A 71,468-nucleotide genomic window follows, 5' to 3' on the forward strand; every position below is an offset into this window, starting at 1 on the left:
CACTCACGCGCTCGCTCTCATTCTCTCTCCTGTAGAATGACACAAGGAGGAGTAAGCAGCAAGATTTAACCATTGTTTGTATTTATTTGTCTCAACTCCATTGTTTGCCCTTGTGAGTGCACATTTCCAAGGATATTCCATTTCCTTGTCAGGTAATACAGCTTCTAAGCACAAAGTTAAGATGGCAGATTTCTCAATTGGTTTTTATGAAACAGCAAAAAACTTTTACACAATGTCACCCACAAACTCATGAACCATCAGTACAAGAACATTTGAAACCTTTCTGAAAGAACCAAACATCAATTTCTAGCAACAGGAACCCAGCTCTGCCCCCAGCTTGCCTGGCCTCCAGCTCTTACTCCTGAGGGCTCTGTGTCCCCAGATCAGATGCCTGCACATTCAACTTCCATCTCTATGGGCAGGGGGCAGGCCGATATACTGGTACCGGTTAATGACACGGAGCCAAAGCTCCCTGACTCTGACCTTGCTGGTCTCAGCATGTGCGCGGGGGCCCCACAGGAACTCGTAGCGGGGGGGCTGGCTGCCCGGCACCTGCTGGTACACCAGGTACTGCTCTCGCACCCACTCATTGGTGAGGAGCTGCCAGGGCTCTCCAAAGACGGAGTACCCCCTCCTGTCAAAGAGCCCCATCACACCTAGTACCGCCCGGACAGCTTCCTGGGAGGCATAGCCACCTCCTCGGAGGATGACACCTAGGACAAGGATCAGCAGGCCAGTCTTAGGCTTGCTGTCCTCAGCCTCTGTCATCCCATCATAGGTGAGGCCCAGGGTGGGAGCCAGGACATAGTTGTGGGCCTGGGAGTTCTCTTGCATCTCAATGCCAAACACCAGCTGCAGGCACTCGCGGGCCTGGCTGAAGATCTCAGGGAAGTGATTCTGCTCGTTGTTGAAGACCTCTCTCAGCATCTCAGCCTGGGTGGAGGTCTCCTTCCTGCGGTATTTGCTGAGCAGGAAGTCCACCAGGTCAGCCATCTTTCCAAGCAAGGATCCCTGGAACGGGGCCTGGGCTCCCTCATCTTGGTTGCCCATGTTCTCATTCTCCAAGTGTCTGGAAGGACCTTCTGCCATGGTTGTGGTCAGGTTGTCCTGGAACAGAACAGAGGAAGAAAAAGAAAATGAGGAGGATGAGGAGGAAGACTTCAGCTCCTCAGCCCAGGACAATGGCCACTCCTTTACATCCTGGACCTCAGACCTCTGGAGTCCTGATAGTCATCCTCAAGCTTGCCAAGCCACAGCATGCAGCAGTGGGGAGTATGCAGGTGGCTGAACCATGGGGGAGAGGGTTTGTTTTGTTTTTTCTTCCTCCAGGATTATCAATGGAGGTAAACATTGGTTCGACCTCAAGAAAGGGGTTTTGAGTGCCCCTCAAAGCGGGACTCCAGGAAGCTACAAGGGAAATGAATCACCTGTTGTTCTTCGGGGTGTGTGGGGCCTCACAGGCTGTGTCCTCTGGGTGACGTCCCTCAGATCCTGAAAGAAAAAAAAAAACGATATGGCTCTTAAAGTGCAGCCACCTGGCCTAGGTTTGGGGCTGACACCCAGGTGGAGTCTGACACTGGGGGTCCCCTCTGATCCGGGGTAATGCGGCTCCTCCGTGCCCCTGTATGCCCTGGACTGGTGTGATCAGGAGAGACTGAAGGCAGGTTGGGGAGGGTCCCTCATCTCCCATGGGGGCTCCATCTTGTACCCGCCAGCTCGCACCCCAGGAGCCCTCCTTCCTGCCCTGAGAGGTGTGAGCTGCCACTCAAGGCCTCTGCGGCCGGTCCTTCCTTAGCGGAAAGGGGACATCCGGGTTCTCTGCTCCTAGGAGCGTGGGGTGATTGCAGGCAGAACTGCGCCCCCTCTGGCCATGAGTGGTATGGCTCCTGCTTACTAGCCCCGCCTTCTGGAAGGGACCCGCCTCACAGGCCTTCCCGCCAACCTCCGACCTGAGGCCTAGTTTCTCACACCTAGTTTCTCAGACCAAGCCTCCGGCCTCCTCACACCAAGCCTCCCGCCTCCTCACACCGAGCCTCCGGCCTCCTCACACCGAGCCTCCGGCCTCCTCACACCGAGCCTCCGGCCTCCTCACACCGAGCCTCCGGCCTCCTCACACCGAGCCTCCGGCCTCCTCACACCGAGCCTCCGGCCTCCTCACACCGAGCCTCCGGCCTCCTCACACCGAGCCTCCGGCCTCCTCACACCGAGCCTCCGGCCTCCTCACACCGAGCCTCCGGCCTCCTCACACCGAGCCTCCGGCCTCCTCACACCGAGCCTCCCGCCTCCTCACACCGAGCCTCCCGCCTCCTCACACCGAGCCTCCCGCCTCCTCACACCGAGCCTCCCGCCTCCTCACACCGAGCCTCCCGCCTCCTCACACCGAGCCTCCCGCCTCCTCACACCGAGCCTCCCGCCTCCTCACACCGAGCCTCCCGCCTCCTCACACCGAGCCTCCCGCCTCCTCACACCGAGCCTCCCGCCTCCTCACACCGAGCCTCCCGCCTCCTCACACCGAGCCTCCCGCCTTCTCACACCAAGCCTCCGGCCTCCTCACACCAAGCTGCCGCCGCCGCCACTCCCCACCCCCCACGCGCACCCCTCCCCCACCTGGCTCCCGCCCTGCCCTGGGACCCGGGTGTACAGTCGACTCCCTCCCCCTCTGAGCCCCCTCCAGGTCTGCGATCACAAGCGGCATCTGAGGGTGGGGCTGGCGCCAATTCTGGGGGCCTGGGGTCCTCACTGGGACGCCCCCCCCACACCAGGAGCAAATCCTCCTCCCCTTTCTGAGCCCCGGGTGAGAGGTTGGGACACCGTGGCTCCCCTCCCCCCCCAAAGTTCTGAGAACAGCAGCGGGCCTGGGGGGGGCATTCAGGTCCCTTAATCCTCCCTTGGGGTCCTAAGTGACTCCCTTCTGACTAACTCTCCTTTACGGACCTGAGGCCTTCGGAGGGGCCCCTCTTACGTGCGGTCCGGGTCCCTGAGTGCTCCCCGACTGCGGGAAGCTGTGGCCGTAGCTATCAGTCGGTGGGTCGCCACGCCCGGCGGGCTAGGCTCAGGCCCCCAAACTGAGACATGGGAGAGGGGAGCGTGCGCTCCCCGAAAGCCCATGCGGCCCCTCAGAGATTCTTGCTGGGAGCTTTGCGGGTTCCCCGGCTGCTCTAGCGGTGGTCCCCGGGGCCGGCGTTTCCATGGGGGGGGTGCGCGGGTGCCCCGGCTGCTCTAGCGGTGGTCCCCAGGGCCGGCGTTTCCATGGGGGGGTGCTCACCGTCGCCGGCCGATCCGATCCGCGTTCCTCCTCTGCCGCCGCGTGACTGAGAGGTGCGCTGCCTGCAGGGCTTTATATAGCATACCCGCCTCGGGACCCGGATGTGGCGTTTTGGGCGTGGCATTTTGGGCGTGGCGTCTGTGTCAGGGTTTCCCAGACTGACTGCAGGGGCAGGGTTGTGGTGGCGGCCGGCCGTTTGTTCGGAGGTGTAGGGTCTGTCCTGTCCGACCCGGGTGCGCATATTGCCCGCCCTACAATCAGGGGGCCGGCCTGCCGCCCGGGAGGCCCTGCTCCTGGCCTCGTCTCCCATCTCTGGCCCAGATGTGGAGGTCTGGATGCCAAGTAGTCGCTCCTCCGTGGCTGTCTCCCTGCTCTGACCCTGTTCCGGGTGTGGGGTCCTTCATGCCTCCTCCCAGAAAACTCAGCATGACCCCTCCAAAGCCGGCGCCCCTCCGCCTCTGCAGCCTGGAGGTCCTGTTCCGGGTCCCAAGTCCCCCAGCCCCTCTCCGGGACCCAGAGGAGGAAGTCGGAACGCTGCGCTGCGTGGCCGGCACGCCGGGTGTCTCCCGGGTCTGACCCTATTCTGGCTTGCAGGCTCCCTTGTCCTTCCTCAGGCCACTTGTTTATTTTATTACTGGCTTTTTATTTTCGTCCTGTGTAATTGTGGCGGGGCGAGCCCCAGCCCGGCTGACGTCTGTCGTCGCCCTCTCCCCCAGCTCCCAGTACAAGTTGCCCCTCGCCTGTCCCGCCGGACCGCGGCCACGGACTCCAAGGCCCCTCAGCCGACACAGGGGCTCCGGGGGGCGGGGGCGAGGAAAGCAGGCAGAACGCCGCGCACCCGGGCTCAGCGCCATCTTGTTGCTGTGGCGCCTCAGCTCCGAAGTCCCGGCAGAGGCTGTTTCTTCAGTATCGACCGATTTACACATCAGTCCTCCCACAACGCTTTGATATTGATCGACTGATCCTTATTGATCAGTATTGCAGGGGCACCACTGGGGTGCCGGCACTACGAATCCACCGCTCCGGCGGCCATTTCTCTCTTTGTCTCTCTCTTTCTAGGTTATTTCACAGGACAGAGAGAAATTTAAAGAGAGGGAGAGAGAAACACACCTGGGAGTCGGGCGGTGGCACAGCGGGTTAAGCGCAGGTGGCGCAAAGCACAAGAACCGGCGTGAGGATCCTGGTTCGAGCCCCCGGCTCCCCACCTGCAGGGGAGTCGCTTCCCAGGCGGTGAAGCAGGTCTGCAGGTGTCTGTCTTTCTCTCCCCCTCTCTGTCTTCCCCTCCTCTCTCCATTTCTCTCTGTCCTAGCCAACAACGACGACACCAGTAACAACAACAATAATAACTACAACAATAAAACAAGGGCAACAACAGGGAAAAAATTTAAAAGAGAAAGATAGACACCTGCAGACCTGCTTCCACTTGTGAGCCCCCCCCCGCCCCGAAAAAAGATGAGGAGTGTGAGTTCAAACCCTGGTAACGTGTGTGCTCAACCCAGTACACAGCTGCTTGGCTCCCACAGAAACTACTTTTTTTTTTTTTTCCTCCTCCAGGGTTATTGCTGGGCTCGGTGCCTGCACCATGAATCCACCGCTCCTGGAGGCCATTTTTCCCCCTTTCTGTTGCCCTAGTTGTTGCAGCCTCGTTGCGGTTATTATTGCCGTTGTTGACATTGCTTTGTTGTTGGATAGGACAGAGAGAAATGGAGAGAGGAGGGGAAGACAGAGAGAGAGGGGAGAGAAAGATAGACACCTGCAGACCTGCTTCACCACCTGTGAAGCGACTCCACTGCAGGTGGGGAGCCGGGGGCTCGAACCGGGATCCTTACGCCGGTCCCTGCGCTTTGCGCCACGTGCGCTTAACCCACTGCGCCACCAACCGACTCCCACTACTTTTTTTTTTTTCCTCCTCCAGGGTTATTGCTGGGCTCGGTGCCTGCACCATGAATCCACCGCTCCTGGAGGCCATTTTTTCCCCCCTTTTGTTGCCCTTGTTGTAGCTTCGCCGTGGTTATTATTATTGCCCTTGTTGACGCAATTCGTTGTTGGATAGGACAGAGAGAAATGGAGAGAGGAGGGGAAGACAGAGAAGGGGAGAGAAAGATAGACACCTGCAGACCTGCTTCACCGCCTGTGAAGCGACTCCCCTGCAGGTGGGGAGCCGGGGGCTCGAACCGGGATCCTTACTACTACTTTTTTTTTTTAACTACTTTTTAGGATTAAGAATGGGATGCATTGGATCGACCTTCTCGTGGTGCATCCCGTGAGTCCCCATTCATTGGGGAAACTGACGATCCTTCCTAGCCGACTGAATCCACATGGATCCCAGTCACTTTCAAAGCCAGCAAGGAGCAGCTCCTGACAGCTTTCAACCTGACCTGTTGACTGGCTATGGAAGAAGGGCAAACGCTAGAAGAAGAAGAAGGATCAAGAATAGTTAAGTCATTCCGGATCCCAGTGTTTAACCATCGATTTGGGTTCCTTTTTTCTGTTTTTTTTTCTATGGGAGCAAAATGTCTAGATATTTCAAAATGAGTATGTTCCACCTAGCATGTCAGTTACCTTTCTGTCATAAGCGTGGTTCACCTTAGTTCAGTATAATTCCTTAAAATGCATATGGGGGGTGCAGCGGTGGCATACTTGGTTAAGTTCACATAGTACCAAGTGCAAGGACCCTAGCAAGGAACTGGGTTTGAGCTGTCACTCCCCATCTGCAGGGGGGATGCTTCACAAGCAATGAAGCAGCTCTGCATCTCTCTCTCCCTCTCTCTCTCTCTCTCTCTCTCTCTCTCTCTCTCCCCCTTCCTTTCTCAATTTCCCTCTACCCAGTAAAATGGAAAAAATGGTACCAGAAGCAGTAAATTTGTGGTTCTGGCCCTGAGTGATTACCCTAGAGGCAAAAATAAGAAAAAAAAAACCCATGCAGATTGGGTTCTTAGTCTGAGGAGACCTCATTTATTCAGTTCTGCTGACCAAGCAATAATGCTGCTACAGCCCTGTTAGTCCGTAAACTCTATTTCTTTACATGTAGTCCCTAGAATTCTCTTTCCTAACAGTGTTTCTCTGAACCACAGAGATCTCCATCTCATGAGTCCATGCAATGGAGCTGCTCATTTGCATGGAGCCACAGCAAAGGGGAGTTGTGGAGAAACATAGTGGGCTGCAGACTTGTGGTCTCTGCTTCATCCTCCTCCTCCTGGCCAGTTTGCCAGTGGAACTTGCTCTTTTTCTCCCGTTGATCTGCAGTGACACATTCTGTGCCTCTTAGTTCAGGTTTGGTCACTTGGGGTTTTCAGTATAAATGTTTAAAAAATGTTATAAAAAGGAATAACTAAATAAAATAAAAATTTTTTAAAGTAGAGGTATTAACTCTTCCTTGAATGTTTTGTAGAATTCATTTGTAAAACCCTCTGGTCCAGGACTTTATTTAAACTTTTTAAATATTTATTTATTTTCTCTTTTGTTGCCCTTGTTGTTCTTTATTGTTGTTGTAGTTATTATTGATGTCATCGTTGTTGGCTAGGACAGAGAGAAATGGAGAGAGGAGGGGAAGACAGAGAGGGGGAGAGAAAGATAGACACCTGCACACCTGCTTCACCGCCTGGGAAGTGAGTTCCCTGCAGGTGGGGAGCCAGGGGCTTGAACCGGGATCCTTCTGCCAGCCCTTGTGGTCCAGGACTTTTATTCTTGGTAAGGTGTTAACTGTTTCAATTTCTTTGACTGTGATTTGCCTGTTCATATATTCTAGTTGCTCTTTGTTTAATTTTGGAAGTTTGTAGGTATCTAGGAACACATCCATCTCTTCCAGGTTCTCTATAGACTCCCATGCCCCAAGGGCCCAAAACCCTGGGCCCAATTTAGCCCCTCTGTCATCAGCCACAGTTGATCTGGGAAGTACTCCTTGGCCCTGTGAGTTTCTAAACAAATTCTATTTGTACTCCGTGGGTTCTGAGGCAGAACCACCTCCAGACCACTGGAAGTGTGTATCTTCTCTTTTGTTGCCCAGTCAGTTCTATGCCCACCACCACCCCCATGTCAGCACAGGGCCTCCCCGCTGCTGCTCCAGCCTCCAACGGACAATAGCTATGGAGACTCAAAGCTGCATTTGGTGCGCCTTGGGGCATCCTTTCCTCCCATCAGCAGTCTTTTTGTTGATAAAACTCAGACTGGAGATGGTGTCTCAACTGGCAAACTGCTGCACTGTTACCAGCTAGGTATGGGCTTTTTTTTTTTTCTCTTTTGCTGCCCTTGTTCTTTATTGTTGTTGTAGTTCTTATTGTTGTTGTTATTGATATTATCGTTGTTAGATAGAACAGAGAGAAATGGAGAGAGGAAGGGAAGACAAAGAGAGGGAGAGAAAGACAGACATCTGTAGACCTGCTTCACCGCCTGGGAAGTGAACCCCCTGCAGGTGTGGAGCTGGGGGCTCGAACCAGGATCCTTATGCCAGTCCTCGCGCTTCGTGCCATGTGTGCTTAACCAGCTGCGCTACCACCCAACTCCCAGGTAAGGACTTTTAACCCCAGGAATCTCTCCTTAGGCCCCTCTCTGTCTATGAGCCACATGTGTTTGCACTCACCTATGACTTGGTTTGTTCCCAAAGTAATCCTAGTCTTGTCCTGTTGCATTCTCAGGTGATCCGATTTTCGTTACTGTTCTTTTTTATGTTTTTTTTACATTTTTTTTTTTATAAAATGGAAACACTGACAAGCCCATAGGATAAGAGGGGTACAATTCCACACAATTCCCCCCACCAGAACTCCGTATCCCATTCTCTCACCTGATAGCTTTCCTATTTTTAACCCTCTGGGAGCATGGGCCCAGGGTCATTATTGGGTGCAGAAAGTAGAAGGTCTGGCTTCTGTAATTGCTTTCCCGCTGAACATGGGAAATTCCTCTCCTGGTGATATATCCTAAGAAACCCAACACACCCATACAAAAAGACTTGTGTATACCTTAGTTCATAGCAGCACAATTTGTAATAGCCAAAACCTGGAAGCAAAACCCAGGTGTCCAACAACAGATGAGTGGCTGAGCAAGTTGTGGTCTATATACGCAATGGAATGCTACTCAGCTATTAAAAATGGTGATTTCACCGTTTTCAGCCCCTCTTGGAAGGAGCTTGAAGAAATCATGTTAAGTGAAATAAGTCAGAAACAGAAGGATGACTATGGGATGATCTCACTCGCAGGCACAAGTTGAAAAACAAGATCAGCAGAGAAAACACTAAGCAGAACCTGGACTAGAGTTGGAGTATTGCACCAAAGTAAAAGACTCTGGGGTGGAGTTGGGGGGGAGAGTTCAAGTCCTGGAAGAGGATGGCAGAGGACTTAGTGGGGGTTGTATTGTTATGTGGAAAACTGACAAATGCTATCTATGCATGTACAAACTATTGTATTTACTGTTGACTGTAAAATATTAATTCCCCAATAAAGGAAAAAAGAAAAAAAAAGTGTACCACCCTAAATGAATTTAAGGAGTCCTATGAGCTAGGAAAGGTCTCACCAGAGTGATGAAGCTGGTGGGTTCACCTTCCACGCCTGACATCTCTGGATGCAGTCTGAAGTGAAATATGCTGAGATGGTACTGGTTGCATTGATTGGGTTGGGATCAGCAGATGCAGTATCAATTGGTATGGATTGGGAGAATTACACAGGAAAGTGAGCCCCACCCTAGAGGTTTCAGGAATGGGAGAAATATGGGCTTTATAGAGAAAGGGGAAGGTTCCTGCTATTTTAGGGATTAAGAAAGCAATAGCTATAGCTAGAACCAAATTATTTGGCAATTGGGTTAACTTTGAAAATCCCTTTGTTAGGATTTTCTGTAGCATACAAGACCTCACCATAATTTATAATATTTATAATAAATTTAAGTTGTATCTTATAAAGGAACATCACCAGTTGCTTCTGTTCTCCCTGGTCTAAGCTTTTAGGAGACTTAATATTTCACAGAACAAGTCATTATTAGAAATGTATCAACAACTTGAGCCCACTGTTAAAATTCAATCTGATTGCTAATTTGAAGTCTTAAGTGCTTAGACTGAAGGAACATATACTCAGAGCTATGGTCTGTGCATCAAAAAGTTTGAAACATTCGATCCATTTTTCCCCCTCTCCTATAAATTGAAGTGATTTGGGAGACTATAAATTAATAGGAATGTATATTAACACCATTCCCACCACCAAAGGTCTGTGTCCCATTCCCTGCCCCCACCCTTCCCCCAGTGAAGCTGAACATCTACCCTCACCTTCCACCCAGACATTTTTACTTTGGTGCCCTACTTTCAGAGATTTCTTTCTTTTTTTTTTTTTTTTTGATTTTATTTATTCATGAAGAGAGAAGGAGAGAGAGAGAGAGAGAAAGAACCAGACATTACTCTGGTACATGTGCTGCCAGGGATTGAACTCAGGACCTCATGCTTCAGAGTCTGATGTTTTATCCACCACGCCACCTCCTGGACCACTTCTTTTTCTTTTTTTAATTTTCCTCCAGGGTTATTGCTGGGGCTCAATGCCTGCACTATGAATCCACTGCTCCTGGAGGCCATTTTTTCCCTTTTATTGCCCTTGTTGTTTATCATTGTTGTCATTATTGTTATTGCTGTCGTTGTTGTTGGATAGGAAAGAGAGAAATGGAGAGAAGAGGGAAGACAGAGAGGGGGAGAGTAAGATAGACACCTGCAGACCTGCTTCACCGCCTGTGAAGCGACCCCCCTGCAGGCGGGGAGCTGGGGGCTCCAACCGAGATCCTTACGCAGGTCCTTGCGCTTTATGCCATGTGCGCTTAACCCACTGCCCTACTGCCTGCCCCCCTTAGTGATCATTTCTTTATTATTATTATTTTTTTTTTTAATTTTATTTCTTAGTGATCATTTCTATAGTCTGTTCCTGTTCTTTGTAATGAATGGCATAGCCACAGGTGTCAAGTAGTATCTTATTGTCTTTATTTGCATTTCTCCAATCATCTGTGTCTTTGAGCATTTTCTGCGCCTCTTCCTCAATGAAGGTTCTGTCCATGTCCTCTCCCCATGTACTAGGGTGCTTGATTAGTTTCTGTTGTTAAGTTTACTGACTTCTTTATGTATTTTGGTTATTAGTCCTTTTTCTGATGTATGTCATACAAAGATCTCTCATTCTGTAGGGTGTCTTTCTGTCTGGGTGTTGGTGTCTTTTGCCAGGCAGCTTTTCATTTGGTATAATCGTATTTATTTATTTATTTATTTATTTATTTTTGTGCTGAAAACAAAATCTATGAAGCATAGATTGCAAAGTGTTCTGTCAATGTTTTCTCCTATGTATTTTATAGTTCCTGGTCTAATGTCTGTGTCTTTGATCCACTTAGAGTTTGCTTTCGTGTGTGGTGAAATACGGTGGTTCAGTTTCATTCATTCTCACTTTTCTTTTTTGTTTGTTTGTTTTTTTTTTCTTTTCCTCTTTTTTTATTGTTGTTATTATTGTCGTTGTTGTTGATGTCGTCATTGTTGGATAGGACACAGAGAAATGGAGAGAGGAGAAGAGAAAGATAGACACCTGCAGACCTGCTTCACCATTTGTGAAGTGACTCCCCTGCAGGTGGGGAGCTGGGGGCTTGAACCGGGATCCTTATGCTGGTCCTTTCTCTTGTCATTCTCACTTTTCAACAAAATTTTCCCGGGGGTCGGGCGGTAGCACAGTGGGTTAAGCGTACGTGGCGCAAGGCGCAAGGACCAGCATAAGAATCCTGGTTCAAGCCTCTAGCTCCCCACCTGCAGGAGAGTCGCTTCACTGGCAGTGAAGCAGGTCTGCAGGTGTCTGTCTTTCTCTCCCCCTCTCTGTCTTCCCCTCCTCTCTCCGTTTATCTCTGTCCTATCCAACAACGAACAACATCAACAATGGTAATAATAATAACCACATCCAGGCTACAACAACAAGGGCAACAAAGGGGGGGGGGGAATGGCCTCCAGGAGCGGTGGATTCACGGTGCAGGCACTGAGCCGAGCAATAACCCTGGAGGGAAAAAAAAGAAAAAAGAAAAAAGAAAAAAGAAAAAAAGATTTCCCAACACCATTTGTTGAAGATTATTTTGGGCTCCCTTGTCAAAGCTTAATTGTCCCTAGGTGTGGGGGTTCATTTCTGGGCTCTCATCTCTTCTCCATTGGTTTGTATGTCTGTTCTGCTTCCCAGTACCAGGCAGTTTTGATTACAGTCACCCTGTAGAATATATATTTTTTTATTTAAGAAAGGATTAATTAACAAAACCATAGAGTAGGAGGGGTACAGTTCCACACAATTCCCACCACCCAATCTCCATATCCCACCCCCTCCCCTGATAGCTTCCCCATTCTCTATCCCTCTGGGAGCATGGACCCAGGGTCATTGTGGGTTGCAGAAGGTAGAAGGTCTGGCTTCTGTAATTGCTTCCCCACTGAACATGGACGTTGACTGGTCGGTCCATACTCCCAGTCTGCCTCTCTCTTTCCCTAGTAGGGTGGGTCTCTGGGGAAGCGGAGCTCCAGGACACATTGGTGGGGTCTTCAGTCCAGGGAAGCCTGGCCGGCATCCTGATGACATCTGGAACCTGGTGACTGAAAAGAGAGTTAACATACGAAGCCAAACAAATTGTTGAGCAATCATGGACCCAAAGCTTGGAACAGTGGAGAGGAAGTGTTAGGGGGGTACTCACTGCAAACTCTAGTGCACTTCTGCTTTCAGGTATATATTTTGTAGTAGTTTACGGATACGTGTGAACATATGTTCTCTCTCACAGAACACTGGTGTATATCTAGGTTTTGGGACTTTGTTAGGAAGTGAACCACCTGAGATGGAATTAGAGTATACTAATGAAAGGAAAGGTCTCACCAGAGTAATGAAGTTGAAGGGTTGTTATTCCACACGTGAAGCCTCTGGACACAGTCTGAAGTGAAGCATGTTGAGGTGGCAATCGTTGCGTTGGTTAGGTTGTGATTGACAGATGCAATATTATTTGATATGGATTGGGAGATGCATATGGGAAAGTGGGCCCTATCCAAGGGTTCCAGGACTGGGGGAAGTAGAGGCTCTATAGTGGAGATGTGAGGTTCCTGCTGTCTTAGGGTTCAAAAAGACAATCGATAGTTAATGTTATCATCACATTATTTGGTAATTGGGTTAACTTTGAAAAGTCCTTTTGTTAGGGTTTGCTGTACAGTACCCAGTATCTTGTATATAGCTGTGCTATTGGTTGCTTCTGATCTACTTCCTGTAGAATAATTTGAAGCTAGGAAGTGTGGTGCTTCCAATCTTGTTCTTTTTTCTCAAGATTGCTTTGGCAATCCTATGTAAGTATTCTCTGGTTCCAGATAATCTTTAATACATTTTATTTTTTAGAAATCAGACACACCACACTATCTCTTATGACTGACCCTGGCAGATTCTGGAGATTGTCCTGTGCCCACAGATATTTAGTTAATTCAGTACACCTTTTGTCATGTGTACTGTATGTGGGACTCTGGGAGTGTATCTGTGCACAGAACAGATATCAGCACGGGAGTTCTTTGCCCTCCCCTTTGGTGTCACCAGGATCTCATGCACATGCATTTTCAGTACTCCTGGCTGGCTTTCCAAATAAAGAGAAGCAGAGAGAGAGAGAGAGAGAGAGAGAGAGAGAGAAGAGAAGAGGAGAGGGAAGAAGAGGAGAGGAGAGAAGAAGAGAGGAGAGGAGAGAGGGAAGGGGAGGAGAGAGGAGAGAGAGGGGAGAGGAGAGAGGAGAGAGAGGAAAGAGGAGAGAGAGGGAAGAGGAGAGAGGAGAGAGAGGGGAGAGGAGAGAGAGGAGAGAGCAGAGAGAGGAGAGAGCAGAGAGGAGATATTGCCACACCAGAGCCTCCACCATGGCCATAACAATTCTGTGTAGTGCCAGGACTCAAAGATGGACTGTGCAGGTGGCAGGGCACGTGATGAGCTATCCCTCATGGTGTTTTTGTCAGCCTCCTTGATTGATAGGACACTTACGGAAGTGGACTTCCGTGCTTGTTTCCCTGGCATTTCAGGCGTTTGGCTATTTTGTGGCAAGCAGTCTTTCTCTTCCAGAACTTTTGTGTTTAGGAGACAGTGAATTCATCCCAAGTAACCCAGAAAGTACTTTTGTTCCTGTCTCTGTCAGCTATCATCTGAAGTAATTATCCTTTTCTGTTTGAGATGAAGCCTGTATTGCTGAAGAGGTCCTCAATAATCATCCCTCGGTGAAGAGTGTGGAGTGTTTTGCTGGCTGCTACTTAAGGAGAAACAACAATGCACCTGGTTGTGCGGTGGCCGCCCATCCACTCTACTCCACTCTACTCCATTGAGAACATTACCTCAGCATCAATCCTTTCTCCTACTTCTTCACAACAAAACCAACTCCTAGAAGCTCAGGGCTTAGCAAGAGCCCTAACAGCTGCCCAACAGACAGGAGAGAAAATCCAGCAAGCATTTGCCCTCAGCCACCCATGTGGGAAACCATGGAGCTTAATTCTGGGGGTGTGAATGCCTCACCAACCCTGGGGACACTGGCTTGTGGTAGCTTCTGTGGGAGTGAGGTCTGGATGGATGTGGATTGGAGTGTGGTGAGCAAGCTGGCTAGATCTCGGTAGATCCTCTGTGAGGCCGATGCCCTTGCTGGGTGCCTTCAACCTGGATTACCCGAGGGCAGACCTTACATGAGGTGTGACAGAGAAGAACACACCAGGCTACCTGCGTTGCATGTGTACACACATATGTGCTGCATATGCGTGTGTGTGTTCAGGGCTCTCAAAGTTTTTTTTTTTTTTTTAAAGATTTAGTTCTTGTATCAAAGAGAGAGACAAAGGAGACCTGGTTGGGTGCACATGTTACAGTGTGCCAGGACCCAGGTTCAAGCCCCCAGTCCCCACCTGCAGGGGGAAAGTTTCATGAGTGGTGAAGCATGGCTGAAGGTGTCTCACTTTCTCTTCCTGCTCTATCTCCTCCTTCCCTCTCAGTTGTTGTCTGTCTCTATCCAATAAATAAATAAAATATAAAAGAGAGAGTCCACACAGATCACTCTGGAAAATGCAGTTGGAGATTGAACAGAGGGCTTTACTCTTTCTACCCGCACCCCAGACCCCTCCCTGGCTGCTCAAATATTCTTGGTTCAAGAAGAAATTTGAGTGCGTGGGGAGCATAAAGAAATGGCTATTCATAGACTCTCATGCCTGAGGCTCTGAACTCCCAGGTTCAAGTTCCAGATTAAACCCCCTACACCATCATAAACCAGAGATGAACAGCAGTCTTGTAGGGGGGAAAAATGGCAGAGAGGAGGAGAGGAGGAAGAAGTATAAGAAGAAGAAATCTGACTGGATAGAGATAACATTATTGCAAAATGACTTTGTGTGTGTGTGTGTGTGTATGCTGAGAAATTTAAATCATTCTCCATATTGTGTTAAGAATATTTTGGAGGTGTGCATGTCTCTGTGTGTGTACTTAGACTTCCATAAAATTAATTCATTTTTTTCTACTGTAGCCCCACCCTTACAAAACCGTTATTCACAGCTGGAATGTAGCTTGGAAGTTCTGCTATGTAAACAGCTGTCAAAATTCCAAAACTCAGAATCCCTTTGTACTCCCAACCTGGAGAACATTACCTCAGCATCAATCCTTTCTCCTACTTCTTCACGACAAAAGCAACTCCTAAAAGCTCAGGGCTTAGCAAGAGCCCAAACAGCTGCCCAGCAGACAGGAGAGAAAATCCAGCAAGCATTTGCCCTCAGCCACCCATGTGAGAAACCAACCTGGGACTCACTCTAATGCTGCCCCAGAAATAAAGTCACGGAGGTCTGAACAGCAGCACAGCAGACCATCAGAATGTGCTAAGCTCTGCCACCAAGTCCTTTTATGAGAAGGCTGGAATCAATAAGACTCCCGGTCTTTTTCTTTTTCTTTCTTAAAAGATTTTTATTAATTGATGAGAAAGATAGGAGGAGAGAGAGAGAGAGAGAAGGAAGTAAGTAGATATCACTCTGGTACATGTGCTACTGGGGATTGAACTTGGGACCTCATGTTTAAGAGTCCACAGCTTTATTCACTGTGCCACTCCCAGAACACCCGGTATTTTTCATTCTCTGGAATGAAAATTTTACTCAGGTGCTATTTAGACATGTGTAGTTTGATCCCCTAGTATCGGGGCATTTTCTCCCCAACTATCTTTGTGTCATTGGTTTCCTGCCTAATTCAACAGACATATTTCCAATTGGCTCAAGGGTGTTTTCTGGTTGTGGTAGTCTTCTAGCCTGGTGAGCACCACGAGTGTGCTTTGTGCTTGACCAGGCTCTGCATTCTGCCGGCGGGGCATACAGTCTATAGATGTCAATTCTCTCCTGCTGACTGATGATGCCTTTGCATTCAGCAATGTCTTTATTTAGTTTCTGCCCACTGGATCTCTTCATTTCTGATAGAGGGGTGGTAAATTCTCCAGCGATGACAGTGATTCATCCATTTACTCATGCAGTTCTCTTGGGTTTCACCCCAAGTACTTCAACACTCTCTTGTTAGGTGTGCAGTCATTACACAGTCTTCCTGAAACAGTGTCTCCTTTACCTCTGTGATGCTCTCTTTTTACACCAAATAATTTCCCTTGTTTTGAAATATGCTCAGCTGAAGACTGATACAGCTACCCCTGCTTTCCTTCGTGAGGGCCAGCAGCATGGTGTGTTTTTCCTCTGTCCACTTGCTTTCAATCTGCAGGACTCTTTATATGAAGGTAGGTTCTTGAAGACGATATTTAGTTAGCTTTTGGGGGGCCCACTCTGACAACCTGTCTTTAATTGGCACATTTAGATGACTGATGTTCAAAGTGACTACTGGTAAGGTTTGGCTAATACCTTCCATATTTGTCACCGTTTTCTGTTTGTCACCCTTGTTATTTGTTCCTGCTTTCTTTTAAACTGCCATTCTTTTTTCTTCTCTTTCTTTTTTCTTTCTTCTTTATGGGTAGTGTGTTTTGACATTTTAGTTCAGCATACCCCATGAGTATGTTTTCTCTAGTCATTTAAATTTCTTTTTTTGTCTTTATTTATTGGATAGAGATAGCCAGAAATTGAGAAGGGGGAGATAGAGAGTGAGAGAGATGGAGAGACACCTACAGCTCTGCTTCACCACTTGCGAAGCTTTCCCCCTACAGGTGGGAATCAGGGACTCAAACCAAGGTCCTTGTGGATTGTAACATGTGCACTCAACCAGGTGCACCACCACCCAGCCCCATTTGTTTAAATTTCTCTCTCTCTCTCTCTCTCTCTCTCTCTCTCTCTCTCTCTCTCCCTCTCCCTCTCCCTCTCCCTCTCCCTCTCCCTCTCCCTCTCCCTCTCCCTCTCCGTCCCCCTCTCCCTCTCCCTCTCCCTCTCCCTTTCCCTTTCTCTCTACCCCTCCCTTCTCTTCTACTATTCAGCTCTGGCTTATGGTGATGAAGGGGAACCTTAGAAACTCATGCATGACAGTCTATTTGTATAATCATTAGGCTATTTACCCCCTCCCTTCATTTCAATTTTTCTTCTGCTGAATTTGCTATATGCTTTTGAGGTTGACCCATGTATACTTTCAAATAATACTGTTCTAGTCAAGTCCAGCAGCAAAGATGACAAAAATAAACAAATGGGACTACATCTGCACAACAAAAAGAACCATCAACCAAAGAAAAAGACACCCTACTGAATGGGAGAAGATACAACATACTTCAGATAAAGGACTAATAATCAAAATACATAAAGAACTCAGAAAACTTAATACCTTCTGCTTTGGAGGGTGCCATCTCTGTAAGCATTTCTGGCACTGTGTGCTCAGGAGGCTTAGGGGTGGAGCTGCTGGCTGAGGGTTTCCCCACTGCACTTTACTGGTGTAGCATGGGTTGGGCCACAGTCTGTGCATGTGCCGTGTGTGTGTGTGTGTGTGTGTGTGTGTGTGTGTGTGTGTGTGTGTGTGTGTGTGTGTGTGTGTGTGTGTGTTATTTGATGGGGACAGAGCAGTTATTGTCTACAGGTTCGCTGTTCTATGAGGCTCCCCTTTCCCTGGTTCTTTGCTTAGAGAGAGCTACCTTTCGGTTTTTGGTGCTAGGGCTTTGTACCTACGTGATTCCACTGCTCCTTGGGCATTTTTCCCTTTTAATTTTGGTAGAGAAGGACAGAGAGGAAGAGAGACCACAGCACTACCCCCACTGGTCAGGAAGCTTCCTCTTGTATGATATACCATGTTTCCAGGCTGCTAGGGGCTTAAACTTGGACCCTTGTCCATGGTACAGTGTGTGCTGTACGGGGTGAACTTTCAGCCTCTTGTCAGGGAATGTTTCCCCCTCCCATGTGTCCATTCTTTGCTCCATTATGAGGGGAGCTCAGCACCATATTGCTCTTCTGGCCCATCTTTCCCAGCCTGCATATTGTCTTCTGTTCAGAGGCACCTTGTGTTTGGTATAAACTCTTCTGGGGGCTTAGCTGTGTTAGCAGGAGGAATGGGGAAAACATACTTACTCTGTCTTCCCAGAAGTGGAAGTTGAATCCCTACTGAGAATTTTAAGTAGTAATAAAACGGAATAATATTTAGTCTTGATATTTATCACCACCAAACTCCAGCTTTTCGATATCACTGCAGTGATAAAGTACTCTGTGCTCAAATCTCTCTATTCTATTCAAGAGTTTCTGTTTTTTTTTTTTCCTGAGGAGAAAATAATTTTAAGAAACACTTTTATTGAAAGACAGTTGACACACAATAAACTTGCCAGAGGTATGATTCAATAAGTTTTTACACATCTCTGCACCAGCAAAACCATCTTCACAGTCAGAGAGAGTGAATGTTCCCATTACCCTTTAAAGATCACTCACAGCTCTCTGTAATTCTTCCCTCCCATTACCCCCTATACCTCCTTCCCCAAGCAAACAGAATTTGTCATGATCAATAATTTTTGAAGTTTTATGTAAACACCTAGGGGTATGATGGCTGTACCATATGGTAGGTATCTGATAAACAAGTGAAGAAGGCAACAAACTCTTTAGTTGACCAGGCCCAGGATGTGGCTCAGTGGGTAGAGCACACAGCTCACCATGGGCGAGAACCTAGCTTCCATCCCCAGAAGTACATAAGGAGGGGCACCATGGGTGGCACAGAGGAGCTCCCTGGATGATGGAGTGGGGAGGAAATACACCTAGAATTTTTAATGTGGTCTAAGTTAACCTTGAGTTTTACTGCATTTATTAGTTTGATGATTCTAATAAAGGTTGTCATAGGAACAATAATTGTCCTTGAGTTGATATATATATATATATATATATATATATATATATATATATATATACACACACACACACACACACATAGTCAGTGTATCTCTTGCTAATTGTATACTCTTTTTCTTCTAAAGATTATCAAGGGGGAGCTGGGCGGTGGCACATCTGGTTAAGTACACATAGTACTAAGTGCAAGGACCCACACAAATATCTGGATTTGAGCCCTTCCCCCACCACCACCTGCAGGGAAGATGCTTCATGAACAGTGGAGGAGGTCTTCAGGTGTCTCTTTTTCTCTCTCCCTCTCTATCTCCCCGCCCCTCTCAATTTATCTCTGTCTTATCCAGTAAAATGGCACCCAGGACCAGTGGATTAGTAGTGTCAGCACGGAACCCCAACAATAACCCTGGAGGCAAAAAAAAAGGTGACAATACTGATACTGTCAGAAGAGATTAGCGGATATATCTTCTTTTTTTTTTTTTTTTGCCTCTAGGGTTATTGCTGGAGTTCAGTGCCTGTGCTAGGAGTCCACTGTACCTGGAGGCCATTTTAATTTTTTCCTCCCCCCCATTTATTCGATAGGAGAGAGAGAAATTGAGAGGGGAGGGAAGAGAGAGAGGGAGAGAGAAAGATAGACACCAGGTCTGCAGATGTCTATCGCATTTTCTTTTTTGTTGTTAGTTGAGTAAATAGAGTGATTGAGGGATGTGAGGTAGGGGGTAGGAGAGGAGGGTGTCTAGTTCTAGGTAATAAATATTAGATTAGAAAATGTATGTGTCCTCTTTAGGCCATTCTACCTGATTTCCAAGTTTACTGTGCTCAAGTCTAATCACACAGGACTTTTATTTTGAAGAATATGGTTGGCCCTAACTTATGGATATGTGTATAAATGTACCCAGTCCCCTAGGCCCTAGTCTATATTTTGGATCTGTAACTTTGCTGAAGAGTGCGCCATCTGAAATGGAACTGGGTATCCTCATGTGTTAGGAAAGGTGTCTCCAGATTATTGGAGTTGGAAGGTTGATGTCTCCAGCTTAGTGTCTCTGAATACAATATGAAGCAAAAGGCAGTGGCATGGTGCCACTGGTTGTATTGATTTAGTTGAGTAGGGGCAGTATAACAGGGTAAGAGATCAAGAAATACAGGGAGGGGAGTCGGGCGGTGGCTCAGCAGCGGGTTAAGTGCACGTGGCATAAAGCGCAAGGACCGGCATAAGGATCCTGGTTCCAGCCCCCAGCTCCCCACCTGCAAGGGAGTCGCTTCACAAGCGGTGAAGCAGGTCTACAGGTGTCTGTCTTTCTCTCCCCCTCTCTGTCTTCACCTCCTCTCTCTATTTCTCTCTATCCTATCCAACAACGACAACATCAATAACCCTAACAATGTTAAACAAGGGCAACAAAAGAGAAAATAAAAAAATAACTTTTTAAAAATTAAAAAAAAAGAAATACAAAGAGGAGAGCAAGAAATACAAAGTTCCAGAGGTTCTGGGACTGGGAGATATATGGGTTTTAAAGAGAACGGGGGAGGTTCCTTATGGTCTTAGAGTTTAAATAAGCAAGAGATTATTATTATTTAAAAATATTTTGCTTGTTTATTATTGGATATAGACAGAGAGAAATTGAGAGGGGGGAGGGAGGTAGCGAGGGAAAGAGACAGAGAGACACCTGCAGCACTGCTTCACCAATTGTGAAACTTATGCCCTGCAGGTGGGGATCAGGGCCTTGCACTTGGGTCCTTGCACACTGAAATGTGTGTGCTTGACCAGGTGTGCCACTGCCTGGCTCCCCTAGATAATTATTATTATAACCAAGTTAGTTGAGAGCTTGTTTTTCTTTGAAAACCCCAGGGTTAGGATTTACCATACTATACCATACTATATTTGCCCCTGCTCCCGAGTTCTTTTACTTTTGTGCACCAAATTCGATCCAAGTTCTACTTTGTGTTTCTCGTTCTGTTCTTATTTCTCGCTTCTGTCTATGAGTGAGATAATCCCATATTCATGCTTCTCTTTCTGGCTTAACTCACAAGTGAGCTGTTTTGTTAGCCCTTTAAATCTCTTTTTCAGAGCTATTTAGGTTATGTCATATGAATGTGAGGATCAGCCTGTAAATTTCTAGAACAGGACCCTTCTAAGGCTTTGATTGGGGTTGCATTGAATCTACTCTGAATTTGTGAAGGATTGGCACCTTAGCAACTTTCAGAATCATTTTTGCTGATTTAACATTGGTTGACAATGCTGTGACATTTCAGGGACCTAGCTACACCCTGCTCTAGGGGACACCACATACCCATCACTGAATTTTACAGATCCTTCAACTCATTCTTCCCAGCCACCTTCCCCTCCCCTCCGCACCTACCTTAGTTGAAACTGCCTATCCACATTTGAGTGATGCCATGTGCTAATTTACTTTGTTTGTCATTTATTGAATAGATATAGAGACCAAGAGGGAAGAGGAAATAGAGAGGAGGAGAGAGAGATACCTGCAGCACTGCTTCATTGCTCTGGAAGCTTCTGGGTCCCTGTGCATTGTAGCGTGTCCATTCAACCAGGTGTGCCATTTCCTGGCCTCCAACAGTTATATATACAAACCCACTGCTCCTGGAGGCCATTTCCCCCTATTTTGTTGCCCTTTTTGTTGTTATTATTGCTATCATTGTCATTGTTGTTATTGCTGTTGTTGTTGTTGGATAGGACAGAGAGAAATGGAGAGAGGAGGGGAAGACAGAGAGGGGGAGAGAAAGTCACCTGCAAACCTACTTCACCACTTGTGAAGCAACCCCCCCTGTAGGTAGGGAGCCGGGGGACTCAAACGGGGATCCTTACGCCCTTGCACTTTGTGACATGTGCGCTTAACCTGCTATGCTACTGCTCACCCCTCCCGTCCCAACAGTTATAGCTTAAAAAAAAAAATCCGGGGGTCGGGCGGTAGCGCAGTGGGTTAAGCGCATGTGGCGCAAAACGCAGGGACCGGCGTAAGGATCCCGGTTCGAGCCCCCGGCCCCCCACCTGGAGGGGAGTCGCTTCACAGGCGGTGAAGCAGGTCTGCAGGTGTCTATCTTTCTCTCCCCTTCTCTGTCTTCCCCTCCTCTCTCCATTTCTCTCTGTCCTATCCAACAACAAATTGCGTCAACAAGGGCAATAATAGCCACAACGAAGCTACAACAAGGGCAACAAAAGGGAAAAAATGGCCTCCAGGAGCAGTGGATTCATGGTGCAGGCACCGAGCCCAGCAATAACCCTGGAGGAGGGAAAAAAAAAATCCATGATCTCCCCAGACTTCCTTCAAAGTCACAGTCAAGGCATAGATTGCCACTGATATCAAATCTCATTTATTCATCTCGATTTGTAGTTTTCAGTATGTGTATCTTCTATACCTTTTGTCAGATTTCCTCCTGTTTATTTACAAAGGCAATTCTAAACTGTGCTGTTGCTTATTTCCATTTCTGATTATTCTTTGTGCCAGAATTGGATATCTGCCCTCAACTAGGAAGGTGGAGAGCTCAGAGAGTAAAGACTTGCTCTTGGGTGTGGAGATAGCTGGCAACCCAACCTGGGCCTGTCCACTGAAACTCCTTCCAGAATCCAGAAGCCCCCCTTTCAGGAAGAGAGGGTACCCTGGCTGGAGGTGGCAGCACCAGTGGGTCAAGGTAAAAAACGGTCAACTGCTGGAAGAGGAGGGTGTGAATGGCTCTGAGTGGGGGTGGTCAGGAAGCAGAGGGGGCAGCCCGAGGTCCCAGGCAGCCCGGCTCTGCCACCCCAGTTTCTCCATGGAGGAAACTGGTTGTATTGCTATTGGAACCCGTGAGCAGAGTCTATAAGCACAGCCCTCATTCCTCCCTGGAGCATCCGTGCTGCTTTTAGGCAAGTGGAACTGGGGTAGTGCTGGGCTTGGGAACAGTCGGGGAGGGGAGGATGACCACATCCTCCCACCTGTGGCACCTGGGCTCCTTAACTTTTTCCTGGACACAGGGCTCAGTGAATGCTGACTTCTCTGTGCCTTTTAGGGGGAAGTGACTTGAGGGAGACTGCTGGAATGAAGTCCACCCTGACAGCAACATCCCAGAACAGACCAGGGGAGATCCTGCTGGCTGTCGCTGTGCCCCCCAGGGCTCTGTGCCCCACATTCCCTTGGGGGCCATGACAGCTGGCTCAGACACTGAGTTCCAGGGGGAGAATTGTATGTGTACCCCTTGCAGTGGTTAACCCTGGTCCCATTCGTCCTGCCAGGACAGGAAAGTGACAGTGCCGCTAGCTTGTCCCTGAGTGGCTAAGCTGTTAATGAATAGAGACTTCCAGGCCAAGTCAGCCCTGAGGATCCTCCTCACAGCAACACCTTAGCCTCCTGACAGATCCTCAATCTCCTCCTGAGCCCATAAACCTGGACCACTGACCACCACACCTCACGGGGAGGAGTCATTCCTGCTCATTGGGCAGGAAGATGGGGGGTGGCATTCTTAGCCTCTTGGGGGCCATGTCCTTCCCATGGGAAGGAGTCCCACCGCTTATTGGGCAGCAAGTTGGCGGCCATTCCTAGCATCCTGGGGGCCATGCTCTCCCTGTGGACAGGAGTCTTTCTTGCTCATTGGACAGGAAGATGCATCCATGTGGCCTTCCAGAGAGGAAAGGCCTGGGATGCTGAGCCATGCAAAACAGGTCAAGGAGACTCTCCTCCCTCACTGGCTTTATCTTAGGAAACAGCTGGACCTGAGCCAGATACCTTGCATATGTGTGGGAGCAGCTGCCTTGGCATTCTCTATACTTAGGGGGATCAGAGAGAGGGAGAGACCCCATAGCCTGGATGTGTCATCCATGGAGCTCCCCTCATGCTGCCCGTAGTGCTCCCATGTGGTGCCATGGCTCAAAGCCACTCGATCTTTAGAACCATCTTATCAGGAGGAGTGCTTGCAGAGGGCAGGGCCCGCTAAGCTCTACCATGGCAGCACCCAGAGGCCCCTGGGAAAGCCCACAGTGAAGATGGGGTCATGGGTGGCTGGGCAGGGCTCTGCTGGAAGCCACACCCACTGACTCCTGACCCTTAGGTGGTAGGGTCATAGCAGGGAGCAGGTAAAAGTGGTAGGTTCCAGGAAAAACTCCCTCCCCTCAAGTGCTTTTGTCCTTCACATGTGTCTGTGAAGACAGTCTCCGCTCCTCCCTCATGGCACAGGAGGGACCACAGAGGAGGGGCTGCTCCGTGAGGGCTCCTGTTGCAATGCAAGGTTTTCTTATTTTCCTTTTTGAGAGATAGAGTGAGTTCATTGGAAAGATTGGCTGAGTGGTGGTGCGCCTAGTTGAAAGCACGTTATAGAGTGTAAGGACGCTGGTTCAAGTCCCTGGTCCCCACCTGCAGGGGGGAAGTTTCACAAGTGGTAAAGGATGACTGCAGGTGTTCCTCTGTCTCTCCATCTCTCCTCCTCTATCAATTTCTCTCTGTCTTTGCCCAAAAAATAAATCAAAGACTTGACAAAAGGGGGCACAAAGTTCCCTGTCTCTTAGAAAGTGATAGCCTTTCCCTTTGTTAATATGGAGCTGGGACTTGTGTGTGATTATCAATGCTCAGTGGCTTTCCCAGGATAACTTTTTATTATAACAATAATGGGAAAGAAGTCTTTGAGAGAAACCACAGCACTATTCCAACACCCACGGAGCTCCCCCAGTGCCATCATGTGGCACCCATGTAGCCTGGACTCAAACCTGGGGTTTCCCATGTCATAAGATTCCCTGTGCTGGTTGAGATATCTCCTAGCCCCTAACAACCCAGTATGTTTCACTAAGCGGTGCTTAGAGGAGGGTGTTCTTGTGCTGGGGCTCCAACAAGGCCTCTGTGTGCCATCTACCTGGAGGAGGTTTTAATTTTTTAAAATATTTATTTATTTATTCCCTTGTTATTTATTGCCCTTGTTTTATTGTTGTGGTTATTTTTTGTTATTGATGCCGTTGGTATTAGATAGGACAGAGAGAAATGGAGAGAGGAGGGGAAGACAGAAAGGAGGAGAGAAAGATAAGACACCTGCAGACCTGCTTCACTGCCTGTGAAGCAACCCCCCTTGCAGGTTTTAGTGGAACTCCGTGAACTGTGCCCCACACAGCCCAACCCCAGGGCTCTCTCACTCTAGTCTGCTCAGACCTGGGAGATGAAACACATTTTCAGAGGGGCCGGCTCCCACCTCAGGGCACAGGTGTCTGCTTGACATTCTGGGCTCCATGCCTTGCCACCGCTTGCAAAGTCTGGCTTCAGATGAGTGAAAAGGACTTTCCACTGGGATGGGACCCCTTTCTCTCTGCTTGGACAGTACCATGGATCCAGGTGTCCGTGGAGGCTGGTGGCTGGACCGGCAGATGAGGAGGGCTTGGGATTCAGACCCAGTATCCCCACCCCCCGCAACCTAACAGAGCAGACAGACCTCTGGTGAATTTGCCATATATAGCTTTATTTGTATTTTAACTATTTACACACCTTCACTTGACCACACTTTTTAGAAACATGTTGTCTCTCCATCTTATCCTTGATAGTTTTTAGTCCATATAGGCCAATAGACATTGTCACCACACACGTTGGAAGTGGAAGTTAGAGTGGGAAGAAGAGGGTGCTGGGTCATCTTGAGGGTCCTCTGCCGCTGTGTCTTTCTGTGGGTCAGGTCACCGGTGCCTGTCTTGGTTTTTATCACTGTGTACTACTGGTCTATAGCCTTCTCTCTCTGAACATGTCCCTGGCATGGCCTGACGGGAGCCCTTGTTTGCACTGGTGACTCTAAGCACTACGGGTGCAGCTGACGAGATGAGCCAACAGAGGCAGCCCTGACCCAGTGGGGTAGGTTCATCATGGGAATGTACTGGGGAGACATGGTCACACCCCCCTCCCCCCTGAAAACCCAGCACAGACAAGAGAGGTTTCATGTGGAACACGGGACACTCACAACAAACACGACACACCGCACTGTCACTTGTAGGACAAGTCACAAATTTCCAGCGCTGCTGGTCACAGTGGGGAGCCATGCAGGTGGAGAAGGGAGTGAGCACTGTCAGCAGAGCTCGAAGGTCAGCTCTTGTATGTACAGAAAAGGACTCCTCCTTGCTATGATGGCTGTGGTCTCTGTGCAGCCTTGCGATGCCCAAGGTGATACGGGTCATGGGAATACATCCAAAGGGCTCCAGTGGGAGCTGGCAAGCTGCCCCTATCTCTGCAAAGGGACCCCACGGTGGCCGGTGGAATAGGCTAGAACTTGGCGGGAAACATGTCACACAGCAAAATGAGACAGACGAAACGTACCCTTTCGGTAGTGGTGGCAATAGTAGAGAAGGGACTCCAGGGGGAAGACGAGGGAGGGGCCAAGGGAAGGTGAAACAGGAGAAAAAGTGGGAGTGCTCCATCTTAGACTGTCAGGCCCCCTCCCGCCTCTGCTCAGGCTCCAGGCTGTCCAGTACCACACTTGCCTTACCGGGCCCCCACCACATGCTCTGTACTTCCAGGGTTTCTGGGAACCAGATGAGGGGTGGGAGGGGAAGTTGGCAGCCAGCTGGAGAAGGGGCACCTGCACGACTGGGGGAAGCTGCGGGAGGGACACAGAGGACAGATCACACAGGACAAAACGAGGGGGCGCCTGGCAATTTTCAGGCTTAACCGTCCCAGTCCTCAGCTGAGTCACAAGGCTCAGGTCCCTCCAGCAGTGTCATTGCCAAAGCCACCTCGCCCTGCCTCTAAACCTAACACAGTGTGAGAGATGCAGTCGCATCAACTGCTCTCGTTGCAGCACTTCAGGGCAAGAGACTCTTTTCAGAGAAGAATATTATATCTACAGAGGTATTTACAGCTCGCCTCTGCACTCCACCCTCGTGTTTCTAGTCTTCCAGGCTGGGGTCCCAACCCCTTGCCGCTGGCTTCACTCCCCACCCCACCCCACCCCCACGTCTCCCTTTGGGACATGGGAGACTTCCTACCTCAAGGCACTAGCTCCTCACTTCCTAGGGTTACATTCACTTCTGCATCTTCTGTTCTGGGACAGCAGGGGTGGGGGCGGGGGATGAAGATGACACACAGATGTGGGAGGCACTGCTCCTTGGAACAGGGAATCGGAAAGAAGCAGTTGGCTAACCAGCCTGGCCGAATCTGTGAGAACAGGCCAAGGGCCTGCTGGTGGCTAAGAAGGGCCACCAACTGGGATGTTCATGCGTTGAGGCCTATTTCCTTTCACTCTCATGGAATCAGACGAAGGAGCATGGCTATGTACACATGCACTGGAACACACGCACCCATGCACACAGGTCAGATTCAGGCACGCTTCCACAGGGGCACCACTAACTGACATGCACTCACACGCCAGAATATGTATACACTTTAACACATGGGTAGAGATTTCCACCAATATATACAGGGCTCTGCAGCTCCTTGGGCAATCCTAGGTACATAAAACTTTGCACGTTTGCATGTGCGCACGCGTGCGCGCGCACACACACACACACACACACACACACACACACGACTGCCCACAGACACACAGCAGGACACAGTGCAGGGGGAAGCATCTGGAGAGCAGGAGGCTGCCTCGGGAGAAGAGAGGGACATGGGCTGAACACCTGGCAAGTCTGCTTCCCCACAGCCTTTGTTACCATGGCAAGATGGTGCCCAGGCTTCTTCCTACTTCCTTGGGGGGTCTCATAGGGGCACATGCTCAGTGCCTGGAAGATAAGAAGAACCTGAAGGAGCACTCCCACTGATGAGGGGCAGGAAGGGAAGAGGGGCCTTCTGGGGGGGGGGTTGGAGAGGACAAGAAGGAACAACAGGTGGGGTGGTGCCACCACTCACTGGCCATGTGTCCCCAAGCACAAGCTCCATCTTTCTTCCCTCGGCCACAGGGGTCCAATGTGCTCTGCCTCCCTGGTGCCCAGGGCTTGGTGTGGTGATGGGTCAGTGAGCTCGTCAACTTGAAGTATGCGGTAGACAAACAGAAAGGATCATAGAGAGACTTGCGACAGCTGTTCACCGGCCATTCTAGATTGGAGGGGAAATAGTACGTCAGCACGTCCGTAAGATCTGAAGAGAAGAAGAAAGTGCTCTGCATCTAGCAACCAACCCAGCGCCAGAGCTAGAAGACACACTGAGTCCCCGTGGTTAGAATTCAGAAGCAGAAATGTGAAGACAAGAGAAGATGGAATCCTTTCAAGGATGGCAACTCTATCTGGGTAGTTTTCGCTGTGATGTCTGTCACCCTCCCCGTAGACTCCTTGGAAAAGTGCTCCCTTGCCTCTCCTAACGTCTCACTCTAGACCCCTACCAGCCACCCATGTCCTGAAACACTGCACACAGAGCCCAACAGAGTGCTGGCAGAAAGGCACTATCAAAGTTCTCCAAGCTCTGGAGAGCCAGTGGCCTGCATCTGCAAGCATGGCCAGCTCTTCCCTGTGGCACCTCGCTCAACTCACAGGTGCCTAGGTGGGGGTGGGCACGAAGCAGAGTCCCTGGGAGGGAAAAGGAGGAGAGAGAGACGGAGAGAGATAGAGAGAGAATTCTGTTAAAAAAGGAGCCCCCTCCACGAAAAGTTAGGGCACAGAACTTGGGTCCTCAGCCCTCCAGCCTCGCTCCTCCGAGCCTGCTCAGCACTCCAGGGGGACAGGTCTCTCACAGGACTCACTGGACTGCCCAGACCAGCAGAGTTCAAGAAAGCTAAATGGGAAGCAGAGCCCCAAGGGGAGACGCTGTGGGACTAGTAGACATGGTACACCCAGTAGATGATGTTGAACACCAGGAAGGCCAGCGGGAAGAGGACCCGGGAGCACCTGTCGAGCAAGGGGATGTAGACGGGGCGGAAGAGCTTGGAGGAGAAGCCTTCCTTAAAGGAGCACTTGGGGCTGGGGGGGCTGCTATCTTCGGAATCGGAAGAGCTGTCGTGGTCACAATGCTCGCTGTCCGCGGACTCCTGCTCATCCTGGCCATCATCTTCGTCGTCTTCATCCTCATCATCAGCATCAGCACCGTCAATATCCTCGTTGCGATGGGCAGCCGCTGCCACAGCCCGGCGGCACTCCTCTCGCAGGCCAAGGTAGCCGCTCTCCATGCGGACATCCTCGGGCAGCCTGTGGATTCGCTCCAGGCTCTCACACAGCTCAAACACTTCCTCGTTGGTGGTGTTGCCACCCCGCACTCGCCTGCGGCTGAGGAGAACCATTCGCACGTCGGAGCCCTCAGACTCATCGGAAGTGGAGTTGGCATCAGGGTAGCTGGGACCTTCGAGGCCTTCGTTGTCTTCTCGGTCTTCATGGCCTTCAAAGCACTCGAAGTCTTCATAGTCGCTACTGTCACAGCTATCAATGGGAGCGATCTCATCTTCCACCTCTAGAGCATCCTCTTCAGAGCCCTCCCTGTCGTCGGAACCCTCCCCTTCATCGGAGCCCTCCCTGTCCTCAGAGCCCTCCCCATCATCGGAGCCCTCCCCTTCATCGGAGCCCTCCCTGTCCTCAGAGCCTTCCCCATAGGAGCCCTCCCCCTCAGAGCTTTCCCCATAGGAACCCTCCCCATCAGAGCCCTCCCCACTGGAGCCTGAGTCCTGCAGGTCCTGCTCAGAGGTACAGGGCAGGTCACTCAGGGTTTCATCACTGGACAGAGAGGACAGCGAGCTGAAGCTCTCGGCCTGGGCCAGCGGGGCCCGCAGGCTGAAGGAGGACAGCGAGCTGCAGTGCTCCGGGCTGGCCAGGCTGGCCTGCACAGGCTCAGGGGGCGCCGGGGTGACTTCATCCTCGAAGTGGATGTGGTCCCCCACTGAGCAGACATCCGGCAGAGGCAGGAAGCCGCCAGAGTCGGGTCTTGCATGGACAAGCACAGCCGGGGAGGGCGGAGGGCAGGGGCGTTCCTCCTCCTGCTCAATGGGCGGCTGACCATCATAGGCCTCTTCCTCTGTCATCGCTTCCCGGTGCCACCAGCGAGCAAGGAGCTGAGGGACAGGAGCAGGAGGCAGTTAACATGCACGGCGCATGCGTGTGGAGGTCGGCCTGGTGGGTGCAGGGGATGCTGGGCAGGACTGGGCATGGAGTCAGGGGAGCAAAGGTGGGGGGGCTGGCCTCCCTGGTGTCTCGCTTCCTGTGTTCCTCTGCCCTCTGTCTCCAGGATTCCCTGGCACCAAGTCCAAAGGCAAAGGCTTGGGAGCCCCTAGCTCTTCCTTACTAGCCTTGGAGGGAGCGATGGTGAGTCACCTGACTTCTTTTGTAACCTCAGTGTATTTGTGTGTGTGTGTGAGAGAGAGAGAGAGAGAGAGAGAGAGAGAGAGAGAGAGAGAGCAATTAAGAAACACAAGACCAAGTGCAAAGCCCAGGCCTAAGAGGTGCTCGGGGAAAGCCAGCTGTCACTCAGAAAGTCTCACCTGCATCAGCACTTCCTCATACTGGTAGCCGGCCATGAGGCGCTGGGCCTGCCTGCGGAGGCGCTGGCGCAGGCGCATGAGGCGTTGGCGGCGCCTGGCATGACGGCCAAGGCGCCTGCCTCTCCGGGCATAGAAAAAGAAGTTGATGTAGACATATTCTACCAGGGACAGGAAGATGAAGAGGAAGCAGACCATCATGTAGACGTCAATGGCCTTGACACAGGAAACATTGGGGAGTTTCTCCCTCAGATGAGAGTTTATGGTATTCAGGACCAGCATGGAGCTCAGACCTGCAAACAAGATGGTACCATGAGCCTCGGCATCCCCAGCCAGGGTGCCAAGGCCATCCCAGAGACGTGGGCAGCCCCCAGTCAGAGTCCCTCCTCCCCCATTCTGTAGCCTTTGTCACTTCCTACTGCTCCCAAGAGCAAGTCCAGTCTCCAGTCTATTTCATTGCCCTTTGTTTGCTCGTTCATGCATCCCTACAGTCCCTCAGTACTGAGACCACAACTCTCTCTGAAGCCTTCTGTCAAGGCTGAGTCCATCATGTGCTATAGTTAAAGGAGGTAGCAGAGCAGTCTGCCCCCAAGACGGAGGATCTAGATGTGGGCATTCTGCAGGGGATGGCATGGAGTATACTTGGGAGCTGAGTTCTGAAGCCTCTGGCCCACAACCTCTAATAATCCCTGTGCTGTGAACACAGCACCCCGACAGCTCAACCCGAATGTCTACGTCTCACCAAAATGGCCCAGAATGCCTTCCCAATGCCCTAGCTCTGGCCTCCAGCAACCCCACCCCTGCAATTCCTGTCTCCTTTAGGAATCTCGTACCTTGACTCAAACTGCCTGTGCTTCCAGGGAACGCCAGGCCATGATTCTACCTCCTGCTAGATTTTAGGTCTGCGCCCTGCAATACTTTTTAGGTACTTCAGCAGCAAGGCCCCCTCAGGGCTCCACTAGCCTCTCTCAGGGACCACGTCATGGAAGTTCTGTGTGCTGCTAAAGCAGTGTTTGCTCAACTGCACTTCCTAGGGGAGCTCAGGACTTGCTCATTCACTGATTCATCTAGCCAAGAACAAATTCAGCCCCTCGGGCCTGCCATCCCGTGACTTCAGGAGGTCTGGCTCATACCTCTCTTCTTGGCTGGTCTCAATGCTGGTGCCAGTGCTGTGCACACAGCCTGGGCCCAAGTTCTGTCTCCTTCCTGTACAGCCACCTACTCTGCTGGCAAGGACCCCGACCCTGACTTGGAACAGGAACAAGACCTACCGACTGTCACCCTGGCTGCGGAGGACTCATAGTTCATCCAGAACGATATCCAAGAGGCAATGGTGACAAGGATCATGGGCCAGTAGATCTGGAACAGGTAGCTGGTGACCTCTCTCTGGATCAGGAAGCGCACGATCAGCCGCACATAGGAACCTAGAGAGATAGAGAGGGGGAGACTGTGGCAGGGAAGTGGACCGGGGCCTCTCAGGGAGGTGTGTAGGAGCACAGAACTCAGTGGGGGGCAGGGGTGGTGGTGGGAGGAACAGCCATGCCCTTCAGCCTGGGTGCTCGCACAACTGAGAGCACTTGCTGCCTAAGTACTAGTCACAGCAGCATGTGTCATTTACGGCTGAAGCCTTGCAATGGACAAGACACAAGACAGGACAAAGCTAAAAAGAAACAAGAAAAAAAAAGGCTGGGGGAACAGCTGACCCTGCCAGGAGGTCTGTGCCAGCCAGAGTGTGACTCTTTGCACCTCTAGAAGGTGACATATGGCCATGCTGCTACTTCGATGTCCCCCTCTGAAAAGGACGTGCCATGAGGACTTGACTTTATAGGGAGGGGTCAGAACCAGGAAGATAAAGGCCAGATGGAGGCAGAGAATGGGGAGCTCAAGAGCAGAGGCCTGCAGAGGTGAGGAGACCCACCTGTGTAGAGAAACACCTCCTTGCTCAGCACATTCTTGCCCAGGAAGCTGAATTGAGGGATATCCAGCTTCTCGGTGCCCTGGACAGCATTCTCATTGCCCTCCCAGTACAATTCGATGTCATCCACTGTGTAGCCATCTGGAAGGGCGACACACAACACGGTCTCAGCAGGCAGAGCAGCAGAGCAGAGTCGGCTATGGGAACCCGAGCCCCTCAACCAAAAGAGGAACACAGCAAAGATATCCCCACCAGCTCCAGCAGTCTCACCACAGCAAGGGGCACCATCCCCCGGGCCTGTCTCTACCCTACAGGCCAACCTCTCCCAGACACCATGACATGTGCGTGTAACCTCAGCAGGCTGGCTGTGTGGAGGGCAGTTAAGGGAGGGGCTCATACGTACAGCTCTCCACCTCCAAGTTGCAGGTCTGCTTGTCCAGAGGGAACTTCTCCAAATTCATGACACAGGCCGCTGTGGTGGTGAGTCTGCATAGGAAGAGAAGAGGAGGGGAGAGCGCGTCAAATCCAGACAAGAGACTGGTGCCCCAAAGGCCGCCCAGCTAGCACTTCCCCACACTCCCTGTGCTGTGGCTGCAGCTCTCCAGATGTGGGGTGCAGGTGACCATGGATGGGGGAATCCACAGCTGTGAAGTGGGTCATGGAGGGGTTCTAAGTCACCACATGAGGGTCAAGACAGAGATCTGAGGAGGACTCTTGGAGGAGCTGGCATTCTCAGGGGGGAGAAAGGACATGCTGGAACAGCCCCCAGGCTCTGAGAACACTCACCGGATGCCATAGTGCACCGTCCCGTCGGGGTGCAACTGGAACACGCGGTTCTGCACGGTCATGTCATGCACAAAGGCCTCCTTGCTATTTAGAAAATAGCAGTCAGGGACCCACAGCTTCTCCAGGAGGCGATAGTCCAGGGTCAGGTTCTGGTTGGTCTCATGGTATGCTAAACGCGGGTCTTTCCAGGTCTGATGGAAAAACATCGAGATGGTGTAGTCCTGGGGAGAAAGAAGGTGGATTTCAGTTGGAAGGCGGTCCAGCTCAGAGTGTGTGTGTGTGTGTGTGTGTGTGTGTGTGTGTGTGTGCGCGCGCGCGCGCGCACGCGCACAAGCAGGTGTGCAGAGCTCACTATAAACACAGCTGCAGCATGTGAGGATGCTCAAAACTGAAAATGAAATGGGCCTTGAGTTATAAAAAGCTTGGTTAAGAACCAGGACAGGCTCCGCATCTGACAGGGGTAGCCAGCATCCTATGCCGGATTCACAGACTCCCTTTTTTGTTGTCTTTTTTTTTTTTTTTGTGGTCAGAAAACACATATTTGTTTTAGGGTTTTTTTTTTAAAGATTGTGGGTCATATTTTATTTAATAGCTTCTATAATAGAAACAAATTCAAAGACACATTTTATACAAGGTGATTTTTTTTTTCATAGGTGAGTCAAATTTAGGCTACAGATAATAGCAATATGGAAATCATGACCTTCTACCAAAGGTTTTTTTTCTTTTCTGGGAGGGAGGATAATGGTTTACAGTACAGTTGTTGGCACTTGGGCACAATCTCTCATTTTACCAAGATAGGTGTCTGCAAAACACTCTCACCCCCAGCTTAGGCCCTGGGAACCCCCTTTCCCCCCAATGCTCTCTCTACCCACCAGAAAACACATAGATTTTTGAAATGCATTTCTCTGTTGTGTTTATTTTGAGTCTTTCCCCCAGATGCGATCATAGGTTGAGCATTCAGTTTGTGAGAGTCTCCCGGAGCAATGCATGTAACTGACTTGTTTGCTGCTCCTTCCTGGAATTCGACTCCACTTGTTGTGTGAACCATCCCACACAGCAAATACACAGCACACCCAGTGTGGAAGGTGAGCCCCAGTGTCTACCCTGCCCAGAGCAAGTGGGAGGCCTGTCCCACGATTCCTGCCCTGGCAAAGCCGGCATTGTCTGGCTTCAGAGTTCTGCCAGTGTAGTGTGTATGTGGTGGGTCCACACTGTGCTCGTGCTGTGCATTGCACTGATCATCAACAGCCAGTAGGGTTTCTTGGCTTCGTTATCTGCTAGTTGCTTTTCTTTACACAACTGAGGTTTCTTTTCTTTTTTCTTTTTTTGTTTAACCAGAGCACTGCTCAGCTCTGACTTATGGTGGTGTTGCAGATTGAACCTGCAAAACTGAGGTTTCTAATCATTGTTCTATCATTTACAGACCGTCCATTTACATTCAGAGAAACTGTCCATATTTTCTGGGTTGGTCCATGTGCTGCAGATATTTTAAACCACTCTGGTTATTTCGCACTAGTTACACTGGTTTGTTTAATCTTGAAATACAGGAGTTCTAGAAAATCTGGATAGACAGAATTTTTAAATAGTTGAAATTGCCCTTATTTGTTTTCATAGTTTGTGTTTTCTGTGTTGTTGTTGTTATTATTCTTTGCCTCCAGAGTTGTTGTTATTATCATAATTATTATGCGCCTCCAGGATTATCACTGGGGCTTGGTGCCTACACTATGAATTCTCTGCTCCTGGTGGCCATTTTTTTTCTATTTTATTGGATAGGAGAGAAGTTGAGAAAGGTGAGGGAGATAGAGGGGGTGGGGGAAGTTAGACACCTGCAGATATGCACTCGTGAAGCAGACCCCCTCCAGGTGGGGAGCAGGGGCTTGAACCCAGATCCTTGCGCAAGGTCCTTGCACTTTGTACTATGTGAGCTTAACCCAGTGCACCACACGGGCCCCTCTATGTCTTTTTAAAGATCACCTTTGGAAAATTTCATAAGCCTTTCACCGTCTACCACCTATCTGGATTTCTTTTCTTTCAGTGGACTGTAGTTTCCAAACCTATTGTACTCCCCCAAGTGGGCTCTGTTGCATGTCTGAACATCTATCCCCTTCCTCCTTTTCCCTTCTCCCACCCCATGGCTGGAGTTGAACCACTTACCATATTTTTTTCTGAGACCTTTTCAATTCTGGAGACATACATAGATATTCCTACAGGCACGGGGCCACCTAGAACACAGAAAGACACTTTGACATGCAGTGTAGAAGATTGCTAGTACAGAGTCAGGAGGAGTCAGTTGTCAGGGTTCCAATCCCATTTTGACATTTGCCAATTTTGAACGTGTTAATGTATGCTCTCTGAGGGCGATATCCCTCCTGGGTAAAATGGGAGTTATAGCTCTGATCTCATGGTTAATACAAGCCAAGCACTCACAGCAGAACCTGGTCTGTGAGGCACTGAGTGGGAGGGATCAGAGCAAAAGAAACAGAACATAAAGCACATATTCTTTCCACAAATCCCTTCCTGTTAAGAACTCAAAAGCTCAGAGTCCAAAAGCAAAAGCTAAAAAGGCCTGCGGTGTGAATGAGAATGTTTCGGTAAGAGCACATGGGTGTGTCCACACGTGAGTGAATGAGTGCCTTTGTAAGAGTGTGTGAACTATGTGCATTAACGGATGTGAGTTTATTCCTACGTGCGAGTAGATCTGTGCTCACATGTAAATGAATGCCAGTGTGTGCATGTATGTGTGAGTTTCTCTGTGAGAAAATGAGTGAGCCATGCTGGTGTGATTCACTGTGTTGTGTGGGAGTATCCAAGCATGTGTGTAGGTAGAGATGTTGTATGGAATATGCCAGTGGATGTGTTCACGTGTACGGGAATGAAGTGTGAGTGTGTGACTCAGTAATGTGCAATTGAAGTTTAAGCATGGGTATATTTGTGTGTGAAGGTGTAAGCACAAGTAACAACACGCAAGCACACTTGTGTGCATCCATGTTTTGTGTCAGTAATTGTGCAAGCACATGCAGTTAGACATGTTAGTGTGCGGAAAGGGATATGTGAATTTGCAGGTGACTGTGTTTTCATGTATGTGAACGTATTGTGTATATGAGTGAATGTGTCAGCAAGTCCATATGAATTGGTATGAGCATCTCTCTGTGTATGAATATTTTAATATTTACTATTCGGGTATTTTCATGAGAGTAATTGAGCATGCCTATATGAACATGTCTGCATGAGTATGTCCATGTAGATGTGTGAGTTAATGTGTAGTTGCCAACATGTTGAATATGTTTCTGTAGCCAAATACATGAGCCAGTGCTTGTGAGTGTAGCACATGCATTTGTGTATGAGTGGATTTGTGCATCTGAGTACGTATAGGTGTGAGAGCATGTTCATGTATGTATATGCACATTTGAACATGCTTTTATATGTGTAAGCATGTGAGCACCTGCAGGTCTTTGTGAATGTGTGTGAGCATATTCAGGTGCTTATGTAAATTTGTGGAAATTAATTTGAAATTGAGCGAGCATGTCTGTGTGTGTAAGCAGATGTATCCCACTGTGTCTGTTCATGTGAGTGTGAATGCTTTTGCGTTTCTGTATGTGAGCATGTTTTTGTGTTAATGGATGTGTGATCATGCTCTTGTGGTATGCAAATATGCAAGCATGTGAATGAATTTTTATCTCCACAAGAAAGAATTTGTGTGTATTTTTTATATGAGCATGTTTGATTGTGAGTGGATTTGAATACAAGTTCATGCGTATGCAGATATGAGTTTGGAAACGTAAAATGTGTGTGAAGGTGAACATGTTTGCATATCTGAAAATGTCTGTATGAATAGAAACATGCTAATTTATATCTGTAATATATGCAAATGTACATGTGTCTGTGTGATTCAATCTTTGTGTATGTGAGCATATAGTTGCATGTATGTTAATATCTGAGAATAAGAATGTAAGTATGAGATTTTTCATGTGCATATGTGAGCAGGAACATGTGACACTATGTCTCTCTTTACATGTGTAAGCTTATTTGTGTATGTGAGCATGTGTATGAGTGAAAGCTGAATATTTTCATGTGTGCATGAGAATATGTGACCATATACACGAGTATTCTGTGCACTGAAAGGCTTTTGGAGTTCTTTGTATCTGTGATGATATTTGCATGTGATTGTACTGTGAGGATGTTCATGTGAGTATATCTGACTATGTCTCATTGGTAAAGAATTAAATTTGTTTCTCTGTGTGATAAAGTTTGCATGAATGGCTACTTGTGCATGCTCAAGTGTGTACCAGTTGTGGATATACGATGTGTGTATGTCTGTGCAACTTTCACAAATGTGTGAACATGTGTAGCGGGTATGTAAGCATATTCGTGTGTGTGCAAATATGAGAGCAGGTGCAGGTATCACTACTTGTTAACTTGTTCATATATACTATGTCATGTGTGCATGTATGTGAGTATATGCATTTCAATGTGACTGGGTGAATGAATTTGTAGAGCTTTTTGTTAATGCAAGTATATGCATGTGATTTACATGATATATTTCTAGGTGAATGAATCTGAAGGTGTCTGTGAATGTATTTGTGTGTGAGGGAATATGTGAGCATATTCATATCTGTACTAAGTTATCTATCCTTTGTCTATTACTATATCTGTTGTGAATGAACTTGTGAGTTTTCTGTGAATGTAGGAGTTTGAATGCTAAGGGATATGTGATCATAATTTTTTATGTATTGAAGTATGTGAGCCTGCTATGTGAGTATATGTATCTAAATGTTAATGATTTGTGAGACTGTCTTTACATGTGAGCATGTTCACACCAGTAGATATATGATCAATTTATGTTTATATATGAGTGTGCATGTATGTGTAAGAATCTGAGTTTTTGTATATATGATATGTGCATCTGAGTGTGAATTCTGAGTCGTACAAATATGTATGAACATATTTGTGAGTAAATTCATGGTATGTATGAACATGAGATTATGTCTGGGCCTTAATGAGTTATGTAAGTGAATGGATTTGTGTGCATGTAAATCTGAATATTTTCTATGTGAGTTGATGTGTCAGAGTGCTCATGCTAATGACTATGTGAACACTTGTATGTATGTGTGTGTGTGTGTGTTGGTGTGACAATGAAATTGGCTGTCTGTCAGTATGTGGAAATGTTTCCAGGTGAGTGGATTGTGAACCTGTTGTCATGTGTGTGCTAATATGTGAATATGTGTGAGTATATACGACCATGTCTGTGTGGGGGTGAATCTCTGAATGTATTTTTGAACATGTTTTTGTATAGGTGAAAGCATTACACATTCATGTGCATAGGTGAATATAGGCTCCTGTGCATGTGAGCAGCATGTGTCAAAAATGCATGGCTTTGTAGGTGTGTCTACGAGATTCATGTGTCTTGTGTATGTGAATCAATGTAAGTGTGTGGTACATCAGGGTGTGCTGGTGCATGTGAGCATACGTGTGTAGAGTGGTTGTGTGAGCATGCTCTTATGCCTGTGAAGATGGGAGCCTGTGTATGTGAGTATGTGAGGGAGTGGTGAGAGCTGTGGATGTGTTTTGTTTAGGTATGAATATTCATGGGAATATGTGAGTCTGTACAGAGGAGTATGTTGCATGTGTCTGTGTATGAATAAGCTTGACAGTAAGATCATGTATGTGTATGAGTACACGGACCTGTTTATGTGTCATGTCTTCCATAACATGTGAATAAATTTGTGGATGTGTTTGCCTGTGTGTGTTTCATGTGAATGGAGGTTTGGCATGCACGTATACGTATCCAAATAGGGGAGAATGTGCTGCAGTATATGTGACTATTTCTGTGTACATGTGTGTGACTTAGCATGTGGGAAAATTTGCATGCACATTACATGTCTGAAAGTCGATGTCTGTATCTGTGCAGTCACATCGTTTTTTTTTTTATTTCTGTATTGGGGGACTAATGTTTTACATTTGACAGTAAATACACTAGTTTGTACATGCATAACATTTCTCAGTTTTCCACATAACAATACAACCCCTACTAGGTCCTCTGTCATCCTTTTCCAGGACCTGTACTCTCACCATTACCACCCCCAAGCCACATCTTTCAAAGCCATTCTGCTTTGTGGGTAAATCTGTGTATGTGTGTAGCTATGTGTGTGAAGCAGTCATATGTGTATGCTCATGTGTATGAAAATCATGTTTCTGCATATAATCGTGTGTGCATGCAAATGGACTGTGAGCATATTACTGCTTGCATGTGACTTGTGTGTCATTTGTATATATACAAATGTTTTTCTGAAAGAACTTGTGAGTGTTGTTCGAGCATATTTTGTGTGTGAATAGTCCAGTAAGCATGCTAAACTTGTATGTGAATTTGTAAGCATGTGCATTTCTGTAGTCACAAATGTAACTGTGAATGAATGTGTTATATCAGTTCATGTGTGTGAGAAGAGATGTATATATTCACGTGTGTATATGGATCTGTGATCATATTCATGTGACTTGTGTGTCACTCTGTGTGAATGAGAATGTATGTGAGCACAATTTTGTGTGCCTGGACATATGAGCACATTTCTGTTTGTGAATGTGTTAACACAGAAAGACAGAGAGGCACCAGTCACCAACCGTAGCATCACTCCAGAATATGCCTTGTTGGGATCAAATTTGGGACCTTCATTGCAAGTAACACACATCACAGGGAACCACCTCACTGATCGTGTGTGTGTGTGTGTGTGTGTGTGTGTGTGTGTGTGTGTGTGTGTGTGTGTGTGTGTGTGAGTGAGGTATGGTCGTCACAAGATGGTGATGGGCAAAGTTGTGTATCTGTGATACGTGCCTTTGTGTCAGAGTGTGAATGAATCTGCAAAGGAAAATGTGAGCATGAGTGTGAGTGTGTGTGCCTCTAAGTGTGAGTGAACTTTGAATCTTTCCATATGTGCATATCTCTGTGGGTGGAAATGCAAGCATCCTCACTGTATATGAGAGAAAATAAGGTTCTGCATGACGGTGCACATGAGTTGTGTGTGAGTACCTTAATATTTCGTGAATGGATGTGTAACCCTGTTTGTGTTAACTATGTGAACATTCGCTGTGAGTATATTCGCTGTGTGCTGGTGTGAGAATGAAATCAGGTGCTTGCTAGTATGTGTAAATGAAATTTCAGTGTGCTTTTGAAGATGTTTTTGTTTGGTGGGCACTTTATTTACACATGTGTGCATGTGAATAAGGGACCTTGTGCGTGTGAGTCCAGTGTGTATAGTGCCAGTGCCTTTGTGAGTGTCTGATGATACCAGAATATCCATGTGCATGTGAGCATTTGGGGATGTGAATACTGGCATATGCTGTGTGGATTATTTGAGTGTTTGTGCATGTGTGTGTGTAGATTGTGAGCACACTCAACTTTGTTCTAAATATATGAGCATTTGTGTATCTGTGCACAAATGAAATTGTGAATGTGTGGATTGAGTGGATTTGTGAGTGTGTGTATGAAATATAACGTGTCTGTGGTTTTGAATAAGTTTAATGGTTGTGCCAAAGCATTCATGTGTGTGGTGAATGTATGTGTGTGTGACTATGCAAGCATATTCATTTATATATGGGAATTGTAGGCATGTATGTATATTATATCTCATGTCTCTGTGAAAGTGGGTTTCTGAGTGAATTTTTCTCTGTAAGCATGTTTCTGTGTGAGTGGCTGTGTCAGAATTACCATGTGTATGCGAACATACAAGCACTGGCAGGTAAGTCTATTGTGTGCCCATGTGTTAAAGCATTTTTGACGGTGTTTTGTGTCAGCATGTTCACGTATTCACATGTGCTTGTGAGTATGTCAACATATGCATTTGAATGTGGGGATGGACTTGTGTTTGTGTATTTATCATGTTAATGTGTGAGAATATGTGTATGTATTTCTTTGAATATGTGTAGCTGCATGTATGTGGGTGAATTTTCTGAAGTTGGTTTTGGTGTGTGCATATCCATACCTGTTCAGAGCATGTGAGTGAGCATGTGTGTCTGAGTGTGAATGAATTTGTGAGTGTATCAATGTGAGAATGTTGGATTTGAAGGATTGTGAGCATGTCCATGTGTCTAAATGAGTGTTGAAGTATGAGTGTGTGTTGTAGCAGAGATGTCTGTATGTGAATGAACGTGATAGTGAGTGTTCAGTGTGATGACTGTGTATGACTGAACACAGCACACACCTGTGCATGTGAGTATGGTTTTGTATTAATAGAGAAAAGCATGTTCATGAGTATGTGTACAAAGGTACCTGTGTGAGTGTTTATGCTAACTGATTTGTGAGATTGCTTCCATGGCTTCATGTGAGTGGTTTGTGAGTATGTTCACGTATGTATGTGTGGCTGTCCAGTGAATATGTTTCTACGTTTGAATGAAGTTATGGGTATGATGACATAACTGTGTGTATTTTTGTGACTGGATGTTTCAGCATGTATAGTGTGTGTGTTGTGTGTGTGTGTGTGTGTGTGTGTGTGTGTGTGTGTGTCTTGAATGAATGAACTTCCATTGTATTTTCTGTGCTGGCAGGTTTGAATGTGAGGGATAAACAAGCATATTCATGTGTGTGTGTCTTGTGTAAATGCTTTTCCAGTGTGACTGTGTCTGATGTGTAAGTATGACCCCATGCTCATGTTATTTTGTAAGATGTGTACATGCTTGCCTGTATGTATTTGAGCGTGTCTGTTTATATGTGTTTGTGCAAAAATGAGCAGTATATAAATATGTCTATGTGATGATATGTAACTGTGTCCAGTTATGTGAATGTGTGGACATGGACAGGTGAATACATGCACTTGTGGCTGTGTGAGTGGGTACAGAATACATCTGTGCATATGAATAAGTTTGTAATGGGTGTGTGAGCATCATGTATGTAAGTATGTGAATCCGCTCATGGGACTGTGTTTCTATACACAAAGTTTTGTGTATTAGTTTATGTGACCATGTTAATGTGTGAGTACGTTCATGCATACATATACATGATAAGCACATGTGTCTGTGTTACTGACACTGTGGCTTGGTATGTGGAAGTTTAATGTGCATATCACCCAATCGGAGCCTGTGTAGCGGAGTCTATTTAGGTCTCTGTGTGTTTGAATTTGACTTCGTGTTTGTATATCTGAACACAGCATAAGACAGCACCTCTGACTGAGGTCCTGTATACTGTGTGTGTGTGTGTGTGTGTGTGTGTGTGTATCTTTGTGTTTGTGTGGATATGTGAAATTGTGTGTGCATGGGTATACATCAGATGTCCACTGTCGTGGTGTACTGTATTTCCTTGTTAGCATGTCTGCATGTGAGTGGGTGTTTGTGTATGAGGATATGTGAAGACATTTGTTCAGTGTCTTTGCTGTGTGTGAATAAATCTGTGACTGTTGCACTTCAAATATGTTTACAGACATGTGAACGTGAGAACGCGTGTAGGTCACCATGGGACCATGTGCATGGCTCTTTGGACAGTGTATGACTGTGTATGAGTGCATTTCATGTGAATGTGGGCTTATGAATGTTCTCACACATATCTGTGTTAAGCTGAGGCCTTTACGTGATTGTGTTCATATGTGAGGTGAACGTTATAACCACTACACTATGGAAACTTGTCTGTGATTGTGTTCATGTGTATGTCAGTGAGGATGCATGTACATTCTATAAGTGAGTTATTCTGTATGTGTATGAATTTGCCTTTGTGTCTCAGTAGATGCTTTATTATGTTCTTGTGTGTACATGTTTGTGTGGGAGTGAACTGTTAGAATGTTTATATTGTATGTGAGCCCGTGTTTATCAGTATGTCTGTGAATTTTTTGTGTGTGACTGAGTATTTATATGTGAGCATGCTATTTGCATATGGGAATATGTGCTCAGTGGACATTTCAAAGTGACTGTGAGTGAAATGGTAGTGGTGCTTGTGTCTGTGAGTATGATCATGAAAGTTCATGTGTTAATACAGTCCTGTGTGTATATAAACATACGGCAGCTATTTGCATGTGTGTGTCTATGTGAAAAATGTATACTTGCAAATGCGATTATGTTTGTGTGAGTGGATGCATGATAACATGCATATGTGTACACAAATATGTCAGCCTTTGCATATGAGTGTATATGTGCCTATGTGAGTGCTATGTGGTTTCGTCTATTCATCTCAGCATGCTCGTGTGTGGATGTGAAGGTGAGTCTGGGCATGGGAGTGTGTATGTGGGTACACTGATCTGTGAGCGTGTTTGCATGCTAGAGCACATCTGTACTGAATGAGTGAGGGTGTTCCTGGGTGCATTTCAATACACTAGCCTTCACAGGTGAGTGTATGTATGTGAATGAATGTGTGTTTGCTTTTGAGTTTTCTTCATGTATGTGTGGACTATATATAAGCATGCCTGTGTATTTGTGAATGATGGAGTGTTAGTCTGTGTGAGTGCATCATGAGTGTGTGAGAGTATGTTTGTGTATAAGTTCATGTGAGAGCATGTTCCTGTGTGTGGGAGCATGCTCATGTTTGCATGTGGATTCCTGCGCACGTGAGTCTATGTAAGTGTGTAGTGTATTTGTTGGCGTGTTGGTGAATGTGAGCGTATTTGTGTATGAGTGGGTGTGTGAACATGCTCATGCGGAATGTATGTGACCATGACCATGTGCTCATGTGTGTGAATATGCAGGCCTGTTTGTGTTATGCCCTGTGTGTGAATGAATTTGTGGCTGTTTGCCTATGTATGTTTTGTGTAAATGGAGTTTTGTTATGCATATGTGTGTGTGTGAACAGGTAAGATTATGCTGCCATGTATTTAACTATCTCTGTGTGTACATGGCTGAGTTAGTGGGAGCAACTTTACATTCACTTACATATACAGTCATATGCACATGTTACTGTGTGTACAGTCATATCTTACGTGAACAGATATGTCAGAGTATTTGTGTATGTATGTATGTTAGCAGTTGTGTGAGGAGTCACACATGCATGTGGATATATGATCATACTTGCGTGAGTGAAAAATTTGTTTCTGAACATCTTGTTTGCATGCACATTTACTATGGACATGCTAATGTTTTCATGTGACTATATGTAATGCTATATACAAATGTCTCTGAAAGAATTTCTGTTATGTGAATTTCTAAGCATGTGCATTTCCATATTCACAAATATGACTGAGAATGAATGTGTTACATCAGCTCATGTGTGTATGATAATATCATCATGTCCATGTAACTTATATGCCTCTCTGTGAGCATGGTCTTTTGTGAGTGGACATATGAGCACATTCCTGATTGTGAATGTGTGAGCATGTGTTCTGGGGATCTTTGTGAGAGTGATTATGTGAGTGTATCTCTGAGTTTTATTTATCTGCTTTATTATTGATTAATGAGAGCATTTGAAAAGAGAGAGAGAGAGAGAGAGAGAGAGCCAGCCATAACATCATTCCAGAATATGCATAGTTGCAATCAAACTTGGGATTTTCACTGCAATTACCTCAATTCATAGGTAACCACTATACTAGTCACGTGTGTGTGTGTGTGTGTGTGTGTGTGTGTGTGTGTGTGTGTGTGTGTGTGTGTGTGTGTGTGATGGAAGGCAGCTATAACACAGGCTTTTGTGTCTTACTGTGAATGAGTCTGCAAAGGAAAATATGAGCATGTGAGTGTGAGTGAGCTTTGATTCTGTGTGTATGTGTGAGCATCTTAGTCACTGAGTAGAAGTGTGAGCATATGTGGTGTATAAATCTACAAGTAAGTTTATACATGGGACTTACATGAGTTTTATTTGTTAAGTATGTGTTTTCATATGTTGTAAGTGGATTATAAGCATGTTTGTATTAAGTATGGGAACATTTGCATGTTGAGTGTATGTGTGCTGGTGTGAGAATGAAACCATGTGTTTATTAGTCTGTGTAAACATGTTTCCATGCTAGTGGATGTACAATCATGATTCTGTGTGTGCACTCACATATGAGCATGTGTATACATGTGTGTATTTGTGTTAGTGAACCTATGTGTTTTTGAAGATGGTTTGTATGGTGTGTGTGTGTGTGACATACACATTTGAGTATTTAAATATGGATCCTGTGCATGTGAGTCCAGTGTGCTAATGCCATGTGACCATATAGCATATTCATGTGCCTGTGAGCATGTGAGGATGTGAATATTTGTATGTGCCCTGTGTATTATTTTGAGTGTCCATGAATAAATGTGTAAGTAGACTGTGAGCATGTTTAGGCTTCTTTTACATATATAAACATTTATGTTTGTGTGCAAATACAATTGTGTATTGGATTAGATTTATGAGAACGTGCATGAGATTTAATGTGTCTGTAATTTTCAACAGGTTTTGTGGCTGTGCTAAAAGATTCCTGGATACGTGTGATGAAACTGAATGCATGAGCATATTCATTCATATACAGCAATGTGTATGCATTTATCTCGTTTTCGTGCAAATGGATTTCTGAGTGGAGTTTTCTCCATTCGCATGATCCTGTGTGAGTGGCTGTGTCAGAATTGCCATGTGTATGTGAACATGCGAGCACTGGTAGGTAAGTCTATTGTGTCCATGTGTGAAAGGATTTGTGATATCATGTTCATGGGTGCATGTGTGAGAATGTACATGTGCATATATTTACTTGACTGTATGTAGGTACACGTGTACATGTAGGTACATGTGCATGAATTTGTGAAGCTGATTTTTGTTTATAGCATGTTCATACATACATGTGAACATGTGAGCGTTATTATGTAAGTATATGCATCTAAGTGAGTGTGTCTATGTGAGGATGTTGGATTTGGTGAATTGTGAGCATGTTCATCAGCCTACATGACTGCTTGAACATGTGCATGTGTTGCATCAGAGATATCTGTATATGAATAAATTTGATACTGGGTGTCCAGTGTGATGATTAAACACAGCACATACCTGTGCATGTGGACAGTTTTGTGATGATGGATGTGTGAGCATGTTCGTGTGTATATACACAGGAGCCTGTGTAGGTGAATCTCCATGTCTGTTCATGCAGTTCAAACATGGTTTAATGTGAGTGATGTATGTTCATGCATGTGTGTTCATTTATCCACTGAATGTGTTTCTATGTGTGAATAAAGTTAAGGATATGTTTGCATATGTAAGCATATTTGTGTTTGTATGTTTCAGCATGTGGATTTAGTATATGTAAATGTCTCTGTGTGAGTGAACTTTTGAGTGTGCATCTCTATGCTGGCTGCTTTGTGTGAGGGATATGTGAGCATATGTATGTGTGTATGTGTTTCAGATAAATCCTTTCATAAGTGTTCTTGTATATGCCAGCATGTTTGTGTGTGAACAGATATATAAGTATGGTCATGAGTTCATGTTAATTTGTAGCCATGTGCACATGTTTGTCTCTGTGTATGTGACTGTATTTTAATGTGTCTGTGTGCATGTGTATGTGCGGTGTATAACTATTCTCATGCGATATGTACATGATAAACATGTATATGAATGTGTGAACACAGACATAACAAGTTTGAATGTTTTTCTATGTGTGATTTTGTTTAGTAGATGTTCCATCACATATATGTATAATACATGAATATGTGAGAATGTCCATTTTGCATGCTTGTGGTTTTCTGAGTGAATGAATTCTTAAGAGTTTTTCCTTATAAGCTTGCATGTTAGGTAGATGTGGACATATATATGTCTTGTGTAAATATTTTTATCCACATATTTGTGAATGTGAGCATGCTTGTGAGTTTGATCATGTGTTTATGTGACTTTGTGAGCATGTGATATCTGCATGCATGCAGATTTTTTGAATGTTTCTGTGTGAGCATATTGTATGTGGGTAGATATATGAGCAAATTCATGCTTGCCAACACATGAACATATGATATCTGAAATGAATTTGGTGTGTATTTGAGGACCTCTGTGCATTAGTACATGCCTTAGTGTGTTCGTATATGCTCATATGACTATCTGCATGTGTGTACACGTGTTTACTTCTCTGCGAATGAGTTTCTTCCATGCAGCACTGAGGAATGAACCTAGGCTCTCATGCAAGTGCTATACTCTTTATTGACCTTATCGAGCTAAATCTTTCTTCCTTTATTTATGAGGAGACAGAGAGAGAGAGAGAAATAAGAGAAAAAGAAGATAGTTATCACTTACCTTGGTTCCATCCATTGTGAGGCACTGGGCTTTGAACCCAGGACCTCACACACAATAAGGTACATGCATTACTAGGCAAGCCATCTCCTGGCTTTGAACGAACTTTTGAGGTTTCTAAAATTTTATGTACTTATTTATTTATTTGATTATTAAAGAAACATAGTGAGAACCACAGCATCAAATCTAGTACATTCACTGCTGACTTCAAACTCAGGACATTACAATGCAAATACTGCACTTCACCAGTGAATCTCCACCTCACAGCCCCACTAAGTGCACTTGTCTGTGGAAGCAGTGAACCCCTCTACTATGTGTGTCTGTGTGAGCATGTGCATGTAAATGTATGTTCTTGTGACTATGTGCGAGTGGATTTGTGAAGAGTTCTTTTTATGAGATGAGTGTGCATATCCGTGTGTACATGTAAATGTGTAGGGTGAGTGTATTGCGTGTGGATGAATGTGACTTTGTGCATGTGAGTGTGAGGACATGTGGATATGTGTGTAGGTAAACATGTTTATGTGTGTGAACCTGCTGATGTGTGGATATGTGTGCATATGTAAAAATATCATGTTGAAGGGTGGGTGTGAATACGTGAGCTTACAAATTTGTAGGTGTGTAATAAGAACAGATCTTTGAGTGAATCTACACATATGAGAGTTTCAGTATGGATGAATGTGTGATTGTGTGTATGTGATTACTGTGTGGGTAAGTATATATATGTGAACATACTAATGTGTTGATGTAAGTAAGTGAACCTCTGAAAATATGTTTCTGTGTGATAATGAATTTGTCAACTTTTGTGTGTGTGAACATATTTTTGCACAAGTGTATGTGTGAGTATGTTCATATTGATATAATGTATGTGTATTTACATGTGGAATAATGAGTGTATATATAAACATGTTCATGTCCTTGTGAATCAATGAGCATATTTATGTGTTATAGGGAATATGTGAGTGTGTGTGCTTTATCTTGTGTGAGTAGCACTGTGGGTGTATCTGAATATGTCAGCATGTTTGGGCATGACTTGACATCAGAGAATATTTTTGTGTTTGTAAATATATGAGAATGTACACGTGAGAGTGCACTGAATGGGAATATTTCCGTTTGCCTGCATGTAAATGAATTTGAGTGCATTTCTGCATATAAGAGTACTGGTACGTGAGCGTGTTCATGTGTGTGTGTGTGTGTGTGTGTGTGTGTGTGTGAAGTCTGCATTGATTTGAGTATAAGTGCCCCTTCTGTGTATGAATCATGAGTATGTTTGTGAATGGACTGTGAACATTTCATGCGAATGTACCGCATGAGAATGAATTGAGTGTGTCTGTATGTGAATTCATCTTTCCATCTGCATTTTTTAATTGAAATTTTCATCATTTGTTAATAAGAGTGAGAAAGAAGCACAGCATCACCCCAGCATATGTGGTGCTCAGAACTGAGGATAAAACCTGGGACTTTATACATGAAAATTCTGCACTTTACTACTCTATCAGTCCCCTGCCACTGTGTGATTGTAGATTTGAGCACTCTTGCTTAGAGTGAATGTGTTTATGTGTGAAAGGATGTATAACCTTGCACATGTATGTGTGCCCATGTTACTCTGGGCATCTGAGTGTATTATGAAATGTATGTGAATAAATGTGCAGTTATCTAAGTTTACGTCAGTCTTTCATGCGTGCATGTTCACAGGTGAGCCTGTGCATGCTAGTATCTACGTTCACAGGAGTGATGTGTAAACATGTTCATGTGTGTATCCTTAATATTGAAGCACACATAGCTGTGTGTGTGGATGCATGTAGATGTTCATGTGAACACGCAAGCACGTGTGAGCACCGATGCATCTGTATGAATGGAGCATGCATGTGTGAGTGGATGCGAGCATGTCCATGTGAGGGTGCCTGGGTTGTCTCCATGTGAGTAAATCTGTGAGTATGTGAATGTGAGGGCATGCACAAATGTGTCGTTGGGAGACTGTGTGAGGTGCTGGAATGTGTCTCCTGTCTTTTTTTCAGGTCACAGTGCTCACAAGGGCAGAAAGCAAACCCCGGAATGGTGCAGTTCCCTTTTATGGACCAAAGCATTTTGTTGCTTCCTCCCTGGCCAGTCTGGGCCACTGTTCCCGGGCATTACGATATGTCGCACTGCTGTTACAAAGAAGTGCATAAAGCTGGCATTTCTCCTGCTGGCCTGGCTGCAGGCTGTCTGCCCAGAAGCTGTGTGGCCTGGAGGCCACTGTGTGGCTCCACCTGCTCAGGGGGCAAAGTGCCTGTGGGAGTGAGCAGACGAGCGGCAGCCGAGAGGGCAGTGGGCCTCTATGAGGGGCAACCTGGATACTAGCATTCCGGGCTATAGCAACCGAGCCTGTAGTAACAGGGCTTCTGAGAACAGTGTTCTTTATTCTAGCTTCCTTCCAGGCTGGCAGGAGGATGCGCCTTCCAAGGGACTCCTGGGCCCCCGACCCCTAAGGTTTCAGGTCCTAGGCTGGCCAAAGGGTGCCTACTCACCAAGCTATGGTTTGATGTGGCCCAGGGGAAAGGGGCCTGAGACCTTTTCTGAATTTATCCAGTGCCGATGCTCCCCCCTCCCCAGGTCTGGGGGTCGCTGTGTGTGGTTTGGGTAGTCTGTGTCCACAAACTCAAGGGAGAAAGGAGGAACTGCCTGGCAGTGGGGGCCAGGCTCTGCCCGTCACAGGAAGCCCCCTCCTCCGCTCAAGCTTGCAGAGCCCAGGGGCACACTTACCTTTGATCCAATCTTGCAGTGCATGAGACAAGAATGAGGGGCTGATGAGGGTTCAAAGGATGGCTACCCTGCCCAGACCCCCCCCAACCCCCATGCCCAGGGCAGGTGCTTGGGGTGGGGCTTATTGTGTTCTGCAGACCTCCATTCATATGCACTCGTATGGGCATTAGCATAATCATCCCTTTCAAGTGGTTGCAGCTACCACCTGCGGAAACACAGCTCTGAACTCTTTAGCTCACCCCCTCCCCACCAGGAAAATGCGTCAGGCTGGTTTCTTTTAGAGCACCCTTCCTTTTGTCTACACTTGCTCTGGGTTTCCTGGATGCCCCGTGGGCCAAAGAAGGCTCCTTCTTGTTTTGAGCCCTCTGGGAAGTCTCCAGGCCCTTCATATCTTGCCTAGGGGCGAGTCACACTGACCAAGCAACAGAGAGCAGTCCCAAAGGCCTGGCCTTCCCTGGCTCTCCCTGCCTTTTCTCAACTGTGTGCTCACTCATTCTCTGGCTTGCTCGCTCACTCACTCACTGGAGGTCTGAGTGTGAGGCCAAGGGGCAAGGCTTGTCTCTGCGCGGTGAATGAAGCCATCAAAGGCTGGCTGCTTTGACAAAGACTGAGCTGAGTGAGGGAGGGGGGAGTGATCTGCTGGCAGGAGCTGAGGGCTTGAGGAGGGGGGCAGAGATGAGGTGCTAGGCACAGAGACGGCCAGGCCCCTTGTTGTGAATTGGGTGACGGGGTGAGGGCCCTTGCTTCCTCCTCCCTAAGGAGCAGGACACTTGAGCCTGGGAAGCATCTATGCTTGCTCCTGCACTCCCATTTTGGGGGGGAGGGACACATAGAGCTGGGTACCACTGTAGAGGTGCGTGGAGAGTACTGAGAGGACTGGACAGAAGAAAAACAGCAGCAGAGAAAGGGCCCGGGCTTTTGAGAGGGGGCCATGGTGCTCTCCCCCCAACCCCGCAGGTCTCTGCTGAGCTCAGAAGGGGCTCTGGTGAGGCAGATGCCTTGAATATGGAGGACTTCCACTTACTGGATGGGGTGGTGTGTTGGGACTGGGCTTCTTATGTCTGCATGTGTCTTACCTCCAAAATTTGGTCTGAGACGGTCGTCATAGTTCGACAGCACCCTCTCCAAAATGTTGTGGACCACTGTCTCGTTGGCACAGTTTTTGCTGAAAGAGATGTTCTCAGTCAGTAGTGGCCCTCGGTAGCTGCTACATCGCTTCCCAGAGTGGAAGCAACAAATAACATGGCAGGCGTCGACTCACTAGGGCCTGCGCACAGGCAGACATGCACAGCCATACGTGTGCTGCTCCCCCTCCCTAGCCTCCCTCCCTCCCTTCCTACAGTGAGTCAGCCAGCAGTGACGCAGATCCTCTCCCCCTCCCCTGCTCTCCTCCAGGGGTGAGGGTGGGGGTTGGGCGCAGAGACTGGCTCCCTGTTACCAGGCAGGCTTGGGGGAAAGCGGGGGGGGGGGGGGGGGGGGGGGGGGGCGCCGCTCTGGGGGAGCGCAGAAGGGAGAGGGAGCGGGCAGCTTGGAGTCCCCACAGAGATGCGTGACTCCAAGCCCAGAAAGGGCCTAGCAGAGTAGCAGAGCCACTGGCCTGGGTGCGGCTTTCCAGGTTGGTGGAGGGCTTCCAGAGATATTTAAAGTGCCAGGAAAGGTCACCTCCCACCCTTGGTAGCCCCCCTGGACTGAGTCAACCAAGCCCCCCTTTGTGCAGGTATCTCCCACCCCCTCCCTGGGCCAGGGCTGGCCCTTCTATCGTCACGTCTATGTGAACCTGTTTTCATGGCTGCCATGACATGTGACGCAGAGAGAGGTGGGGGCTGGGGGACTTGATCACGCAGCACAAATTCAGGACCTTTTCCCAAGCAAATTGTCCCTGATTTGGGGGGCTCAAGACTGTCTCCCTAAAGATATGAATTCCTGGGTCTGGCTAAACACGTACTTCCATCCTAGAGGTGTCTTGGGTGAACTGGCCTTTCTAGAAATCTCATGTGCTAGCCAACTTCTCCCAGACCTTCCAGCCAGGTTAGCAGCCCCCCAGTGGGGCTTTTGTCAGCAAATATGCCTTGGGCTTCACTGTTCCTCTTAGGATCTTTGATGCACTCACTTTTTCTTTGATCAAGAAATGTCACCCCTGCAAATATATGTGCGTGTGTTTGAGTGTGTGCGTGTGCTGGTGCAGTGTGGCATGCTAGGTGAGGCCACTGCGGGGCTGTCTGCTGGAGCCTTGCCAAGTCCACCCCCCACTGTTTTTTTTCTTGAAAGCATGTTCTTTTCTGGTTTGCCATTAAAAAAAATTATTCCCAATCATCTTTAATAACAAAATTTCATTGTACATCATTCCAGGCTGTGCTGGTGAATTATTTCTGAATTAAAACTCAGCCTTCCCGCCTGTTTAAGGGGGTGCACACATGTCAGGGCCCCGAGTCCGTGGCCACCATGCATACATTTCTGGGTGATCTACATGGAAAGCTTTACTGTTCACCGTGTCTTCGGATTTTTGCAGACCCGAACAAACTTGAAATCCATCGGGGTCCAGAGGGCTGGAGAGGGCTGTTTGGCCACCCCTCGCCCTGGCTGGGCACCCGGTAGCCAGTGTCGCTTATTTTATCTGCGAAGCTGAGCAGGTCCCTCACCTCACAGTGCGCGCACACGCGCGCACACACACACACACACACACACACACACACACACACAAACACACACAAACACACACACACACACACACACACACACCAACATATGCGCGGGCGCCTCCGGGAACCGCTAGAATCCGCACTCTAACAGGTGTCTCTAGCTTGTTTTGCGAATTACCCACCGCCCCTTGGCCCCCACCCCTGACCTTCCAGGGCTGGGGGAAAGCCCTGGCGGGGGCTCGTTCCCCAGGACTGTCTGGGCAGAGGGGCGCCTAGGGGCGTTCTACGGGGCTCTCGGCGCCACGGTAACAGGTGGACTGGAGCGCAGGGTCTGTGGGCTTTCTGTCTCCAGCGGCCTCCCCCATCTCCCTACCTCCACCCCGAACCCCTGTGCCAGAACTGGCGAGCCCGCTCCGTCCAAGGGTCCTAGCGGCCCGGGCGCCCGTGCCCTGCCCGGTGGCTCCCGCTTACCAGTCGAAGAGGTTGAGGACGAGCTTGGGCACGGAGGACACCAGGTCGAGGTTCAGCGTGGGGGGCACCGTGGGGGCCACCGTGGGGGGCACTGAAGGGTCATCGCCCTCCGCCAGCCAGGTGCGGATGAGCAGCAGGAACACGGCGGCCCGCAGCATCCCTCGGATGCTCATGGCCGCGGCGCGCCTGACCCGGCCGGGGCTGCGTTCGGGGCGAGCGGCGCCGCGAGGCGGGGAGAGCAGAGCGCGAGGCGAGGCTCCGGAGCTGCCTAGCACTCGCCGCCGCGAGGTGCGCTCCGTCTGCTGCCGCTCCTGGCTGCGACTGGGCACCAGCGGCGCGCGGCCGGCTCCGCCCACTCCGACGGCAGCGCCCGCCCAGCCAATCGCGCGGGTGCCAGGGGCCGCACAAAAAGGCGCGCGCTCCGGCCCCGCCCGCGGCCGCGCGCCCCCGGCCCCCTCCCGGCCCGCGCGCAGACAGGGGCGGGGCCGGCGCGGGGGCGAGCGGGCGGGGCGCGGGGTCCGCCGCCTCTTCCTGCGCCTGCGGCCACGCGCGCTGCTCGGACGCGCCGCGGGCCCGCACTCGGCCCTTCCTGCGGGCACCGCGGCGGGGTGGCGACCCAGGTCTTCTGATAGGCCGGCCGGGCACCTGTGGGGCGGGGGGTGTCCTACTGCCTCTGTCTCCCACCCGGTACCCTTTGGCCCCAGTGGCTGCAGCGCGCTGGGGAGGGGGTCGGCAGTGGGTGGGTGACACAGCTCTGGCCATTCTAGGGGCGACTATCCATCACCTGGGAAGTAGGGCCGCGCAGTACTGGAGCTTTCTGGAGTTTCATCCCCCCAGGTCGGGGAGCCAGATATAAAGCTCAAGGGCACCGTGCTGGTCGAGTTGCAGTGAAGGGAAAAGAAGACGAGGGTCCACTCCCCTGTTCTGCTTCGTCCCCTCTCCCAGGGGAAACTGCCATTCTGGCGAGAAGGTCCTCGTTCTTTCCATGACCCCAACAGCATCCCGTGGAACAGAAAGACCTGAGAGCTTAAGGAAGTTCCCCTACCCAATGCCCCATCCCACTGGGATCACATCCATGACCAAACAAGTGCAGAAAGAGGTGTCTCAGAACCCGAGGGCCAGAGGAACGACCAGAAACCCAGCGTATACGCCCCCCCCCAACCGCTGTTGGGAAATGGGGAACATGACAGTGCGTTTCAGGTTCACTCCTGGCTGACTATAACACAACTATTTCACACAAGTGCAGCAAAGCTTCCCTATAAAAATTCCCACAGCTGTGGGTTTCACCCTTGATTCTTGCTTTCTAAACTGTTTTTGAATCAAACTTTTAGAAACGTGTCTCATAGTCCACTGTCTTCAGTGAGCACAGCACACACACACACACACACACACACACACACACCTGCCACTGACAAAGCCCCCCTTCCCAAGTGAGCACTGAAATACAGAGGGCTGTCAGGTCCCTTGGTCAGTGATCATGCTATACTCAGCGGGTCAGCCAGCCTGCCCTGCTGCTCCTACTTCTGCCCCACTGTCCCTGTCCACCCACTCATTCTCACAGAGACAGTTCTCACTTAATAATCCCCCAAGGCTGTTCCCAGGTCATTTCCCAAGCGCCAGGATTGTAATAAGGAGAGAGAGATGGAAAAGGGGTTGGTTCACAGTCACATAGCACTGGAGACTCAAAGGAAAATCTTCTCCAGATCCGTCATCTTCTAGAATGATCTTTTTTTTTTTCCAGTCTAATTCCAATTTGACTGAAGATTCTGGCAACCGCCAGCAGGTGGTAGTAGATTGATGTAGTTGTGGGGTATTGTAAACAACGTGGAGTGAAATTCCACAGGCAATCTGCCCATCCGTCCTGTGTTGGAGAAAACCAGCCCTGTTGCTCAGAGCTTTTTTTCTTCAGACTCTGGAAATGGTTAAGATCACCAAAAAGGTGATGAAGATGAGGCTGAATTCACATCGGGACCTTTCAATCCAGAAGATCCTCCCCAACTACCATTCTCCCCAGGGGAAAGGTCTGGTTGAAATGTGTAGATCACAACACAATAGCTCCAGAAGCAACGGGGGGGGGGGGAGCCATTCTGATGTGTACTTATTGGACTTTTGTCTTGTACATTTATTAGCATGTCTGTTAATGATGGGGTATGTGGCTCTTCGGTGTTTCTGGGTCTTTTGTGTGGATACATGACAGTAAGTGCTCCAGGTGGCTAGAGTGGAGGGGAGATTAGCCATGACACAGGAGGTAGAGAAGGAAGAGGCCAGACAGCTGTTGGAGCCTGACCCCAAAGCATTTCTCATGCAGATAAAAGAGGCTGAGGAATGCTAGGGACCTTGTTGTCCAAATTAAGAGATTTGATTCTGGTTTTAAAGTCAACTGTAAGCATTAAAAAGGTTTAAATGGGATAATAACTAACTTATTGGTACCTTAAAGATTCCTGCTAGGCAAATGGGGACAGATTTTAGGGTATTAATCATGCCCCTCTGTTTCTGGTAATAACAATTAGGTAGCTGGGATTAACTGTGCCAATGAGGGCAACCAATCAAACTGGATGAGATATATTTTATAAAGTGATATAAACACTAACAAAATTCAGAAGATAGTTTTCACAGAAAATATTCCTAGAATCTGTATGGAACCACAACAAATTCCAAATAGAAAAACAGTACTGAGAAAGAAGAATATAAAGATGGAGGTATCACAATTGCTGATGTCAAACTATATTGTGAGACTACAGTAATTAAAATACAATGGTACTAGCATTGAGGTAGACATACAGACTAATGAAACAGAATTGAGAATCCAGGAAAAAAAATCTCACACATAGACAGCCAGTCAAACTTTCATGCAAAGATCAAGAGTGTTCAGTGGAGACAGGATAATGTCTTCATCAAATGTAATTGGGAAAACTGAGTAGCCACATGCAAAAGATAAAGCAAAATTAAACCCCACCTCATACCACTCAAACAATTAACTTGACATTGCTCAGACACATGTAAAACTAAAAGCTGTGAAACTACTACAAGAAAACAGAGGAAAAAACTTCTTGTTACTGATTTTTTTGGGGGGTGTAAAAGGGAAGCTATAATTTCTTCCTTCATATGGGTGTCTAAATCAAAGCCAGAAAACCTGATCATCATCTCCAATTTCAGAAGAGTCATACACTCAGGTCTGAACCACAGCCTCCAATCACCTGGTGGTTCCCAGAGACTTCAAACCCTGAACTTCAGTAACACAAGAAGTCTAACGACTATAAGAAGCAAAAAGCAGCAGGTGGAGCCACATCAAATGAAAAGAGCTTCTACACATAAAATATTTCAAATAATAATAACAAATAAATAACCTGCATGATGGGAAGAAGAATCACTTGCAAACTACAAATTTGATAATGGGTTAATATGCAAAATAGAGAGAGAATTCAAACAAATCTATAGCAGAAAAAGCAGACCAGAAATGTGGGCAAAGGGACTGAAGAGTTTTTATCTTTTCCCAAGAGAGGACACATGAATAGCCACAAGGTGCAAGGAGAGGTGCTCCAGGAGAGCCTCACAGAAATGCAGATCAAAACCTGTGTCACATAGCATCTCACTCCTGCTGAAATGGCTGTTCTCAGCAAGATGAGAGCTAAGACTGTTGGTGAGGGTGCAGAGAAAAGGTAAGTTATTGCACTAATTCTAGAAAACAATAAGTAGGATCTTTAAAACATGAAAGCCAGATTCCATATGATTTTAGTTATGTGGGAAACCTACATACACTGAACTCAAAGCCAGAGATTAGAACATCGATTGCCAGAGACTGGAGGGGGGGCAATCCTGGGGAGATGCTGGTCACTGGGTACAAACCTCCAGCGCTGAGATGGCTCAGTCCTGGGGACTTGACATTCAGAGTCGGGACTAATTAACAAGAATGTGTTGTACACGGAGTAAAGAGACAAGATCTAAAAGTTACCACCACACACAAAGGAAAAGTAATTACAATCTTTGAGGGATTGGAGATGGTAACTAGCCTTCCTGAAGCCATCTTTGACAATGTGTGCTTGTATCAAACCGCCATGTCACGTTACATGTAAATATTTCAGTAGCTGAACACAAGGAGGGAGGAGGCAGTAACCCTGAAGGAAGCAAGAACAGGGAGGTAAGCCCAGTGTTGAAGTCACCTTGCCTTGACGGCATCTGTTGTGTCTGAAGTGAGCAGTGAGACCTCCCTCCTTCAGGCTCACCAGAAGCAACCTCCAGTGTATCAGGTGGTCATCTAAGGGGCCTGAAACATTGTACTTGACTTGAAGTGACAAACAGAGGAAAATGCATCATGGGTTACAACCATCAGAAGAACAAGCAACAAAAACAAAGTCTGAAGATTTCTGTTGTCAGAATAAAGAGAAGATAGTAACGGTGATATACCATCCTTATCATCGAAACATAGCATTTTAGAGTGGTATTTGAAACATTACATATAAGCTTGAAAATACCTCCAGGGAACAAATAGCATAAACTGTGAGATATCAGTTTGAAAAAAAAATCAAATGGAACTTCTAGAACTGAAAGCATAAAATATAAGAAAAATTGAGAATTTAGTGGATGGCTGTGTTTAACAGATGGAAAAACATAACTGAAGAGAAAATCACTGAATTGGAAGACAGGTCACAACTACTGAATTTTGTAGGGGTCTTATTACCCCACACTTCAAGGGCAAAATAACATTTTGCTCAAACCCTTTTATGCATTTCTTGTATTTCAGGGACAAATATTATTCTATATGCTATGGATCCCTCCTTCACTGGAAAACTGCTTCTCCAAGAGGAAGTGGTGGGATGGTAGGGAAGCTTTCTCTTTTGTGTGACCCCAAGCCTTTCAGAAAGCTTGCCAACAGTAAGGCAAAAAACCACCTTCATTCATTCACGTTTTCCTTTTGAGTTTGCTAGTGTCTCTTCACTTTCCCTGGGCATTTACAACTCGGTAGGTCACAGATGTCCCTGTATGTCTGCAGAAACATGCCCCTTAACATATATATTTGTTAAATATATTGTAGACAGGTAGGTAGGTAGATGGATAAATAGATAGGGAGTTTTTGAACAGGAAGGATCATATCTGAGTGTCTAAAAGAGCATTTGAGCACAAGTCTGAAGGTCTGGACTGGAGCTCCACCAGCTCTTCATGTGTCTGCACCCCAGATACTTCTTCTGAAATATGGAATGAAGGTGATGCCTCCTTGTTCTGTTGCAAACACTTTTATAAAGCAAGAGGTGCTAACTTCCTTTTCTTTTAAATGTTTATTTATTGAAATAGGGAGAGAGAGAGAGAGGGAGAGAGAGAAGAACACTGCTCAGCTCTGATGTATGTGGTACCAGGGCTCAAACCTGAGACATGTCACATGCGAGTTATATGCTCTGCCACTGAGACATCGCCCCAACTCCATGCCTCCTTATTAATGGACAAATCCAGACGGGGTTCAGAGGCAACCTCTTTGCTGGACTGACCTCCTAGCTCTAGGATTTCACCAGCTTTCCCAACTCCCATCCAGTTCTGAAGTTCCCCATAGGAAAATGCATCTGTCATTATCACGTCTCGTCACCAGGGGTCCTCAGCTCTCTTGATCTAACTGTGGAATGACTTTGTTTTTCTGCTCGCTCTCTTTGAATCCACGCAAGTCAGGCTGACATTTAACGAAAAGCACCTTCTTCAGAAGCTCACTGAAAAAGAGGGGGCTGAGCACAGGGAGCAGAGATCATCCCTGGGGAAGGAGGGTTCAGGACGCAAATGGATGGATTGCACTTCTGTGCTGTGGTCCTAGCTGCCACCAGCTACTCTGCATCTTGGCACAGCGACTGATAGCTGACCTGCGATGCCCCTGCTTCTGTCCTCAAGGTGTGCAAAGCAGGATGCCTGTGGATATGGGGACTGGCTAGTTCCCAGAACAGAGTGCGATACAGCCTATATGTCTGATGAGTGGTCCCTGGTGAAAGGGGGCTTCTTTCTCATGTCCCTCCAGAACCCTCCTGGGTTTCAAAGGATTTGAACTAGCCAGTAAAAAGAAAAAAGCCAGAAAAATGCCACCACTGCCACCCCACCCCTACCTCCTCCTCACTGTCTGCCTGTGGCCCTGTCCTAGTTCTCCTCACTATTCCTCCTTCCACTTGAGCTGCCAGCCCTCCAGCACTGATCAGACCTCAGAGTAGTCTGCATTCGTGGTGACAGCACTGCTTCCTAACCATGGAATTCATCTGCTAGCAACTCCTGTCTACAGCCATGCATCTCCTCAGACTTTTCAAAGCAGCCCTTTCCTCCCTGCACACCCAGATGCTGCCTTCCCGCCCCCACTCCCTCCACCCCCTGGCTAATTGGGCTCTCAGACAGTGAAGCCTGCTAGACAATGAAGAGTGAACAGAAGGGGCCCCATCACTCCCAGGCAGAACTGTTAGGAAGCCAGCATGTGACCCGACTGTGCTGCCCAGGGCAGGGGGAAGGCAGTTCCTGCTTCCTCAGATGGAACAGAGCCAAGGGTCTTTTCGAACAATCAGTTTATTTTTAATGAGAGATAGACACACACACACACACACACACACACACACATACACACTCAAGGCAGAGTCCTGAGCACTGCTGCAGTCTGGCTGATGGTGGTACTGGGGACTGAACCTGGGACCTTAGAGCCTTAAACAGGAAAGTCTTTTGCAAATTATTATGCTATCTTCCTTGTTCTGATATTTTTCCCTCCTTTCGACAGACACCTGTTTAGCTGAATGAACTCCTTCCTGCACCCTTCCTAATACTTTGTTACTTCTACCGATGTTATTAAAGATCCATGAACAATTCTCTAAGTTTCATTAGTAGCTCAAACCCCAGATATTCCAAGAACATTCTAGTCTTCCTTTTCCAGCATTCTCAATGTTTGAAATGAGAGTCAGTGGTTACCTCAGAATCAGATGCCTTTTTTTGTTTTCTTGCGCCTTCAAGGTTACTGCTGGGGCTCTGTACCTGCCCTACGTACGAATCCACTGCTTCTGGAGGCCATTTTTTCCCTTTTGTTGACCTTGTTGATTATTGTTGTTGTGTTTGTTGTTGTTGTTGGATAGGACAGAGAGAAATGGAGAGAGGAGGAGAAGACAGAGAGGGGGAGAGAAAGATAGACACCTGCAGACCTGCTTCACCACTTGTGAAGCGACTCTCCTGCAGGTGGAGAACCGGGGGCCCGAACCAGGATCCTTATGCCGGTCCTTGCGCTTTGTGCCATGTGTGTTTAACCCGCTGCGCTACCGCCCAGCCCCTCAGATGCCTTTTCTTCTCTCTCCTGCCTAACGCCATTTATTCATTCGCCAGCTGCTTACTGAGGGCCTCTGTGGTGTGGGCACTTTGTGGAGCACGGAAACACGGTGACAGGAAACACACAAAAAAGTCCACTGGTGGTGGTTATGTGCCACCTTTGCTCAGAGAGCACTGGCCTTAGCTCCCAGGAAAGTCTGCAAGCTTCCTTCCACTATCATTAGCTGCATTTTCTCTACATCTTCTTTCATTAAACACACACACACACACACACACACACACACACACACAGACACAAAAGCAAAGTTCAGGGATCGCATGCCTGGTAGCATACATAGTGTGAAGCACAAGGACCCGCAAAAGGATCCAGGTTCAAACCCCCAGCTCCTCACCTGTAGATGAGGAATGCTTCACAAGTGGCAGAGCAGATATACAGGTCTCTTTCTCTCCATCTATGTCCCTCTAGTTTCTCGATTTCTCTCTGTCCTAGCCAGTGCAATGCAAAAATTGGTTGTCAGGAGCAGTGGATTTGTAGTGCCTGCACTGAGCCCCAGCGATAACTCTGGAGTAAAAAAAAAAAATAAATAAATCTTTTTGTCCACTGTGGTTTTGCCCCTGAATGCCTAGCCTGTGGAACAAACAGACAAATGAGCCCAATCAGCAATCCTGTGGGCTATGCTGAAAGTCACTTAAACACCTGCCATTCCACAAGCCTGAATTACAGAAGTGACTCTAGGTGCTGATTAACAAGGTGGAATCTAATTGTAAAGATGACCCTGCCACGGGTCATGGGAAATGGGCCACGGGCCACGGGGCCCCCTGCACAACCACCCCCTGCCTCCACTGGGGCTGCCAGCATCAGACACTGGCAGAAACCTTGTTGTCTCCCCAACCCCCAACCCCCAGCCCTGTCAGTGAGGCCAGCCCCTGGAGAAAGCTTGCTTAAACTGCTTTGATTCATTTCTTAGCTTCTGAGTCTGACTAGCTTAAGGCCCTTTTTTTGTTGGGGGGGGGGGGAGGGCTGTCGAAGACTTGTGAGATGTGCAGACACTCACCCCTCAGACTGCTTATCTGCATGCTGGGCTGACATGTCTGTCACCTAATCCCTTGACTTGACTGAGTGGTAAACTCAAGGGTGACTCTCACGTTTGTTCAGGCACCTGGATTTCCAGGAAAGCAGAAGCTGGGAGCCTAGGAAGCAATCCTGACAGCACCCAACCCTCCCCTCCCCCACTCCTAGTGGGACTCTAGGCAGGCGGCCCATACAGGCTTATCCTGGGGTTTCTTCTTTTTTAAAATTATTATCATTATTAATGAAAGAGATAGATAGAAAACCACCAGAGTACTGCTCAGCTCTGGCTTATGGTGGTTCTGGGAATTGAACCTGGGACCTCAGACCTTAAGTACGAGAGTCTTGTGCAGAACCATTATGCTGTTTCTTCAGCACTAACCTGGAATTTCAAATGACTGAGATGGGAAAACCAGCAGAGGGGAATGAAAGGAGGAGGGGGAACAGCTGTGGTGTGTGGCGGTCTCCATTCCCGAATCCCTATAGGCTGAGAGGGAACCGCCAGAACCGCCCAGTTTGGGCCGGGCTTTCGGGGTTGTGGCGCTTCTGCTTTCCGTTTCCCATGCCCCAATGCCCTTCGCTGCTCCCGCCAAAGTTTCAACTTCCAGCCGCTTTCCTTGTGTCCAATCCACTTGCGCTACGAATCCTGAACGCTACGGCCCCGAGGCAGAGACATAGATAGCCTGAGCCCACAGACCTGTTGCTTCAGACTCTGGTATGAACCGTAGGGAAAATAAAAAGTACTCCTGGGAGTCGGGTGGTAGCTCAGCGGGTTAAGCACACGTCGCGCAAAGCACAAGGACCGGGGGAAAGATCCCGGTTCGAGTCCTGCCGCCCCACCTGCAGGGGCGTCTCTTCTCAGGCGGTGAAGCAGGTCTGCAGGTGTCTGTTTTTCTTTCCCTCTCCCTATTTCCTCTTTTATTTTCAATTTATCTCTGTTCTATCAAATTAAAAAAATATTACAGATGGCCAGCTGAATGGATGAGAGCTTTTCATTGCGCTTTTTGTTTATATTTCCCTAATGAGATTTTCCATGGGCTTTTAGCCATTTGTAAAATTCCCTTAAGTCTTTTGCATATTTTTACATTTTTCCTTTTGTTGCTTGATATTTTTGTATCATCTTTGGAAAACAATTTCCAGGTTCAAAGTTGTGTTTTGTCCCCAAACTTTCTTTAAGAAAATTTTGCTCTTTGGATCATTTGGATTTCATCTTTGAAACCAGAAGGGGGGAGTCCTCCTACTTTTTCAGTATTGTTTTTGTTATTTGGGTTTTCCTGTAGTCCCACACAGATTTCAGGATTAGCTTTTCCATTACTGAAAAAAAAAGTCAGGATTTTGATAAGGATTGTGTAAAGATTGCTTTGAATCATTCTGAGTGGTATTTCCATCCCAATAGTGTTAAGGCTGTCAGTCATGGAATGTTAACACAGCTTTCCGTTAATCCAGATATTCCTTAAATTCTTTGAACAGTGTTTTGCAGTTTCACTTGTACAAGAATTCCCCACTATGCTTTAGTCTTCTAGATTTAATGACTATTTATAATATTGTAAATAGGGCTGTTTTATTTTTCAAAGTTCTATTTACTGGCTTAAAGATGGTGGGGGGAATCATGGAGTACTCTGACCATATGCAGACACACAGATTGAATGTGGGGTGTCAGATATGTAAGGCATACACTCTCCCTAGTTAATTCCCTCCCTAGGCACAGCACCTGCTAGCTTCATTTCCTTTCAGTTCGTTCCATTGCAATAGAAAAAAATACAATTGGCTTGTCCATGGTGATCTTTCATTTTTTTTAATTACTTATAAAAAGGAAACACTGACAGAAGCCATAGGATAAGAGGGGTACAACTCCACACAATTCTCACCACTAGAACTCCGTATCCCCTCCCCTCCCCTGATAGCTTCCCTGTTCTTTATTCCTCTGGGAGTATGGACCCAGGGTCATTATGGGGTGCAGAAGGTGGAAGGTCTGGCTTTTGTAATTGCTTCCCCAGTGAATGTGGGAGTTGGCAGGTCGATCCATACTCTCAGCCTGTCTCTCTCTTTCTCTAGTTGGGCAGGGCTCTGGGGGAGCAGGGCTCCAGGACACATTGGTGGGGCTGTCTGTCCAGGGAAGTCAGGTTGGCATCATGGTAGCATCTGGAACCTGGTGGCTGAAAGAAGAGTTAACATATAAAGCCAAACAAATTGTTGACTAATCATGAGGCTAAAGGTTGGAATAGTGCAGAGGAAGATTTGGGGGTCTCCATTTTGTAGATAGTTAGTAGGCCTACTTTAATTATATTCCAAAGGGCCCATGACTATATTTGTGTTTTTTCTTTTTTTAGTATTTATTTATTTATTCCTTTTTGTTGCCCATGTTGTTTTATTGTTGTAGTTATTGTTGTTGATGTCGTCGTTGGATATTTTTTTCTGATCCTGACATCTGATATGCAGGTGGGCCCAAGTTACTGTCTAGGGAGATGCTGTCATGGCTGGAAAAAGGACCAGAAAGCTGGATCAGGGAAGAGAGTAGCTTCCAAATATGGAAAAAAAGTGTATAAATATTGTTGACTGTAAACCCCATCAATATGATATGATCTGAGACCCAGATCAGCTGCCCTTATTCAGCTTTTGTAGTCCTTACTTTGATAAGGGTAAGAGACTGGCATATTTTAACGATGACTCTTTAGTCACTATCAGGCCACTCCATCAGCTGGGGCCCTAGTCGGGAAATCCTGAGATTCCCAAACAGACATGATGGGCCTAGACCTCGAATAAATCCCTCTCTCCATTGTTAGAATTGAAAGCCCAGAACTAAATTCCCATACCTATGGACATCTAATATTTGACAAGGGGGCCCAAAGTATTAAATGGAGAAAGAAGGCTCTCTTTCATTTATTTTAAAATTTTAACTAATTAACTAATTAGATAGAGACAGAGAGAAATTGAGAAGTGAGGGAAAGAGAGACACACCTGTAGCCTGCTTCACCACTTGTGAAGCTTTCCCCCTGCAGGTGGAGACCAGGGGCTTGAACCCCAATCCTTACACATTATAATATGTGCACTTAACCAGGTGCTCCACCGCCCCCCCTTTTTACTTGGGTAGTGACCCTGCTTCACCACTGCATAAAATTCAAATTGAGTAAATGCCCCCTGATTTTTTATTTAAAATATGCGTTTATTTTATCCTTGTCTCTAAGAGAGACAGACAGAAATAAATGAGCATCACATGGTCGTGTGAAATACAGGGATCAAACCCAGTGCCTCTAAGGACTATACTCTGCACCCTGAACCAATCCCCTCACTTACATGTATTGATTTCCTATCCTAAGAATTTTCTGTATTCAATTTGCCAACTCTAATATTTGGGGGAATCCACTGGGATTTCTTTTACTTAGGTCTATACCATCTATGAATAGAGATAATTCTTCTATTCCTTTCCTATTTGGATGCCTTTTTTTCCCTTTTTTAAAACACTTTATTTGTGATTTAATATTGATTTATAAAACTACATATCAACAGGGGTATAATTCCACACTGTTCCCACCCCCAGAGTTCTGAATCCCCAGTCCCTTTATTGGAAACTACAGCAGTTTTTCTAAGGTTGCTGATGTGGGTTAACTAATACTTCTACGGTTATCTGGCTATATTTTTACATATTGCCCTTTTTTTAAGGTCCAGTCTTTCTTTTTTCCTTTTTCTATCTCCAGGTCCTGATGGAGTGGAAGTTTGTAGCCCTCTTATCCTCTTCCTCCTATCACTTCTCTCCCACTGGGAATATGGATCAAAATTGGTTTGGGGGTGCAGAAGGTAGGAATTCTGGCTTCTGTAATGGCTTCTTCTGTGGACAGGGGCATTGTCAGGTCAATCCATACCCCCAGCTTGTTTCTATCTTTCCCTAGTGTGGTAGAGCTCTGGGTAGGTGAGGTTCCAGGACACATTGGTGAGGAGAAGTCAGGGTGGAATCATGGTAGCATTTGCATGTTGGTGGCCGAAAGGCAGCAAGGTACAAAGTGGGACAAAATGGTTAATGAGGGAGTCAGGCGGTGGCGCAGCGGGTTGGACCGGCTTAAGGATCCAGGTTTGAGCCCCTGGCTCCCCACCTGCAAGGGGAGTTGCTTCACAGGCAGTGAAGCTGGTCTGCAGGTGTCTGTCTTTCTCTCCTTCTCTCTGTCTTCCCCTCCTCTCTCCATTTCTCTCTCTCCTCTCCAACAACGAGGACATCAATAACCACAACAATGCTAAACAACAAGGGCAACAAAAGGGAAAATAAATAAATAAATATAAAAGGAGAAAAAAAATTTTAAAAAGAAACAAAAAGTCGGAACAGAGCAGATAAGATTAGGGATTTTATGGTGGAAGGAAGCTAGGAAGGGAGTATAAGAAACTGACTGAGGGGTGCTGGGAACAGATTTAAACAAATCAAGGTTTTATTAGGGTGTTTGGTACAGGGGTAAAGAGCAAATATCTAGGTACTGCAAAATAAGCAATTATCAGCAGGGGTTAAGAATACACTATGTCCATAAAGTCCATGAGTTAGTTATCAAAAGTTCAGTTCCATGAGATAAACAATTATTAGCCAAGGTATAGGTTGCTCATGGCATAAGGAGTCTTAGAGTTTATTGGCTAAATGAGTTACCCGTGTTCATTTCCCAGGAGAAGCAGCAATGTCAGGCACCTTGAACAGCCTCAGCCACGATGTGTCTCACCAGGAGAAGCAGCAACAGCCAAAGAGAGCGGACTTCTGTCCGGCTGTGCTTTTGAGTCTATTCAGTCCACTCACAATGCTTTGTACATTTGCACAGACCAGATCCACTCACAGTCCATTGTGCGTTTGTGCAGATCACTGTATGCTCTGTCGTCAAGGCTGACATCAGCTGGGGGCTGTGCTGAACTTCCTATGGTCGCCAGTATACTGCATCACAACATAGTCCCATCACATTTGTGTGGGAATCCAAGGATTCCCTGGCGAGGGCCCCAGATGATGAGGTGGTGTGATATTGACCAAAAAGGCCATTACGAAGTGAGCCAATCTCTTGCCCTTATCCAAAACTTGTAGGCCTCTCATTATCTGATGACCTTACAGAGTTTCTCCCAGTTTTTTAAGCATTGTTGAACTCAACCAGAATAAGGTTTTTGGGATCTGTCTTCTTCGGGCCTTTCTGCTAGGCTGCCCAGCTAATTTGGTCTAAGTCTAATTGATTATAGAATTTATGATGCAGGGAGTTGGGCGATAATGCAGTGGGTTAAGCACATGTGGTGCAAAGCACCAGGACTGGTATAAGGATCCTGGTTTGAGTCCCTGGCTCCCCACCTGCAGGGGAGTCACTTCACAGGTGGTGAAGCAGGTCTGCAGGTGTCTATCTTTCTCTCCCCCTCTCTGTCTTCACCTTCTCTTTCCATTTCTCTCTGTCCGATCCAATAACAAAGAAATCAACAACAACAACAATAATACCTACCACAATAAAACAAGGGCAACAAAAAGGAAAATAAATAAATAAATATTGTTTAAAAAAAAGAATTTATGATGCCTTCTTTAGGCACTTCAACTAGGATTCCAGGTTTATTAAGTGTAAGTCTAATTACCAAGGACTACTGAGCACTTTTACTTTGAGTTATATAATTGCCCCTTGCTTATGGATACATGTGCACCTGTACCCAGTACCCTGTACCCCAAACCCTAGCCTGTAACCAGTATCTGTAACTTTGTTAGATGATGCGCCATCTAACATGGTCCTAGGTAGTGCCATGTGTTAGAAAAGACTCCCCAGGTTTGAGGAGTTGCAAGGTTGACACCACAGGCTTCAGTCCACAGTAAGAATTCTGTAGGAGCATAACGTGGGGTGAAAGCACTAGTAGCAATTTCGTTGAGGTCATCAGAGTTAGTATGATGGTAAGGAATCAGAGAGAAGAAATATCAAGAAGTATGGGGATAGTCCTAGAAGTTCCAGGACTAGGAGAAATGACGATCTTAAAGACAGTGCAAAGGGTTTCTTGTAGTTTTAGAAAGAGTTTAAAATAGAAATAATTATTATTATAACCAGGTTATAGTAATAGGTTAATAGGTTATTTATAATAACCAGGTTAGTTGGGGGGTTGTTTTCTATGAAAATCCAACGGTTAGCATCTACAGTAATATACTTGACCTCACTGTGCTTTGTGCCCTTTAGTGGTATCTGAGAAATCTCCATATTTTAGATACTGACAGAGCCAAATGGTTTTTATCTGTCTTGCCTACAGTTGTAGTTGACTTAGCTGTTTAAAATCTATATATACAGATATGTTTTTAGAACTCCTTGAATGATTTGAGCTCAGTGTCAGAGTTTGGTCATCTTAAAAAATGAAACATTAGGGAGTCAGGCTGTAGCGCAGTGGTTAAGCACAGGTGGTGTAAAGCGCAAGGACTGGAGTAAGGATCCCGGTTTGAGCCCTGGCTCCCCACCTGCAAGGGGAGTCGTTTCACAGGCGGTGAAGCAGGTCTGCAGGTGTCTATCTTTCTCTCCCCCTCTCTGTCTTCCCCTCCTTTCTCCAATTCTCTCTGTCCTATCCAACAATGACAACAACAACAATAATAACCACAACAATAAAACAAGGGCAACAAAAGGGAATAAATAAATATTTTAAAAAAATGAAACATTAAATACTTATGCTAAAGAAAATATTTATGCAGTCTGGGGATATGGATTGACCTGTCAACGCCTGTGCTCAGCAGAGAAACAGCTCCAGAAGCCAGAACTCCTACCTTCTGCTCCCCATAAACAACCTTGACCCGTACTCCCAGTGGGGGAGAAGTGATAGGATGAAGATAAGAGGACTCTGCTCTCCAGCTCCATCAGCACCCAGAGAGAGAGAAGGAATGGAGAGGGACATATGGAGGTAGCTCTGATGTTATGAGTGGCTTAGAGGGGAAGAGAGGATTGAATCAGAACAAGAAGGGGCAACTGTGTATAAATGTGGACAGATAGTGGTAGAGAAGATGGTTGGCCCATGTCTACAACCTTAGGAGAACTGTGGTGGACTGCAGTGGGGAGAGTGGAGATTCAGAACTCTGGTGGTGGGAATGGTGTGGATTCACACCCCTATTAATACGTAATTCTGTAATATAAAAATGAAAAAAGAAAATATTTATACTTAGAGCTATGGTCTTGGCTGTTAGAGAACTTGTAGTATTAAATCTATTTTCCCCTGACATATTACATTAATATGATTCATGAGATTATAAATTAGTGGGATTATAATTTCCCAAATTTTCCACCACTGAAGATCTGTGACTACCCCTACCCCCCAAGATAACCACTATGGTTTTCCAAAATCTAAATATTGGTTGACTTTTTGTTTGTTTGTTTCAAGTTCTTATGTTTAGTTCTCTAAATTTCACACATGAGTGAAACCATTCTGTATTTTGTCCTTTACCTCCTTGCTTATTTCACTAAGCATAATCTTGAGTTACATCCATTTTATCCCAAAGGATATAAAGTCATCTTTTTATTGCTGAGTAGTACTCCACTGAGTATATGTCCCATATTTTTTTTTATCCAGTCATCTGTTGAAGGGCATTTTGGTTGCTTCCACATTTTGGCTATAGTAATTCCAAAATGGAGTGGGGGACACAGCTTGGTGTGGGTTTAAACAGTTGGGAGGTTTATTACATTGTGGTACAGAACTGTATTATTTAGGTACAGCAAGATAGACAAAGTGGCATACATAAGAATAGGCCGGGCCCATGAGCCCATAAATTAGTTGCCAGGGTTCACGTCATGAGGAGGCAGCATGGTGGGTCCTGTGGAGCGGGGCAGGCACCCAGCCCATGCAGGGAGAGAGAGGCAGGAATCAAAGGTGCAGGAAAAGAGAACCCGGCTTCCAGCAGGCTCTTGCTTAAGTCCAGTCCATCAGCCTGATGTCAGCTGTATGCTAATTACATTTCCAAATCCGTACCCTCTCACAACATTGGCTATTGTGAATAATGCAGCTATGAACGTGGGAGTACATATATCACTTCAAATTTGTGTTATTACCTCTTTTGGATAATTGCCTAGGAGTGTAATTGTTTGATCGTACATTATTTCCATTTGTATTTGTTTAAGGATTCTCCATACTGTTCTCCATAGTAGTTGTACCACTTTGCATCCCCACCAGCAATGTAACAGAGTTCCATTCTCTCCACATCCTTTCCACCACGTAACCTCTCCTGTTTTGTTGATGAAGACCATTCTAACAGGGGAGAGGCGGTATCTCAATGTGATTTAAATTTGCATTTCTGTAATGCTGAGTGAATTGGAGCATGACCACATGTATCTGTGGGCCAAGTGTGTCTCTTCTTTAGAGAACTGTCTATTCTTCTCTCCTGCCCACCTTTTAATTGGTTTTTTTTTTTTTTCATTTTGTTGAGCTCTATAAGTTTTTTTTTTTTTTTTTGCCTCTAGGGTTATTGCTGGGGCTCGGTGCCTGCACTATGAATCCACTGCTCCTGGAGGCCATTTTTCCCTGCTTTGTTGTCCTTGTTGTCATCATTATTGTTATTATTGCTGTTATTGTTGGATAGGACAGAGAGAAATCGAGACAGGAGAGGAGACAGAGAGGGGGGAGAGAAAGATAGACACCTGCAGACCTGCTTCACAGCCCATGAAGCGACCCTCCTGCAGGTGGGGAGCAAGGGGCTCTAACCGGGATCCTTCCGCCAGTCCTTGTGCTTTGCGCCATGTGTGCTTAACCCGCTGCGCTACCACCCGACTCCCCTATGAGGTTTTTTTTGTGTGTGTGTGTGTGTGTCCAGGGTTATTGCTGGCCTCAGTGCCTGCACCATGAGTCCACTGCTCCTGGAGGCCATTTTTCCCCCTTTGCCCTTGTTGATGAGTTTTTTTTATAGATGTTTGATATCAACTGCTTGTCTGAAATATGGTGTGTAAATATGTTCTTCCAGTTACTAGGTTTCCTATTTATCTTTATGAAGTTTTCTTTTGGTGTATAAAAGCTTTTTAATTTGATATAGTCCTATTAGTTCAATCTTGTTTTTGTTTCCATGCCCATGGGGTGACGTCTCCAAATATGTCTTGAGTGTTAATGTCATGAGTTTTTTACCAATATATGCTTCTATGTATTTTATACTTTCAGGTCTAATATCTATAGATCTCTGATCCATTTTAAGCTAATTTTGGTGTATGGTGTCAATTGGTCGTCTAGTTTCATTTTTCTACATGTGGCTGTCCAGTTTGGCCAACACCACTTGTTAAAGAGACACCCTTTTGCCCATCGGGCAGATTTGGCCCCTTTGTCATTTATGAGGTGCCTGTATATGTGAAGGTTATATTATGAACTCTATCTTTTCCATTGGTCCATATGTCCATTTTTGTTCCAATACCACACTGTTTTAACTACTACTGCTTTGTAGTATAACCTATAATCTAGTATTGTGAGGCCCCCATTTTTCTCTTTTTCCTCAGGCGTGCTTTTGCTATTCATGATTTTTTAAAGTCCCACACAAATTTTTGAATAAGCTGTTCAATTTCCTTGAAATACGTCATTGGGATTTTAATAGGGATTGCATTGAATTTATAGACTACTTTTGGCAGAATTGCCATTTTAATAAATATTCTTCCAATCCATGAACAGGGGATGTTCTATTTCTTTGTATCATCCTCTATTTATTTTAACAATGTCTTATAGTTTTCCTTAAAAATGTCCTTTACATCTTTTTTTAGTTTTATTCCTTGGTATTTTATCTTTTTAGATTCAGTTGTAAATGGGATTGCTTCCTTTAGTTTTGTTGCCTTTACCAAGATTTTGTTGAGGATCTTTGCATCAATGTTCATCATTGTCTATAATTTATAATTATAATTTATTTATATTTATAATTTATATTGGTCTATAATTTTATTTTTTGGTGGAGTCCTTCCCTGCTTTGGGGATCAGGGTGATGTTAGCCTCATAGAATATGTTTGAGAGTGTTCCTTCTATTTTCTGAAAGAGTTTGAGGAGGATGTGTGTTAGTTCTTATTTGAATATTTGATAAAATTCATTAGTATATCCATCTGGATCCAGGATTTTGTTCTTGGGGAGGCTTTTGATTACTGTTTCAATTTCTTTATTTTACTTTCTCTTTGGCAAGGTTGTCATTTGGTATGACACTAAGAATGTGTCCATTTCTTCCAAGTTGTCAACTTTAGTTCCATACAGATGCCCATAACAGTCTTGCATAATCCTTTGAATCTCTACCTCATTGGTTGTAATATTGTCTCTCTCATTTCTGAGTGATTTTACCATAGCATTCTATCTTTTTCTCTTGATGAATGTTTTCCTTATTTTATTCAGCCTTTCAAAGAACCAGGTCTTGCTTTGTTCATCAGTCTTCCTAATGGTCTTTTTACTTTCTGTTTCATTGATTTCTGCTCTGATTTTAACTATTTCCTATCTCCTGATAACTGTTGAGTCTCTTTGTTGCTCCATTTCTAGTTAGTTCAGTTGGCTTATTAGATGGTTTACTAGTGATTTCTCCTGTTTATTAATGTGGGCATGTATTGCTATGAACTTGCCTCTCAGGACTTCTTTTCCCATAGGGACTGATAGCTGGCTTCTTCATTTTCATTGGTCTTGAGATAATTCTTAATCTCTTTTTTGATCTCTTCAGTGACCTATGAGCTATTCAGAAGTA

General features: G+C 46.7%; 2 protein-coding genes across 2 annotated transcripts; both read right to left on the minus strand.

Moving 5' to 3' along the window:
- Positions 1-64: 64 nt before the first annotated feature.
- On the minus strand, positions 65-1,493 carry LOC103120100 (melanoma-associated antigen 8-like). Its single transcript, XM_060182602.1, has 2 exons — positions 1,428-1,493; positions 65-1,107 (listed from the first exon to the last, which is right to left on the minus strand). The coding sequence occupies exon 2, from the start codon at positions 1,087-1,089 to the stop codon at positions 400-402; it is 690 nt and encodes a 229-aa protein (XP_060038585.1). The 5' UTR covers positions 1,090-1,107; positions 1,428-1,493; the 3' UTR covers positions 65-399.
- Positions 1,494-27,535: 26,042 nt separating this feature from the next.
- Positions 27,536-52,809, minus strand: GABRQ (gamma-aminobutyric acid type A receptor subunit theta). The gene is made up of 9 exons (XM_060183450.1): positions 52,504-52,809; positions 50,470-50,558; positions 34,684-34,751; positions 32,530-32,750; positions 32,147-32,229; positions 31,747-31,884; positions 31,100-31,252; positions 29,832-30,121; positions 27,536-29,405 (listed from the first exon to the last, which is right to left on the minus strand). Exons 1-9 carry the CDS (start codon positions 52,674-52,676, stop codon positions 28,182-28,184), a joined length of 2,439 nt encoding a protein of 812 aa, XP_060039433.1. The 5' UTR covers positions 52,677-52,809; the 3' UTR covers positions 27,536-28,181.
- Positions 52,810-71,468: the final 18,659 nt, after the last annotated feature.

This window comes from Erinaceus europaeus, chromosome X, assembly GCF_950295315.1.
Source record: "Erinaceus europaeus chromosome X, mEriEur2.1, whole genome shotgun sequence".
Taxonomy (NCBI): domain Eukaryota; kingdom Metazoa; phylum Chordata; class Mammalia; order Eulipotyphla; family Erinaceidae; genus Erinaceus; species Erinaceus europaeus.

Coding starts and splice junctions, on each gene's coding strand:
- LOC103120100 (XM_060182602.1), bottom strand. CDS start 1,089: ATGGCAGAAGGTCCTTCCAGACACTTGGAGAATGAGAACATGGGCAAC.
- GABRQ (XM_060183450.1), bottom strand. CDS start 52,676: ATGAGCATCCGAGGGATGCTGCGGGCCGCCGTGTTCCTGCTGCTCATC. Junction 32,751..34,683: donor AGGTCTCAGAAAAAAATATG/GTAAGTGGTTCA, acceptor CTTTCTCCCCAG/GACTACACCATCTCGATGTT. Junction 30,122..31,099: donor CGCAGCCAGGGTGACAGTCG/GTAGGTCTTGTT, acceptor TCTTGTTTGCAG/GTCTGAGCTCCATGCTGGTC.